General features: G+C 34.1%; 1 protein-coding gene across 1 annotated transcript; it reads left to right on the forward strand.

The window, feature by feature from the left end:
- The first annotated feature begins 16,318 nt into the window (after positions 1-16,318).
- Positions 16,319-30,523, forward strand: LOC149560043 (acetylornithine aminotransferase, mitochondrial-like). The gene is made up of 3 exons (XM_089824421.1): positions 16,319-17,263; positions 20,132-20,566; positions 29,868-30,523. The coding sequence occupies exons 1-3, from the start codon at positions 16,778-16,780 to the stop codon at positions 30,402-30,404; spliced, it is 1,458 nt and encodes a 485-aa protein (XP_089680547.1). The 5' UTR covers positions 16,319-16,777; the 3' UTR covers positions 30,405-30,523.
- Positions 30,524-72,089: the final 41,566 nt, after the last annotated feature.

Below are 72,089 nucleotides of genomic sequence, written 5' to 3' on the forward strand. Positions count from 1 at the left end.
TAGATAGGATGTATGCTCAAGCTTATGCTTCAAAAAGGGCTTCAAATGGAGTTGGAATTTGGGTGTGAGTGTATGGTTTTGATGTAAAATGGCTTCTTAAAATAGAATTATGACTTTACTTCATGGATTGTGTTGTTTTGCAAAGGGGAAGGATCCAATTTATAGGCAAGAGGCTTGAGGTTTTGAGGGCTAAGATGCAAGGATGGGGAAAAGCTCATGGAGAGCTCAGATTGCATGAGAGGAGAGCACATGGATTATGCTTCCTTAAAGCCAATCAGGGAGTGACACATGTCACAACATGAGAGGATGGAGGAAAGGGGAAGGATGAGTCAACAAAGGAGGCTCAAGGGATAAAATCTTCATAAAGACCCTCATAATGGCTTGTAAGAGCAATAAAAGGGCTTGGAAGAGTCATTTATGGACTAGTGGGCTTCATAAAGTTTTATGGTTGGGATATTTTGAAAGAGATGAGAGGAATTTCGACTTGGGCTTGATTAGGAAGGTTTTAAGCTTGCTTAGGATTGTGCAAATGATTAGAGGACGGATTAGGATGGTTTAGAATTAGCTTAGAGATAGGCAAGTGGATGGCATTTAATGAGGGTGGGTGAAAGAGGAGATATTTGTTAACTTTGGCTTGGGTTAGTAAGTCTTAACCCATGTTTAGAGAATGTGACAAGGTTAGGAGGGGATTAGGATTAGGTTTAAAGACATCTTGTAGAAGAGTCTAGACTTTGGATGAGGATAAAGACTTTCTAGAATAGTCTAGAACTTCCTAGGATGAGGATGAAGACTTTCTAAAAGAGTCTAGAACTTCTTAGGATGAGGATAAATTAGATTTTTAGGAAATAAATAAAGTTTTATTTATTTCAAGGGTTTAAATTGAGGAGATATTTATTAAAACTTTTTTAATAAACATGAGGATTAATGTTTAATCTTAATTAAATATTTTGAGTTGGGATTAGGGGTAGGAAATGATGGGATTAGCCTTTAATCAAAATTAAAGAAGGATTAGAATATTTTGGAAGAGGTTAGCGGTCTTAAGGAAATTGGCCAAGTTTTGGGCAAAAAATAAATTTTTTATTTATTTTGGGCTTTTTGGTCAATTTATTAATTAAATAAGGAAATAATGTTTAAATAAGATTTAAACATTTTTGGGAGGGATTCCTTAATTAAATATTTTTAATTAAGATAAAAGGATTTAATGGCATAAAAAATAAATTAATTAATTAATTAATAAATGATGATGTCATCAGAAATTTTTCAGAAAATAAAAATACTTTATTTTCTAAAGGTTTTTAGGTGTCTACAAATAGAACTAGTTGTCACTTGAATGCATATTCAATAGTTGTAGGTGTGTAGCTATCAAAGTTAGACATTTCAAAAGTAGTTAGTCTACAAATTACACCTTCTAAGGTCAAATTGTTACCTGATGTGCATCTTAGTTCTTGGATTGTAGAGACTTTAATGGCATAGATAGGGAGAAGAGTCCTCAATAACTTACTTATCTTTGTTTCATCTTTTATTTATCCATTGGCACCATGAATAGCATTGACAACCTCTTTGGCTCTTTTACAATCTTGCACTATGATCTCACCTTCCATCATTCTCATGTCATCAAATTTTCCTCTTAGGCTTTTTGATTTGGCACTTAGGACATTTTCATCACCTCCACATATGGTCTTTAATTTTCCCCATGTTTTCTTTTCATTATCACATTCTTTTAGCTCATCAAACTCGACATAGCTTAGGGTTGAGGTAATTTCCAACATTTCTTGATTGTGTTCTTGCTTCTACTTTAGTTCATCAACTATCAAAGGAGTAGTGGTCACCTTTACATACTCATTGTCCAAAAAGTTGATAGCAACATCACTAATACTGGATATGTGCAACCTCATCAACATCTTCCATGTAGACAAGTTCTTCTTGTTCAACTTGGGTGCATCTCTCTTATGAATTATGATCTTTACCTTTAAGTACCTTCAAACTCTTCTCTATAAGAACTGAGCTTTGATGCCAATTGTTAGAAATGTGTAGAATAACTAAGAGGGGGGTTGAATCAGTTACTCAAGGTCATTAAGTACCACTTGAACAATTAAACACAAACACTCATTGTTCTTCTTGTCTTGGTGTCACTCAATCTCTACTATAAAATTGTGTTAGACATGACTTGATTTGAATAATGAAAACATTATCAAATGTAAAACATATAATGCATTCAACAAAGATTTGACACTAGGATTTTACATGGAAATCCAATTTTAGAAAAACTACCAATTTTTTATTATTATTTTTCACTCTTTCAAAGTGAACTCTATAAGGAGCCAACCCTATTAAAGGTTACACAATACACTATTAAATGTGACCTTGTTAAAGGATTTAATTATCCTATTAGAAGTGGCCTTGTGAGAGGGCTTTGATCATACAATTTAGAATGTCACCTAGTTAAAGGTTTTACACAAACTGTTAAGTCTTCAAAATGGTTGTTAGATCAACCTCTATTAAAAGGATTTCAATACAAATTGTTTACAATGATTAGATTTGCAGGTTTAGATCTTTGTTTAGTCCTTATGTTGACTCATTGATAAGCCTTCCATTATCATATCTTATTTTGATTCACTTTGAAACCCTTCAAACAATCACTACACTCTTCTCAACAGCAATTAAGCCTTTTGTTCATATTCACTTATCAATATCAACATCATCTCTGCAAGATTTCTCCTTTAGCTTCACATTCATTCACACACTTGTGCATTTTTTATCCACCTCTACCTATATGTGCCTTTTGCATACACTTTCTCTCCTCAATTAATTTTCTCATCTTTGTATCTCTTTAAATAGGAAATTCTTGCTTTACCATTTTCCATCACTATTGTAGATCTTAGGGTTTACAATTAGCTTCAACTTGATTCATTATATATGTCCATCTTCTTGATCATTCTCTAGGAACTTCTCTAGAATCTATTTGGTAGGTCTTTACCTTATCCTCTCCTTGAATTTAATGATCCAACTCATCAATCTTATCTTCCACATGGTTTACATCTCCTAAGAAATCAGCTGTGTCATCTTCATCATTATCATACTATCACTTGGCAATCTCTAAATTTTGACAATCTTTCATAGCTAAATTACTTAGTCACAGTAAAGCTTGTTGGCTTAGCATCAACTATCCTTCTTAGTCAATACTAATTCTTGGTCAACACTAAATTTTTTTGGCACTAACTATAGCTTGGTTGACACTATCATTACTTGGCATTCCTTAGCCTTTTACTTTATGTCTTGGCTTGGATTAGCTTCCTTGACATAAATAATCACTTTTCTTTATCAAATTCTATCTAATCAAATATACATTGTAACTTCTTTTTTATAACTCAACCTTTCCTCTAGGTGATATTTTTATGACCAACTTTTCAAATCCTCTTCATCAATCAAATAGATATGACAATTAGATTAGGTAGCAATATGTCTTATCAATAGATTTGACATCAACAACAAAACAACAATTGTTCTAATTGTAAGTTTCCAATAGTTGTGATAGGGAACACCCATCTTAGGAATTCAAGGAAGTCGATGCTTGATTCCTACAATCTACATAAAAGACAAACATGTAGATATACATATGTATCTAAACTAAATAGGCAATAATGGGGAATGGTAGATTGTGTAGATCCAAACTAGCAGGTGACTACGAATCCCTCTCTCAACTATGTCATAAATGTCAAACATACATGTAAACCATACACATGCAAGTATGGGGTAAGTAACCAATAAAAATTGTATATAAATCACCCATCTAACTATCATCATGAGACAATTGTAATCACTATATGAACATAAAATGTATCATCATTAAAAGATTAAACATGAAAAAAAATGAAATAACCCAGTATCAAGTAGCTCATCAAATATTTAAACTAAGTATGAAATAAAATCAATCAAATTAGGTAACCAAGTACCACTAAATAATAACACATAACTATAAAAATTGGCCTAAAATAATTGGGAAATATAACATGAAAAGTAAACTAGGGGTAGACACTACACCTATCAACCACCATAAACATTGAGTCATTACCTCTTTGTGTCCTTGAAATCCAAGAGAAAAATCAATACTTATGTCCTCCCAAGGATTTGATAGAGTAGGGAATGGTTGATAGAGTCTAGTATTTTGACTAACTCCTTTAGTTGTTTGACATACTGGACAACTTTGCACAAACTTCTTTACATCCCAAGATAATTGATGCCAAAAATAATGTTCACTAATGGTCTTATCTCAACCAAAGTGTTTTGTCATCCCTCTACTATGTTTCTTCTTGTTCAAATTCTCCCTCATAGAACTCCTTGGAATACACGGTTGGCTTCCCTTGAACAGCATACCATCTTGGATCATGGCATCCAACCACCTAGTCCTATCTAGAGTAATAGGTTATTTACAAGCCTTCCAAGCCTAAGAAAAGTTAGGATCCTCAAAGTAAAAAATCCTGAGTTCATCAAACCCAACCACTTCAACCTACATTTCTATCAACAACAGGTGTCTCCTACTTAATTCATTTGCAACCCCATTGAATATTCCACTTCTATGTTTTAATACAAATAAATATCTCTATAAGAAATCTACCCATTCAAAATATCTTCAATTCAATTTAGCTTGGCTATGTATGTACTGCAATGTCTGATGATTAGTATACAAAACAAATTCTTTTGGGATCAAATAATGCCTCCATTTTTTTAAGGCCTTAACTATTGTGTAGAACTCTTGATCAAAACTCCTTTCAACTCCTATAGTCCACTTGAACTCTTTTCTATCCCCTCTCATTGTTTAAGTTAGGGGTGCATATATACTACTTAAATTCCTAATGAACTTCTTTTAAAAACTAGAAAAACCATGGAATAACCTCCCTTTATTGGTGGACCTTGGAGTAGATCATTCCTGGATTAACTTTACCTTCTCTAGGTCCATTTAGATACCTTCAACTAATATAACAAACTTGATATAGAGTAGCTCCTTTTTGACAAAGATACACTTCTTAAAATTAATAAATTATTTCTCTTCCCTCAACTTCTAAAGGACACTACAAATGTGAAACAAATCCTCATCAAGATACTGAAAATCAAAATATTATCCAAAAAGACAAAATAATTTTTCACATAAATTTCTTTAGTATCTCATTCATAAATTGCATGAAGGTCCTCGACACATTGGTGAGTCTAAACAGAATGACTAATCACTCATATAGACCATCCTTGGTCCTAAATGGAGTCTTCTCACTCATCTCCCTCTGTTATATGTATATGGTGATAGCCACTCCTGAGATCTATATTTATTAAGTAGTGAGCTCCACTCAAATTGTCCAAATGATCATCCATCCTTGGTAAAGGAAACTGGTACTTGATGGTTATCTTTTTTATAACCTAAGAGTTTGTACACATCCTCCACTCCCCATCCTTCTTTGGTTCTAGTACTATAGGTAATATTTGCATGGACTTAGGCTCTCCCAAAGTAAGCCTTTCCTCAACAACTTCTAAACTTGTTTGTTCAACTCTTCAATCTCAGTAGGAATCATCCTATGACCAACCTTGTTAGGAAAACTAGCTCCAAGGACTAAATCTATTTGATTAGTGGTTTTCCTTACTAGTGGAAACCCTTTTGGGACATTATTAGATATGATATCTCTATATTCACTTAATAGACCTAAGTCTTCAACTAGAAATTCACTATTATCTTCCTTATATTTTCTAGGAATTAAAACATTATACATGTGTTGATGTTTCATGCCATTTCAAAATTTGCTTCCATCAACAAGACATACCCTAACACTACTACATACTTTTTCATCTTCTTTTATCAATATCTTCAACTTGTGATAAAATCCATCCTATGCCAGAGATAAGTATTTGCACAACCATCATGTATAACATGCCTATCATACTTGTTGGAAAATACCATGGAAATAATTGAACTATGTTGTCACTAATGTCAAATTTATTGATGATGCATGTTTCTATCTTATCTAAATGTCATATCTATTTGATTGATGAAGAGGATTCAAAACATGTCTCATAACAAAAGCACCTAGAGGAAGGGTTGAGTTATGAAATGAAATATATAATGAACATTTGATTGATTAGACTTTGATAAGATAATTTTATTGTTTACTTAATCTTGACTATGGAAAACAACAAAAGATTTAGGAACTTTAAGTTCATGCTGAGTGATGCTAGTGTCAACCAAGCCATAATAGGTTTCAAGAAACTTTAGTGTTGACTAAGAATTAGTATTGACCAAGTAATAGTATTGATGTCAAGACAAAATTTCTATAGTAGTCAAGTATATTAGTAATGACCAAGTTTCAAAACTTAGTATCGATCGAGTGACAGTATTTTGAATGTGTATGAGAAATTTTGATTCCCAGCCAACTCTGTTGATTTCTTGGGATATGGAAAGTGTGTTGAAGATAAGGATTGACATGTTGGATCATTTAATTAGAGGACAAGATTAGATAAGATACCTAATGAATAAATTCAATGAGAAGTCTCTAGAAAAGGAGAATGATAAACAAATATAATAGATCTTTTGGATTAGATCACAAACCATAAGATCTATAGTCATTGTGTGAAATAGAAAAGGATTAGAATTACCTATTTAAGGAGGCATAGAGACAAACTTGAGAGAGAGGAGCAAAGCTTGAATGAGAGAGTCATAGAATAGAAGAAAGCAGAGAAGCTTGAAGTGTTTGAAATATTTCCAAAGAGATGAAACAAAATTGTTTAGGTTGATAAGAAAATCTAAGAAGAAGGCTTAAGATTTTGTAAAGAGAAGGGTGTTTACTTGAAGGGCTTCCAAGAAAATCAAGAACAAAGGTGACAAGGAAGGGTTATCAAGGAATCAAAACATGAATTGAATAAAGATCTGAAACTCCAAAGTGATTTGTAATCATAGATATGAAACCCTACCATTTTCTTTCTAATCATTGTAAACAATTTGTATTGTAATCCTTTTAATCAAAGGTTGTCTTAAGAGTCATTTAAGGACTTAATAGTCTATGTAAGTCCTTTAACTAGGTGACATTCTAATGGAATGTTCTAAAATCCTCTGACAAGGCCACTCCTAATAGGGTGATTAAATCTTTTAACAAGGTCACATTTAATAGTGTGTATTGTAAACCTTAACATGGTTGGCTCCTAACAGGAATCACTTCAAAAGAGCCAAAAAGTGGTGACACATTGCTCATGGTTTTTCCCAAATTAGGTTTCCTTGTTAAATCCTAGTGTCAAACTTCTATTGAATGTGTTATGTTGATTTAAATTTAAAATGTTTACATTCAAAAAGTCTATTATATTAGGACAATGAACCACTAGTTAATATTGTTATTGAGACTACATTAGAGATCGAGCAGCAAGATAATGTTGGATAGAAAATATTTAAGTGATTTTTTTGTTCAATTGGTAATAATGGACTTGAGTAACTTATTCACCCTACCCTCTCTCTCAATTATTCAAAACATTCTAATAATTGGTGTTAGAGCTCTAGGGTTTATAAAGAGAAGTTTGAAGGTATCCTAACTTACAAAAGGGAGGTACCAATACTTTAAAATGAGAACTTTCCTACATGGTAAATGTTTATGAGGCTACATATATCTAGTATCAATGACATTGTAGATAATAAACTTTGTGGATAATTAATATGTGAATATAACAACTGATCCTATGACTACTTAACAATTGAATGAAAAGAAAGAACACAATTAGGCAATGTTGGAGATTTCTTGAGACCTAAGCTATGTCAAGTTTGATTACATAAAAGGTTGTGATAGTGTAAAAAAAAATGTGGGACAAACTGAAGACCATATATAGAGGAGATGAAAATGTCTTACGAGATAAATCAAAGAGCCTAAGAGGTAAATTTGATGAAATGAGAATGATAGAAGGTGAGAACGTAGTGTATTATTGTACAAGAATCAAGGAGGTAGTCAATCCCATTTGAGGTGAAAATGGAAAGATTGAAGATGAAATAGTGATAAGAAAGGTATTGAGAACTCTACTTCTTGTGTATGCCATTCAATTTTCTACAATACAAGAACTAAGGTGCACTCCAGACAACAATTTGATTTTGGAAGGTGTAATTGGTAGACTTACTACTTTTGAGATGTCTAATTTTGATAACTACACACCTACTACTATTGAATTTTTTTTTAAGTCACAATTGATTCTTAGCAAAAGGAAAAGAAAACATGTGAAGGGTGACAGTGACACTTCTGATAATGAGCTTGATGACCTCAAAGCACTTATTGCAAAAATATTTGAAAGATGTAGAGGAAAATACAAAGGTAAATTACCTATAAAAAAAATTCATGCAACAAGGTTGGTCATATTGTTGCAAGGTGTCTTAAGAGAAGGCAAGGATGAGAGAAAGGAAAGCAAGTATAAAGGAACGAGAGATGACTGAAACTACACAAAGAACAAGGATGAAAATGTAAGAAATATTGTTATCTTTTTGACAAAGAAATTGATACTGAATCTAAAATTAATGATGTTGAAGTTGTCTATATTGCTATGAAAGAAGATTCTAATAAAGATGAGAAAACTACTTTCATTTTTTAGGTGAACAAAAGTGATAGATGGATAATTGATAGTGGTTGCTCTAATCATATGATTGGTGATAGAAACAAATTTGAGGACATTATACCATACAAGGGTAGTTGTGTTACATTTGGTAATGATATTCCATGTATTTTGAAAGGTAAAGGGACAATTTAATTTACCAACAAAATCAAGTGTGACAATGTTTGTTGGGTTGAAGGACTTAACTATAACTTTTTAAATATTTCACAGTTAAAAAAATTAGGGTACATAGTTGAATTACATTACAAAAGGTCCAAGATATATGATGTTGATGGAAAGTTGATCGGAAGTGGTGATCATACAAGAGGTAACTTGTCCTATCTAGATTTATTGATTGAGGCATGTTTGTTTGCACAACAAGAAGATGTATGGCTATGGCACAAAAGGTTATGTCATGTAAACTTTGGCAATTTGGTAAACATTAGTAAAATGAAGAAAGTAAGAGGGTTGCCAAAACTAAAGAAGTCTAACAATGCTATGTGTAACCATTGTCAATTGTGATAAATGACAAAGTCTAGTTTCAAGAGGAAAAAAAAAAAAACATCCAATGATATTTTGGAATTCATTCATACTGACCTATGTGGAGCTATTGATGTTGAAATCTATTTTGGAGATAAATAATTCATCTTGTTTGTTGATGATTACTCTAGGATGATGGTTGTGATGTTTCTCAAAGCTAAATCTTATTCTTTTAAGTTATGTAAGTGATATTTGGTCAAATTTTAAAAAGAAACAAGGAAGATTCTAAAGTGTTTGAGATCTGACAGAGGTGGCGAATTCATTTCCAATGAGTTCAACACATTCTACAATGAGAGAGGAATTAAAAGATAGATGTCAGCACCAAGGACCCCTCCTAGGAATTTGATAGCTGAAAGGAGAAATAGATCAATAATGGACTGTGCTAGAACATTGATGATGGACAAGAATGTACCACAGAAGTATTGTAAAGAAGCTATCAATACTACTATCTTCACCCTAAATAAAGTACAATTCAATAAAGATACAAACACTACATCTTATGAACTATGATATGGTTATGCTCCTAATGTAAAATATTTCAAAATCTTTTGAAGAAAATGTTAGATAATTAAAGATAATAGGAATGGAAAAATTGATGCTCAGAGTGATGAAGGTATATTCCAAGGATATTCCACCAAGCGTAAATCTAGTAACTGTTTGAACTCTAGCACAAAAAAAGTTTTGGAAAGTGCAAAATGTAAAAGTGGATGAGTTTGCAAAAAGAAATGATGTTGAATGTAAGAAAGAATGTAAAGATTACAATACATTCATATATGTGGATGATGGTTCTCCCAACACTACTAATAAACAAGAAAACAAATTTTTAGTTTCATAGTAGATATGGAATATTTAGGTGCAACAACAGGTTGCCAAGCAACAAGCAGAAGATTTTGAGTCACAAACAAGAAATGCCAACCATTAGGTAGACAATGCCAAGCATGTAGAGTCGAAACATGAGCCTAAACAAAAAAATAGATAATGAGTCTAAGATCATTTTAAAGAACCTATTGAATAACAATTAAGGAGACTACCTATGCTAGCCAAGTATGTAAGAAGACATCATAAACCTTAAAAAATTATTGGAGATGAAGAATCTAGTGTTATGATAAGGAAGAGACTCGAAAATGAGAAATATTTACTTTGCTAATTTGATCCCAAATTAGTGAAAGATGAACTAGATAATGATGATTTGATTCAAGAAATGAATGAAGAAATTGAACTGATTAAAAAGAACAATACTTGGACCCTAGTACCTATACCAAAGGACAAAAATGTTATTGGAATAAAGTGCATTTTTAGGAATAGGTTAAATAAAAATGGTGAAGTTACAAGGAATAAAGCTAGATTATTATGCACTAGATATGCTCAAGAAGAAGGAATTGACTATGGAGAAACTTTTTCTCCTATAGCAAGATTGGAAGGACTCAGAACTCTACCTGTATATTTAACCTACAAGAACTTTAAGTATCAGATGGATGTCAAATCCACATTTCTGAATGGTATACTTGAGGAAGAATTGTACATAGAAATACCTACAGGATTTATTGACTCAGACAAGAGGAATATGGTATGTAAACTACAAAAAGCTTTATATAGATTGAAACAAGCTCCAAGAGCATGGTATGAAAGACTACACAATTACTTGGTGAATATTAGTTATGGAAGGACAAATGACAACAATAATCTATATTTGAACACTAGTAAGAAAAATGAGATACTACTATCTAAAATATTTGTTGATGACATTATATTTGGTGGAAAAGAAGCATTATACAAATAATTTGTTGACGAAATGAAGAATGAATTTGAAATGTCAATGTTTGGTGAAATCAAATTCTTTGTTGGTTTACAAGTATATCAAATGAAATATAGTATTTTCATTACTTAGTCCAAATATATCAAGGAGATGCTAAATTTTTTTGAAATGGAAGAATCAAGACCATTGAGCACACCTATTTCCATAGGACATAAGTTATCCAAAAGTGATGAATTTGTTGATGTGAACCAAACACAATACATATCAATGATTGGAAAAGTATAATATGTTGTTCATAATAGACCTGATATTACATTATCTATTGGGATAGTTCCTATCTTTTTAGAAAATCCTAACTAAAAACATATGATGGAAGTTAAAAGGATATTGAGATATTTGAAAGGAACAAAAGACTATGGATTGTATTATAAGAGGAGTGGTCCAAGAGCACCTAAGGATTTCTTAGACAACCTAAGGTTTCTTATTTTATTGTGTAAGTGTGAGCCTTAGGGAATTTTGGATCTAAAGGATAAGTTCATGTTGACCATACTTGGAATACATCAAAGGGTTTTGTTCATAGGTTCTTAGGCCCTTTCACTTGGTGCAATTAGGGGCTAAGAAGTTGCAAATCCCTCTAATTGGCACAAGACATGACGATGATTTCTTCATGGGGTCAATAGGGTCTAGGAAGTTAGTTAGGGTGAGGTTTTTACCATAAATAATATTTATGGTGAAGTTTGAGAAGATTGAAAGGTCATTTGACCAATTTGAGAGTAAGTTGCAAAAAGTTGTAAAAGTTGCATTGTACAACTTTGCAACTTTTTAAAGTTGCTTAAGCAATTTTTTGAGAAATAGTTTCCAATCATTGAGAAAGAGTTATAATGAGTCCATAACCACCCAACCACTCTATATAAGACTATAGAAGACCTATGAGCGGGGTTGGAAGTTCAGCATATGGAATGTGAGTTTTTGTAAACAACATTTGAAGCATTTTTCCCTAGCAAGTTCTTGGTTTTTAATGACACAAGGTAGATAGATGTGAAAGATCCATACTATCACTTTTGTATCTTTTAGTTTTAATTATATCTTAAGTCTTTGTGTTTCTATTTATGAGTTTTGATTATATTCATTTTCTTTTGTGAAATTATCTTGGTTCTACATTGTCACTGGGTTGGTCCAAGTAGTTCTTGAAAATGGAGCTCTAACTCACTTCCCAACCATTCAATATGTATGGCCTCTTGGGGATAGTTATTATACTCCACGTAATTCATTTTTATAGATAACCCATTTTTAAGGACTTTGCCTAGGTGAGCTTGTGGTGAGTTCGACTATGGAAGACCACACACAACTATGCAGTGCTTCTAGAAGAACAAAGCTAGATTCCTAATTTCTTTTAAACATTAAAGAAGAAAGACTTACCACCATCCCATGAAAGAGAGGTTCATACCAATGCCATAACAATTATAAAACAAGATTTCTTGTTGGCCTAGCTAGTTAAGCCTAAAATGTCCTATTTTCACCTAATTTGGGTTAGGGTAATGAATGGGAGAGTATGACCCCAAGACTCAAAAAATATTTAAGGGTATGCCAAGTGGACAAAGAAACCTAAATTTTTTTACAGGGTTATTTTGGAAGGTATAGGAGAAAAACTCCATTTTCTTGTTGTAGGAGACCTAATTGGGGCTCTTAGCCTATTAGGCCTATTTAGGAAGAATGTAAGATATCAAATGGGAAAATGAGCTTGGTGGGATTTCAAACATACATAATTGGTTGAGAAGAAGTTTTTTTCAATACCTCGATACCTCTGCAAGGCCTAGTTCAAGATTTGGGAGTTGTGAGCCCTATTGTTTGTTTTAAGGGCTAGGGTGAAGGAGTGTCAATGCATAAAGTTTTGGCTTGATAAAGTGATATTTCCTGATAGTTGGTTTGGTTAGTGAGACTAGGGGATCCTTAGGAAAAGTACAATCCTATAGGTGGCAAGTGGTGAGGAAAAATCACCCTAGAAATCTTGTAAGAAGACTAAGAGCATGAGTTAATGAGTGACTCATCCAACCTCTTTATCAAAGTGGAATTAGAGCCCCAAAACATTTGGCTTGTGCATATATGTTTTAGAATGAAGAAAAATTAGTAGGAGAAACCATAATGGTGACCAATGCAAAATTGGCAAAGAAGATGCATGAGCAAGAGGAAAAAAGAAAATCTCTCAGGGAGAGATTAGCCCAGCTAGAGGATAAGTTGTACAGGTGGAAGAAAATACTAATGAAGTCAAGGAAAAGGTTGATGGAAAATAACCAGAAGTTGTTGTAAAGGATGAAGTTGCTATACTAGACCCTTTTAGAGGAGAAATTAAAAACCTCTTCCATCAAAAAATAAGGTTTCACATAATTTTTTCCATCATATTTAGAACACTCATATTTTTTATTGATGTATGGAATCATGTCTCTTAATACTTACAACCCAGGAAAAAAACAAGTCGCTATGCATATCAAAAAAATGTTATCCTCACATAATATCATTCCACTAGAGGCATTGAAAAGAAACCTTTTAACAACCTCACACTAAGTTAATCTTTCTATTGTAGAGCACCATTAAAGATATTTTATTTGGTTAATGATCATTCTACTTCTCACACCAAATGGATCAAAGGTCAATCCCCATGTAAATAATTCTTTGATATGTCTAGAAATCCATCCAATAAAAACAACAAATTGATAATCTGATGTCTGAATCCTAAGCTTTATTTTTCAGTCATTGTGTAATGGACAGGTATCAGGGCATTCTAAACTTGACTCTTGAGGAGTGAGTCTCATTCTAGGAATGATGGACTATGAATCATGACAATCTTTTATCTCTTGGACTAGTATCTGGGTGTTCTGTCTGGACTCCGAAGGGTTAAGATTGATTTTGGAAATAGCTCTAAAAATCTCATCAATTGGTTTTTGTATCATCAATATCAAAACCAATATCAACTCGCATTCTATGCTTTAGACTTTGGATTTCTTTGAATCAATGTGCTACTCGCACATTAATTTAATTCAAAGAGGGGCAAATGTAATACCCCAAAATTGGCACATTGGCATTTTGAACCAATTTTGGTGCATCCATCTTACAACATCAATTCCTTGATCAACTAAGTCCTATTGTACTAGGCATTCTAATTCTAATTATCTTTACTTGACTGAAGTGTCAAATACATAAAACCCCTAAGCTGCATTAATCACATACTTTATTTAATTCCTAAATATCAACTTAAATTGGCTAAATGAACCTTCTAATCGAATTAATTTAATTACAAAGTCCTAGCACTTTAATTAAATTAAATTCACTCCATTTGATTAATACACATGAAAATGGAATTAAATATATTTGATTTAATTGAATACCCTCATCTTAATTGTTGAATTTAATTATTCAATTAATTAGAATATTTGATTATGAGGTCATATTTAATTGAATAAATTAAATATCTTCTTCAATATTCCTTCATAATTCATCTCATTCAACTCCTTCAATAATGGAAACTTGCTATTCTCACTCAACTCTCCTCTAATCTAAACCATTCATCTAGTTTGATCTTGACTGTTGATTGGTTCCGAGATTCTATAAAAGATATCCCTGACCTCTCATTTTGGAGGATGTAATTGATGAGTATCAAATCATTGTTGGATTGAACACTCAAATATTTTGCATTCAAAACTCCATTGCTTTCATATGCTTTCTTATATAGATTGCAATGCATCCATTTAGAGTAATTTGCTTATCTTGTTCTTAGATTAATTGGCATACATCTTAGTTTAATCTTGCATTCATTTAGATTAAATCCTTCGTTCTAGTTAGTCTAGTTACTAAACTCTCTATTCTTAGAAAGCATTGTAAAACCTCGTCTAAATAGAAGGCAATCAAAGCAAATAATCTTAGACAAACAATGATCATGTTGAAGTATGTGGTTAATTTGGAGGCCCATATTTAACACTCATAAATACTATCATTCACTAATTTACTATTTCACTAACATTTGTTAAAAATAATAATTTAAATAGAAAATAATTATAACTAAAATAACTTCTAAAATATTTTTTATAAAATGATATTTAAAATATATCTTTCAACAATCATGTCATAACTTTTTAATGCTCCCGAAAGGTGATTTAATAAATGTATTGATATTTTATGTTGTAATTTCCTTATCATATGAACATATGAACTATATATATGAGCTAGTGAGGCCACAAACAGGGGACCTCATCCCCATTAGATTCGAACCTTGATGGTAAGGATAACAACACAACAACTTAACCATCACAACATGCCACTATTAACAACTTTTAATTAGTCTTATTAACTATATATATTTTATATTTTTTGAACTTACTATGTTAATAATTTAATATTATAGTCTTAGTACTATGTTCGATTATTATTAATAATCGAACATAGATGGTTAAAATCCTCAAACAAGGCATCTAGATTTTCACTGTTTAAAAAATCCAACACAATCTCCTCTCATAATGTGGCGCCAAATGAATGGGAAGGCCCCGCAAAATCCGAATGAAAAGAACAAAACCTAACATATCCTCGTCAACTAACACTAAGAACTTTAATGCTCATATATCCTCGTCAGCCAACAAATGATAAGAAACACAATAAAGTGAAAATAAAATCTATATGACCCAAACAATTTTGTAATGCAAGATGTCTTTATATGAGTTGGTTGCCAAAAATTTGTGACATTTGATGAGTTGGCCACAAATAAAGGTGATTTTATGGCAATACTGTCATTGAGCATTATAAGGAGAAAGGTCATCTTATGAGAATGTTGTCATTCAGCATTATAAGGATTGAAAAATTAAATAGTAATAATAATAATTTCAAAACCATGGAGGACACTAGAGTCATTTTGAGGAATATTTTCACAAAATTTTAAATTTATTGTCATTTTTTTATTTTTCATTAATTTACTTTTTTTTCATTAGAGTTATGAATTGGTGAGAGGATGACATTGGGATGCCATTCTTCTATATAAATATTTCGTATAAATAATGCTAATTTTTTAAATTTGTGAGTTTATTGACTCATAGAGACTTAAATTCTATCAGTACAATCAAACATAAATACAAATCTTAACTATATTTATCAAGTCAATTTTAAACTTGAAATCGTGTCATGAAGTCACTCAAATAGAAAGCGTATAGAGAAGGATTTTTATGGAGACGACAAAATGCATTAAAGACAAAACAAAGTGTTTTTTTTTTCAGATTCATAGTAATTTTTCTCCTTTTTATTTTAGATTATTTTCAACTACAAACTATACATTCATGAATATCAAATGCTAAAATTTTCAGAAAAATTTATATTTTCGATTTTTTAAAATATTTGTCAACTGTCCCTCCTTTTCTTTTTAAATGCTTCATCGTTTTTTTAAATAAAAATGTCCGTTGTGATACTGTCTATTTGGCTGCACAGGCAATACCGACGCATAAGCCGCAAAGAAGACGTTCAAAGATCGAGATTTCATACAGACTACGCGTTGTACTAAAATTTCCAAAACCTTAAAATAAATTTGTTAGAAAGTAAAGAATGAGAATCTTTCTTTTTATCACTTAGAATAAGCTTCGATTTGGTGCGCATCAATTTTTTCAATTAACTCTGTCACCCTCGAACTCGAAATTTAGGCAAAAGCACTGCGAATAGTTTTTGAACAACAATAATTTCGATTCCCACCATTCCAACCTCCATTATCAACTTCAGCACTTGTTTTTCCCCTATAAATTTGATGCTCATTCTCTTAAATGTTTTCAGAAGCAATGTATAGATGTGTGAAGATATCAGATAACACACACTGATATTTTTATAGCTCAGATAAAATTCATTCTCAGCTAGGAAATGGCCTCTCTGGTCTTTCAAAGTAGTCTGAATCATGGGCTCTTCCGCTCTCAGATAGAATCCCGGGAAGCCAAAAAATCATGGGTTTCTCACAGTTGTAGGGATTTTAAATTGAAAAACCCCAGTAGTAGGAAATATGCTGGAGGAGTGAGGATATTTTCTTGCCTTGTCACTGACTCTAGAGAAAATACTTCTTCTTTGGAGAATTTGGTGGATAATGTAGGGTTAGGGATTGGTGGAGGGAGCAGGGATGTTATAGAAGCTGAAGGGAAGTATTTTGTAAGAAATTATGCAAGGTTTCCCGTTGTATTTGTGAGGGGACAAGGATGCAAATTGTATGATGTGGAAGGGAAAGAGTATTTGGATATGACTGCTGGCATTGCAGTGAATGCCCTTGGTCATGCTGATCCTGCTTGGTTGAAAGCAGTTACAGAACAAGCAGCTTTACTCACTCATGTCGGTAATCCTTTCCATACGGTGCCACAGGTAATAATGTTTGAGTTTCCTGGATTCTTTTGAATTATTTATTATGTTTTCTTAGCAATCATGGATCATCGCTGAACCTAGGCCAATTGCCTCCTTGCGTAGCACACGTGGGCTTCTTGATAGTATGCTTTATGCTGATCTTGGTTCTGTTCTTTGCCTATCAGACAACTGGATAAATGGACTGTAATAAGGTTTTGAAATTCACGAGCTGTAATGTTAGACCCTTAGATTATTGGATTGTAATACCTTTTACGAATTGTAGTATTCACTTTGCTGAATTATTGGATGGCATGGAGCATTTTAAGTATTTTTTAATAGATAAGCTGTAATTCTCTGCTTCATCATCAATTATGAAGGGGAATTAATCATCAAATTTAGAACGCCCTTTGGCTTGGAAGGCTTATCCATGTGGTTTATTTTCTTTCAATGATTCATTATGCTTAGTAGATATCAACTAAATGAGCTTGGAAGTTCCAGTGTTACCCAGGGACGCGTCCCTAGTATATTTTCAGCTGTCCCTGTCCCGGAAACATCAATTTGACTTCTAGAACAAATTAGACTTTGAGTCTCAAAGTAACACAATTTTGGCAAGTGAATTCTGCTGATTCTTATAATTCAAGGTTCTATTATTTATAAGTACATGCTTTATCTATGTTTTCATATAAATATTTTAAATTTCTCTATATATTTTAATTTCCCCTATTGTTATATATAGCCATCCCCATTTGCCATCCTCCCCCGTCCCCAAAATCAGCAAATTTTTTTCCAGTCCCGGAAACCCATCCCACTATCCCCTGCCATCCCCGTCCTTGAAACTCGGAGGAACATAGCTTGGCACCCCTTTTAGCTTAGCAGTCATCTCTTGAGGGTTTTTATTTGTAAAAATCGCCTTAGGGATTGTATCATGTCAAAATTTGCACCAATCATTCCTGCTATAAATGTGAGGAAATCCACCATTGAAGTTTGATCAACTTAGAATATTGTTTGACTTAGAAACCATGTTCAAGTTGTTTCTTTTGTGTCGAAGTTCATCATGGTTGATGAGTTTGTATTTGATCAATGGTCTCATGAGACTTACACAGCTTTATCTGGGCATTAACACGACTGTGCTAACATGAGCACAAGTCTCACCCAGCCTTATCTTGGTTTTAAGTTATTAACAAAAGGGCATTAAAGTAAGTTTGTGCTTGATATGGCTTGAACTTGAATCATCACTGTGGCAATCACTCTGTCTCACCACAGGACCATGAACCGCTAGTTTTTTTGTTATACTAAGTTTCACAAGACCATTATTAATCTTTTCTAAAGCTGTTTTTCCTCGTACCAAACTTAGCTAAAAGTGGATAGAACAAAGCTGTAATATGACTGATCTGCAGACTAATTAATAATAATGAAAAACTCCAAGAGAGAATTATATGCCAACCATTACTACTTAAAATGGTCAACAAAAGAAGAAAGGAATCCTGAGGCAAGATAAATTACCATACGTTCCACTGGAATGATCAATGCCCTATCACATAGGGTAAACCTACTTGCCAAGGCCTAGGGTGATGTTATTGGGATTTTATCATTCAGAGGGCCAACATGATTCCTCCTGTAATTGTGTAATCATTAAATTGTCAGTATTGCCTTGCCTCCAATGATTGTTCATATCCCTTGCAAGATAATTATTCTGCAGCCAAGCCTAAAGCCAAGGCATTCCAATAAGTGTTATTTAGCAGTTTTAACCTTTGGGCCTCGAGACTGACTAGATCAAATCCATTGAGCTTCAAGTGAGAGGAGTGGAATCACGACCTGGCTAAAATAATCTCCATTAAACACTGACATATGGATATGGCAAATTCAGAATTATTGATCTACAGGTATTTTACCATTTGCATCATATATTTTAAGAGATTCTAATTGCATTGACAAAAGATTCCCACTTCACTTAAAATTCGGAAACAGACTCATTTTTTTTTGGCAGTGGCAGTTGTTTTGTTTCAAATTTATGTCAATCATAGTTGCCAAGTATGTTTCATGCGTGGGGCACACTAGTAGTAGGTCAGCTCACTCTAGAGTCTATATGATACTCTACATACTTGGGGGAATGATTTTTTTATGATACTCTATATGTCATCCTGTTTATGCCTGGTAAAATTTAATTCAACTATCAACTCAAAATTAGAAGCCTCTTTTTCTTTAGACTTCTCCAATGCCTGGTATTTCTATATAAATACTTTCTTGGGAATTGTTTTCTGGAATCATCAAACTTATGCACTGTTATTTACATTGTAAATGAATTAATCTAGTCTTATTATATATCATCAGATCCACAGTTACTGAGTTTTAACCAAGGCATGAACGCTACAGTGCTTTTAAAGTTTCAGATTGAGAAAATATCACGAAGAATTTCATATTCTAATGTGCAGATTTGCAAGTCTTTTTTCTATTTTAAGGAATATTATTAAATTTCCATTTGATTGATTGACTGTTTGCAAACCTGATGAAGCATGCAAAGTGCCTTGTGATATCATCATTGAAGACATGATTTTCTTTGTGAACTCTTGTACCTAAACCAGGAGCAATGAGTCATTTTTTTTAAGCTCTCTCCCACTTCAATAGCCGTGCATTCATTTTAATTCTGGAATTGTCATGCTAAGAAGAATTTATATTAACTATAATTTGTTAGTTATAGAAATAGTCAGAGCATTCACCAAATGGTATCACCATTGCATGCCGTGCAATCTTGTTTGATGCTTTTGAAATCTCAACTTGAGAGAATGGCAAAAGAAACACAGCTTTTTAACCATGAGCTAGCTTTTCTCTATGCCTATATTATTTTTTGAAGCATTTTCTCTCTGGATTGATTTATTGTTTGAATTGCAGGTGAAACTGGCAAAGCGTCTTATAGAATCGTCATTTGCTGACAGGATTTTCTTTTCAAACTCTGGTACTGAAGCCAATGAAGCAGCAATCAAATTTGCAAGGATATACCAAAAGACCACAAGACTTACCAAAGGAGAACATGCTACAGAATTTATTTCTTTTACCAATAGCTTTCACGGAAGAACAATGGGAACCCTTGCTTTAACCAGCAAAGAGAAGTACAGAACACCCTTTGAACCAGTCATGCCGGGGGTGATGTTTGTGGAATTTGGAAATGTTGAAGCAACAAAAGCAATAATTCAGCTTGGCAAAACAGCCGCCATTTTTGTTGAACCTGTTCAGGGAGAAGGAGGAATATACAGTGCTACAAATGAATTTTTGAAAGAATTACGTTCTCTCTGCAATGATGCAGGTGCCTTGCTTGTTTTTGACGAGGTAAGTGCTAAGTGATTTTTTCCTCATTAAATATAAACCTTATCCATTTTTGTAATGTATTCCGATGATAGGGAGGTCTGACAGGTTCAGGGTAACTGTCCATTTAAAGACGAGTGTGATGAATATAGTTAAATATTCAGATGTCCTTCATCTATCCTAAGGGAAGCTCATGTATCCCTTAACCATCTCAACTATTAAAGACAAAAATTTATTTAAGCAAAGCACAGGGACCTGTAAATTCCTCTAACCTGATATGAACATAAAACAATTTAAACAATTGTTCGGCATGGTCAAGTGAAAGTAGTATTATCCTATGCTTTGCGGAGTTTCTAGGACGGGGACATGTTTTATGTACAAGTATGGGTCGAAGCCAAAATTTAGGGGACAAGATCTCAGGAGATGGCAATTATAAACATAGGGAATTTTTTTATATAGAGAGACAAAATTCAAATATGAATGTCATAACATTGATAAACTATTCACCATAGAGTCATAGACATATAAGAAACTCAATACATGGAAATTCAAATTCAAATATGCATATCATAACATTGATAATCCGAATATTGTATATGTATAGTAAAAATGCCCAAAGGCTCCAAGTATCAATGCACCATACATGAAATCAAAACGACAAAGTAAATACTAGAAGTCTAAATGAGATGTCCAACTCCCTAATAATCAAAAGCAATAATGTACCTGAGTATCTGCAAAGCGGAAACTGTCCTCTAGGCATCTAAATATATATCTAAATCAAAATCATAGTCAACCTCTCCCTTTAAATCACTAGTAGGGGTAAGAAGAGTGTCCTCATCCAATGGAACACCGAGCAGACCTGGAGGTGTGATCCTCATTAATCTACAATGCATCCTTAGAATTAACATCCCAATGTAGTGATGGAGACTGTGGATACTTAAGACTTTGTCACTCCTCTAGTCGCAATACACTGTGAACAACCACAATAGAGGTAAGGTTGTTCCTCTTGACTGATTGGATGAAGCTATATGTAGACCAATTCCTCTTTGCAACAGAGGAATTCACAATCTCTAAAAGAAGAAGAATGGCAAGGGCTTTCAGCTCAAGTGCATCTTTACCATGCCATGTCCACCATCCAATTGGGTCCCTTTGAGCTAATGTAGCTCTATCAACCCTCACCTCAAGTCTACCAAAAGTTGGACCATGAAGATTGGCAATGTCAAGCCATTGCCCTCGAACTTTTGTAGTATCCTCTCCATTATGCATTTTTGAAAGGGCCTTGAAGGAGCCCTCCTTCACCTATATTGAACAAACAAAGATTTAGAAGTTAGAATTTAGAAACTTTACAAATAAAATTAAAATTTAAAAAACATATTAAAAATTCAGCAATTCAAATCTTAAACTGTTAAAAACTTAAACATAAATTAGACTCACCCCCTCATCAACAGATGGAGGCAATCTCCTAGGCTTGAATTTGAATTTCCATGTATTGAGGTTCTTATATTTCTATGACTCAATGTTATGATATGCATATTTGAATTTTAATTTCCATGTATTGAGGTTCTCATATGTCTATGACTCTATGGTGAATAGTTTATCAAGAGGACACTCGTCCTACCCCTACCAGTGATTTAAAGGGAGAGGTTGACTGTGATTTAGTTTTAGATATATATTTAGATTCCTAGAGGACAGTTTCCACTTTGCAAATACTTAGGTACATTATTGCTTTTGATTATTAGGGAGTTGGACATCTCATTTAGACTTCTAGTATTTACTTTGTCGTTTTGATTTCTGAAAGAAGAAGAATGGCAAGGGCTTTCAGCTCAAGCACATCTTTACCATGCCATGTCCACCATTCAATTGGGTCCCTTTGAGCTAATGTAGCTCTATCAACCCTCGCCTCAGGTCTACCAAAACTTGGACTATGAAGATTGGCAATGTCAACCCTCCTTCACCTATATTGAACAAACAAAGATTTAGAAGTTAGAATTTAGAAACTTTACAAGGACACTCTTCCTACCCCTACCAGTGATTTAGAGGGAGAGGTTGACTATGATTTAGATTTAGATATATATTTAGATTCCTAGAGGACAGTTTCCGCTTTGCAGATACTCAGGTACATTATTGCTTTTGATTATTAGGGAGTTGGACATCCCATTTAGACTTCTAGCATTTACTTTGTCGTTTTGATTTCTGAAAGAAGAAGAATGGCAATCTTCATGGTCCAACTTTTGGTAGGTCTAAGGTGAGGGTTGATAGAGCTACATTAGCTCAAAGGGAGACCAATTCCTCTCTGCAATAGAGGAATTAACAATCTTTGAAAGAAGAAGAATGGCAAGGGCTTTCAGCTCAAGCGCATCTTTACCATGCCATGTCCACCATCCAATTGGGTCCCTTTGAGCTAATGTAGCTCTATCAACCCTCGCCTCAAGTCTACCAAAAGTTGGACCATGAAGATTGGCAATGTCAAGCCATTGCCTCGAATTTTTGCAGCATCCTCTCCATTATACATTTTTGAAAGGGCCTTGAAGGAGCCCTCCTTCACCTCTATTGAACAAACAAAGATTTAGAAGTTAGAATCTAGAAACTTTACAAATGAAATTAAAATTTTAAAAACATATTAAAAATTCAGCAATTCAAATCTTAAACTATTAAAAATTAAACATAAATTAAACTCACCCCCTCATCAACAGATGGAGGGAATCTCCTAGGCCTTGGTGCCTACCAATTAGGATTTGACTACATAGATTGCTTCTGAAGTGGGGTGTTCTTGGTGTTCCACCTTTTTCATCACAATGGGCTTAAGATGCTCCTCATAGAACTCCAAAGTAGGTTCCTTGTTTTTAATAGTTTGCTTGACTTGCCCAAGCATAGCACCAAAGGTCTCATAAATCTCTCCAAGGCTAGGAGAGTCAATATCAACATATCTAATGACTTACATAATAGGGTCAATGAAAGAGAAAATGTATCTGCAAATGAAAACAAATTACAAGTGTGAAACATCTTAATTTTATAAAAACCAACAAATGCTAAAATCAGAAATATTTGTATAAAATCAGCAATAACAATTATTTAGGTTTCTTACCCTATTGTGGTTCACTAGTTATCATCCAAGATTCTTTGTTTCACACTTCTTCCATCTGGGTGCTTGATTCATGCCATCTATTCCACTCAACATTGACCACCATGGATTGTAAGGCCTCTTGGACCTCAAGCATCCTCTCCAACAAAATAAAGTAGCTAACCATATCTAGTGTTTACGTATGTCCTAAATAGTGCAAGAGATGTGAGATGATTGTAAATTAAACATTTGCGCATCTCTAGCCTCAAACACCATAGCCTTTATCCAATCAATCTTTCCATTGTCCTTCAAAGTGTTATTCAATGCATGTACACAACACGGGGTTCAAAAAATGTGTCTATAGGTGCTTTCTACTATCAATCCAACTGATTTACACACCTAAGTTGAATCAGTGATTCCTTGTACAACATTTGAAGGCCCTACCTCTTCTACTGCATCCTTCAAAATTTGAAATTGTAAGGATGCATCCTTCCTTTTTCTTGAACAATCAATAGCTCTAAGAAAATAGGCCCTTATTGTACTAGTGACAATAAGATTGATGAGTGGCCAATGTTTGATATCGGTCCACCCATCCATGAATCACTCATCCATGTTTGTCTCATATCCTCTATCACAATGCTTACTTTTGAGCACTCTTTATCAAGGATAGTGGTGCATAATTTAGTCTCTCCTAGTGGTATAAATAAGGGACCAACAACATTCATATCTTTGCACATTTGTCTATAGAATGAGGAACAAGAAACATGGAATTGTATACAATGAGCAAAAAGAAATCTGCAAATGGACTCTTCAGCTTTCTCTATTGCTTGTATGTTAAACAATTCAGCCACATTTGTATCTTTGTTGGCCTTTCCCTTCCCTTTACCAGTAGTGCTACTAGCAGTGGGTGTGGGTGTGGTAACTATTGGATCCCCTGCTTTCAATGCCTCTTTCTTCATATGCAAGTTATTGGCCTCAAGTTTTTTTCAGCTGTAATTGTTTTGCAGCCTTTCACCCCTTGCCCACCTATCCATAAAAGACGACAAAACACTCTTGTGTAGCTCCCAAAATAATGTTTGTTACATAAATAGCATTCTCATTCCCTACTACACCTCGAATTTTTTTTCTTATTTTCGCCTATTGTTGTGGCAAATTGTAGGAGAGGTTTCTTAGGGTTGTATGGGCCTTTGGCATATTTTTTTAGGACTTTGGAAGGGCACTCAAATGGATTAGACATTGTTGCATCTTCCATAGAGACATCTATATCAGCTGAAGATTCATCCACGACTGCCCTAGGTCTTATTCTTTGTCTTTGTAAATGTGACATTTGAGTTTCTTGCATGGCAACATCCATGCTATCACTACTTCCCTCACCCTCACTCCTGCTCATGTTTTTGGAATTTGTAATGTATTATACTGCTGCAAGTTATGGAAAAATAAGTATTTCAATGTTTCATTCAACATGCCCTCTCTATGTGATGAAGAAAAATGAAAAATGGCAACAAATAATAACCAAGTTTGAATCAAACAAAACTAAAATAAAATACAGACCTGGAATGAAGAAGAAATGAAGGCAAAACCTCCTCTTACACCTCCAAAATGCACTCCTCTTGCTATTGTTGTTGTTCTCTTCCTCTTCACAACTTGCAAAAAACTCCAAGTGAACAAAAGACTTCAACCTTTTGTTTTTTAAAGCCAAAATAGAGTTTGAATATTTTATTATAACCCAACATTTGTGTGGGGCTCGCACGGAGTTGAGAGAAATTAAGAAGCCATTTTTTTGTGCTTTTCTTTATCTCTCGCTGTTCTGGAAAGTAGAGTACGGGATTCTTTATCGGATACAGACGCGGGACAGATTTGCAGTCCCTGGTACGAAATTTTGTACCCACATTTCCTGCTCAATTCAAAAAGCTGTTTTGGGGACGGTATTGGATTTTTGCATTTTGGAATGGCACAGGGGATGGAAAACATTGGTACCTGCGTCCTTGTTTCATACCCGATACAAAAACCAGGGGACGTGTCCCTGTGGAACACATTTATTATCTTGTATCTGGGAACATACTAGGGTGATGGAAGTGACTGGAATTTATTGATTTTCCTATTTATTAAGATGTTCCCCTGTGACTTGATGCCTGTTATGCTTGTGCTGGCATTTGAAATTTGGAGGGTTTCTCTAGCTGTCCCTAAACTTCATTTCACACCCCAGAAACATGTTCTCTTTGCCTTGGAATCCTTGTCACCATAACTTGGAAAAATAAGTTCTCTATCTCCATAGCTAGATATTATAGATATATCATTTTTAGTACTATGAAGAAATGATGCAGCTATCCACAAAATAAAAATCTAAAATGAATGAATCCTCTTACCTATGTTACTGCAAATTTGGACAGGTATGGAAACTGCAGGGAACAGAACAAATTTTGAGGATATCTAAAGAATGATCACCTTAGTGGAATGGGTAGGTAGACCTTCCCAATCTCAGAGATTGATAGCAGTTTGGAAATAGTGAACCCCCTGAAATATGCATGGAATACTAGACAAAACCATAAAGTTGTAGTCTTGTAGAACAATGGCATTGATCATTATCCAAATCTTACCTTTTCATGTAAGTCTCTGGTGGCCTTGGTTCCTCTCTACCTTTTTCTGTCTTTGAGAAATCTTCCTAAAATAAACATATTTAAAGGCTTATAGAATTCTTTAATGTTTCTCAACGAACCAAGGGAATGCACAGCATTAGATAAATAAATGTCTACATGACTAGAATGCTTAAGTTTCACTCAACTTGGGGAATGCTCCTCTGGATCCCAGTGGATATCTGGAAAACAAGCTAGGGAATGCCACAGTATGATAATTGGAATATTTAAATGTCACTCAAGTGACACAGGGAATGCTAATCTGGATCTCAGGATATACCTGGGAGTTACTTTCTAAACTGCTAGAATCTATATATATCTGTTGTATGTTGCAGAAAATATTAACAATAATCAGAATTGATAAAATACATTTGTGTACGGACGCTTTAAAAATGATTATATAACTGTTAAGAAATATTGCTAACTTTGATTTTTCTGTAAATGGTCTACACTTAAATTAGGTATATGGCTGTCAATCTTCTAGATATATCTTGCATATGCTTACCTCTCTATATGTATGTATAAATAATCATACAATACTGCAGAAGTCAGAGAAATAGTATAAAAGATGCAGCAGCTATTGTTCCATAAGTGGCTCTTCACATTCCTTCAGTTGTGGTTAGATAATGGTCGAATCTGCACTTCAGTTGCCCTACACCCCTAGTAATCATAGGACCAATTCTGCTCCTCTTGAGGATGGAAGTGTCAACATTCTGAGCGCTCAACAGCACTTTGTGTGGATAGTTATATATGTGTTTTGAAGTTAAAACAATAGGCGATTTAGAGTATGACATGTCAACTGGTGTATGCCTTGTAAAGTTTAGTGTACACTCAATGCAGCATACAAGCTTCCCAGAATGCCCCATGCCACCAAAATTGTTTGGGCTGGTTTTGATGTAGAATAGTGATCTTAGTAACACCACAAATCATCATAAGTGTTTATATAGTGAAACGAGGCATGGAAGCTAATTGGGCGTTACCATGGATCAAAAAGAATGTCCTCTGCCACTGAAATGGTCCAAGCTGTATTTGGTGAAGGTGGAGTCATCATCTTGATAGCACTAGAAATTACCAGAGACATTTGTGGCTGTGCATTAACACAAAATGTAGGAGCTGATTGGGCATTCCCACTGATCATATAAATGGGCTATAGAGTATCACAGATGATGCATTTGTGGATGCAATGTTGATCAAATGCCTAATTAATACTTAAATGTCCCAATGGGTATTTGCATCCTATACAGCTTTGGAAGCCGATTCAGTATCTGAGCCCACTAGGAAAAGACAGTTTCAATAAAAAAGTAGGAAGACTCTTTAAGGGTGCCCTTCCCTAATATTGATTTAATAAACCCTTTTTTATGTGTGTTCAGCCTGGATAAGGAACAGTGGTAGCTTTTTTTACTTTCTGGCTGCTCGTTTGTACTTTGTGACTGAGTGCAAATGGATGTTTCTGTATACTTTTTAAATTACATTTTGACAGCAACCTCAGTCTTCATCTCTGTCATCCCAATGCCGTCCCTTTAAATTTGACCTCTCCTAACAATTCTTGAACACATATTCCATCACATTGACCTCTGTAAATCTTGGGGTTGTGAGTTTGTGTATTATCTTCAATCAATCCCATGGGTTCTGACATCAGATACAGCTTTGGAAGCCAGTTCAGCATCTAACCCCACTAGAAAATGGTAATTTCAATTTAAAGCATAGAGGCTTCTTAATGACCTCCTTGCCTAATATTTATTTAAGAAGCCTTTTTGAATAGGTGCTTAGCCTAGATAAGGTGCAGCAACTTATATTAATTTCTGGGTGCTTGTTTGAACTTTTGGACTCTGTGATTCTATATTTCTGTATATTTTTCTAAACCACATTTTGACATCTCCCTAGTTCTTTATCTTTGCTATGCCTTCAATGTTAGCCTTTAACAATTCTCAAACTATTATTCCCTTTCATTTTCCTTATGCATAAATCTTGGTATTATAAGTTGTTCTACTAGCTATTTGATCTCAAATGTTAGGGATTGGAACTGCATGAGATAGGAATTATTTTTTAGAATGCCTAACAAAGGAACGAGTTTTAGGAACAGAAAAATATACGTGTCCAATTTCAGGAGATGACAGGGATTAGGCTCTATGAAATAACTTAAACAGTATATGAAAAATTTATAAAAATCTGGAAGTGTACTTGCTTCTGGCTCCCAGCAAGTGGGAAAAGGCCATTGTACCTTATCCAAGACGAATTTTTGGTAGAAATCCTACAGTTGTCTCTTACTGTCCTGGTTTAGTTTTCTCCATCAATTGCTTCTATGCAAAGTCTGCTCAAAATGAACATAAAATGTTTCTAGGGTTATACGCTATGTTACACAAGGAAGCATTGCCCCCCCAAACCTTTTGTCCTCACCCCAATACCTGTTTCAAGGGCACCAGAACAGCAGGAAATATCCCCTACCCATCCCCTATCAACGTGATTTTTGGGGATGCGTCCCAGAAAACAGACTCTGAGCATTCCCTATGTTGCAAATCATTTTCTAGTGTTCTACTTTTGGACTTCAAAAAACTGAATAAATCAAAACAAAGGTAAAAAGGGCTATCCTATGTTACAATGAAATTTTAACTTTTTATATCCACCATACTTGAAAGTATTAGAATGAACATAGAACATTGAATCTCAGAATCTGATGCATAACATTATGTCTAAATTGACCGTTGATGTTGTGTACAAGTATACTTCTATAATCTCCCTATGCTAAGTTGCAAGATACACTGAAGTTCATCCATGAAGTCCAAATTTCAGCAAGTGTTTACCCTTTCTGATCTTCATCCGAACTTTATGATATTTAATATAATATTGGTATTTTTAATAATATTATTTTATTCTAAAATAATATCGAGTTATTTAGTTTAATTATTTAGAAGTGTCAAACTATTTTGACAATTTTTTGGATATATTACTTATATTTAAAAAAAATTATGAGTAAATTTAATGTTGAATTTTTTCCAAATTTTTTCCCTTGCCGAATTTCATCCGAATTTTATGATCGGCAAACTCTAACTTGAATTCGAACCTTGTGACTTAGTCCCTGTGTATATAATGTTTACACTTCATTCTATTGAAAAAGGTCTTCTGGACTGCTTTCTTCAGAATCCATCCTCCCATCTCCATCCTAGGAAATGAAATAAAAATTTAGGGTTCCTCATTTCTTCTATTAACTAAAATCATTTTTTGTGTTGGGTTAGACAATGTGTGTTGAAGGGTATGAGAGCTATACATTCGGTGAAATTTGACATGGATTGTGCATTTTATTACTTTTTGATATACAGTTCATTTATGGGGGCAGGATCGACATACTAAGAAGTGGCATATCCAATACATTATAGTGGAATAGAGATTTTTGAATGGCACTCTTATGAAAGGAATGTATATGGTTTCTGCCCTGTTCTTTGTTATCATTGATGCATCTGCAATTATTGTAAGTCATTTAAACATATTGTATATAGTTTTTCTAGTTTAGCATACATACTAGTTTCAAATTTTCAATAGTGCTATTCATTGTTGTGGCAGCCATTGTTGTCATGTAATGTATGATATTCTTTCTCCCAACGGAAGGCAAAGTTTCTCATTGATTGTTTTTCAGATTCAATGTGGATTGGGCCGAACAGGACAGCTTTGGGCACATCAAGTATATGATGTGCAGCCAGATATAATGACTTTGGCAAAGCCATTGGCAGGAGGTTTGCCCATTGGTGCTGTTCTCGTAACAGAAAAGGTGGCTGCAGCTATAGGTCCTGGTGATCATGGAAGTACTTTTGCTGGTGGGCCTCTTGTTTGTCATGCTGCTCTTGCAGTGTTGGATAGAATTCAAGAAACTGGATTCCTGGAAAGCGTAGCTAGGAAAGGGCAGTATTTAAAAGACCTGCTAACCAAAAAACTGGCTAGCAATGTTCATGTGAAAGAAATCCGCGGTTCAGGCTTGCTTGTAGGCATTGAGCTTGATGTTTCTGCTTCATCTATAGCCAATGCTGCTCTACATGCTGGTGTCCTGATTCTGACTGCTGGTAAAGGAAATATTGTCAGGCTTGTTCCGCCTCTTATTATTTCAGAAGAAGAGTTGGAAAAGGCAGTGGACGTTCTATCAAAATGTATTGAGGCTCTTGATGAAAATAAACCATGAAAATGAATTGTAAGCAACACAGGACTTGCAGAGTTCCCAAAGGTGGGAAATTAATATCTTGTTATTTGAAATTTTGATGCTCATATAACCCCATGCAATGAAGTATTTTAGTTCTGCTAGATTATTGATCATATGTGAAAATGTCCCCGATTTAGTTTAAAATAAGCAGAGAAAAAGATGCACACATGGGCAAGAAGGCCCGGCCCATGAAATAGAATCGAACCAGAACTCTTTGAAATTGTCTAAAAATGAGAGAATTAGTGCAATGCCAAAACACAATGAATCAACTTTGAAACAAATAAGATGTAATTATATGTAACATTAATACTATTTAAAGGCTTTTTCTACTGATTGGAGATTGAAGAACAGTCATAATTTTGTCTGGTTTCGGCATCTTATTTATAACTTTTACAGTGATGAGGCTCTTTGGAGTCTCCATTTGATCAAGCATCATCCGTACCCCCAGGAAAGACTGCGAAATGGTTACTCTTTTTAAAATATTAAATTATTAATATACAGTTAGACATATTTTTTCAAGAGGGCATCTGCCGAAGTCATTGAATTTGGATAGCCTGCAAGAAATTGTCTATTATCCTAGAAACATACGAAGTAAATAATGTATCAAACTAGGCTAGCTCTATATACCATACTATACCGTACATATAGATTTAGAAATTCAAACTTTTAGATCCTCAATATTTACCAATTCATGAAATTATGAATCACACTCGCAGTTCTTAGCATTGAAAAATAATCAGTTATTTAATATTTATATGCTTCGCAATAATTTGAGAGGAGCATTCTAATGCACCTTATATACCTTGGGAAGTGTTAGCGAATTAATGCGGATGTTTTACTTTGAGTTCATATGCAGTCACCTCGTGTTTTCGAGTTATTCTTGATTGAAATGCTGCATATAGTTTGAACTATGGGTGTATTTTACTTGCACAGGAGAAATATAATAAGAATTAGTAAGTTTGTAAAGAGCACTGGGAGGAAATTTGAATAATGGTTTGAAAACTTAGTACAAGTTAAGAAAAAAATATCCATCTGAAAATTAATCAAATGCATCGTGAGTAAGAAGCTATGTGTTTTCAAGATTTCCGCAGCTTGTAACAGATTGTTTTTCTTTTGTCTTATGCCTTAAATACATCTTTCATTTTAAAAAGCATTTCAGTAAAGAGCATATAAGCTCACTTTGAGATGAAGGAGTTTCAAGTAGCAGGAAAATTGTGAAACAGAGATGGAATTCTCTACAACTATCTCTCCCATGGTAATGGAGAAAGAATTTCCATAATCATGTAAGTGAATACATAGCATGCAATCTAAATTTAAGAGTTAATCACAAGAAGAAGACATGATTACAGTGGCAAGATCAACCTTGTGGAAACAAAGACGCAAACACAGACCTTGTAGGGTCAAACCCAATTTTTATTCCTGTAGCCAATGTTTCCAAAACAACCAAGTCCCCACTCATCATACAAACTATTCCATCTTATTGAACATTTGTTACATTCATTATCATCACCTACAATTTGAGATTATACAAATAACATTTCTAGTGTACGTAATAATTGCATCAGAACAGAACTTTATTACAGAAACAATTAATTTGTAAGTAGTACTCACATCACACCCTTATTACAAAAACAATTTATCCCCAACTATTGAAAAAAAAGTATTGTTCTTCACAATAAGGTGATTTTTGCTATCATTTTGTTACCCATTGTATAGGCTTGGAGAGCCCCAAATTCTCTTTATTATTTTGTCTCATTTCTCACGGTGTTCTTTGTTGGTTGCCTGTTGTTAATAGTCTCTTTTAGCCTCTGTGTTGTAAGTGTCCAGCTGTGATCCTTTGTTATTTAAGATGCATTTTTAGGGAAGGTATGCAAATCTATTGATTGTGTACCTTTCGTGACCTTGACTTGTAACAACTAACACCTTTTGTAATGTTGTTGATGTCTTGCCAACTCTTGGGTTGTGGTTGTGTAAGGGTCAACCACCTTGTTTTGGTTGTTAATTAATATGAAAAAATATTGAAAAAAAATTGTGCAGAGTGGAAGATGGAGTAGGGGGAAGAAAGGGTTTGTTAGTTCTACACATAACTAGATTGAGAAAGGAATGTAGTAAGGCGATGATGAAGATTGGGAAGGAGGATTACTAGATGGATTATTTCAACTCCTTTGGGAATGCTGAGGATGTTTATTTGAGGTGTAACGAATTGTCCTTAAGAGGCAAGATTTGGTTGATATCGATGATGAAGAGGATTCACTCATGGAGTTGTGGTAGAATGTGCATAGGACATGCAAAAGAAAGTTCCACAAGTGTGTTGGTCTTTGAACAGACTCAATTTGGTTGCTTCTAGGTCAAGTAATTTTGGGCTTACTCTAAGGAGGGTATTTTTGTCTCCTCTTCTAGAAATCCTCTAAAGCTAGGCATGAACATGTTTCCTTCAACCTCTTTTGCTACTCTTGCTAGTAATCCTAAGGTTTTTGAGGAATGTACTTAGACATATGTAAGTGGTCCTTGTTGGCAATTTGCTAACACCTACAATAAGGGCATTGGGATTGACGAGGGATGAATTACCTAGGGTTTACCCTTCTATAGATGGGAGTGAGCTTGTTGCCTTTAAGTGAGGAGTTTGATGGCAACTTTAATGTTGTTCTTGTCCAATTTGAGATGGTGGGAAAGGCAAATTCTCGCCCCATTTCCCCATTTTGCTATGCTGACTTCATGAATAAAAAAACTCCATTGATGGGAAATTATATAGTAATTGGTGTACAATATTGTTGATGCTAGAAGATGGGTAACTCAAAAATGGAACATAAGAGGACACTTTGAGGTTGTAGTTTGTAGTGTTGTAAATTGTAATTATTTAATAGTTTCACTCCTTTCTAGGCCCTTGCTTTGGTGTGCCCCCTTATAGCTTACTTCAAACATAATTATGATCTGTCCACTACTAATGTCATCATATGCTCATGAGGCAACAATATCCTATGTCTTGGAACCTTCTACTTTGGATTTCCCTTTTATTTCACCCTTTCCAAATGGACTATGGTAATTATTCCTAGTGGACTATGCAATCTAGCAACATGGTCACCCTAAAATCAACCCAAATTCGAACATGTTATAGTGTTAGTTCTTGTCATTTATTATATGATCATGATATTTGGATATGGCTATTAGAAGTACACGCAATTTATGAATTACAATGAAAACCCTATTTAAGGGAACCTTTCCTAATTCAGATTCAATCACAAGCATTTCACAATGTTAAGCATTATCTTGGAGAAAACATTGTGAGCACATTCCTCCAAATTTGAGCTTTATGAAGCAATTATCTACAACAATGCACATATAAGTATTTATTCATGATTGGCACTGTCTTGTCATGTCATGTTATTGCATGAAAAGTCAAACATCTTATCCAAAGAAAATTGCATTACAACCAATATCAAGTTTGAGTAAAATCTTTTAACTCAAAATTTTACTTCATATCTAGCCTCTTCCCTGCCATGGGTAAGCTCTATTTTTTAATCATCATCCCTATAGTGGAGGTTGATTCTTACATGGGGTTTGACTTTGGGAAACCCCTATATAGCCCAACACTTTCCCCTCTTTTTTCTATGTAGGTTCTAGATCTGACAACATAGTTGTACATTTTCAAAGAGTAGAGAGATACATAGTTCCAATATTTGAAAAGTAAAAAATCCCTTATCTAAGAAGCACCACTCCATAGATTGGCAACGACTTACTAAATTTTCAAGAGAATGATCTGATAGACCATGCAACTTTGTGAGCACACTATATAGCTCTAGCTTTGCTCAACATTGACCCCTATGTAGCTTATCACCTTTAGTCCTACAATTCCTACTCAAGGATCAAAGCGGCCTCTCTGCATTGTCTTGGTTCACACTAGATCTGTGAGACCCCACATAGATTACACTTGGCAACATCCCTCTAGTAGACCTCAGAGGTGACCTTCCAGAGTACCTCATTGCCCTAATGTCCACCTTTCCATTTTGGACTACTTCTCACCTGTAAGGAGTTCTTAGCTGTTGTTATTCCCTTTTCTTGGTTATTATGTTTTTTGCTTTCACATTCTTTCTGCAAACACCGTTTGGTGCTCCCTCTACTGGCATTTGCCCCTTTCTACTATTTCCAGTCCCTTAGACCTTCGTTGATCTCTTGTTGGACATTAATACATTTATCTTATCTGCACAACATCCTAGTCCCAAATCCACACAATAAATAACAAAGACACCATTGCTCTAGGGCAACTTACTCCATAGACTAAAGCTTTCAGGCCTAGATTTTAGTGATAGGTTTCTTTATGCATACCATTTCTCGATCTAATATCATATTTTGCACTACATGTATGTGTATTTTGTTTATGATGACTATAGTCATTTTCCTATCATTTTAGCTAGTCCCAACATGTTTATTGACTTCATCATATTTAGTCACACCAATCTCAAAGGAGAACAATCAACCATAGTGCCCAACTCTCCTAAGGGATTGAAGTTGAGCTTAATTAATTGTCCTTAATGAAAATTGAGAGAGATTGTATATGATCTCTAGTTTGCATTTTAGACTAGTGAAAACAAATCCCTTCTTCATTTTGGTGAACCCAACATATCTCACACTTGTGTTATTTATGTTCGTTAGTTTTAGAACTGATTTTTGCATGAAATTTCTAGATTAATAAAGCACTCATTTCTAAAAATCATTATTTGCATTAGTTAATAACCTGAAACATAATTATTTCATATTGTTTAATTTACAAATTTGTTACTTCATTTCAATTTAGCATAGAAAGTGTGTGTGGGGCCTAGTTTCTAATTTGACACAGTACTACACTCGCAATGAAGCACAAATTATGATCCAATACGTTGACAACTCTTTATCTTAATATATTTTAATGCTCCCCCCCTTAGAGATGAAGGTTCAAAATATAATACTGTACCTCTCTCAACTCTTCTCCTATTCATTGTACACAATTACATGTTGTTTTACGAATACAAAGCTAACTTAGCATTCAACAAAATCAACAAACCAACATTTAGATTAGACAATAAAAAAACATGAAATAGAGAGTACAAGCCAATTATAAAACACCAAAAGCCCTCTTGATCTTTGGATTTTATCCAAAGATTTGATGCACACTCAAGATGCTTCAAGCTTCAATGAATGGATTTTGGAATGATTTTGGCATTATAAGGATGTAGTGAAGGATTTTAGTTTTTAAAATGATATTATATCTCTATTTGAATGGTGGATGAAAATGAAGGCGATGAAGGCTCAATTTATAGGCAAATGGAGGGGAAAATGAAGGATCAAAATGCAAACTTAAGGAGTGGCTAGGATGCAATGGAAGGAGAGCACATGGATTGTGCTTTGTAAAACTAATAACCTTGTGAAAAGTGTTACAAGGAGAGATATTGTGAGGAGAGGTCAATTCCCTTGAGGAATGTGATGATTGTGGGAAATGAGAGTGATTGACTGTGTAAGTGAGGTGCAAGAGCATGTAAGGTTGACATGAGGGTTGGGGGTTAGGATTGGAGATGATGTGACAAGAGTTGACTTGGGAGAGGGTTAGGATTTCCCAATCTTCATGATTAGGGTTGTGCAAATGTTATTCAAATGAAGATTTGGATTGGATTAAGACTAGATTAGAATGCAATTAGGAGCTTATGGAGGATGTGATGGGAGAAGAGAGAATGAGTGGATGGTTAGATTAGCTAATCAAGGATAACTAACTAGTTGAGTGAAGTTAGTATGGGTGAATAGGTTGGGATGAGGATGAACCATGGATCAAGGGTTAGGTTAGGGGTTTGGTTGGGGTTAAAGTTAGTTGTCATGTGCTCTAATTAATTGGATAGGGATTATTTAATCAAAATGAGGATTTATGAATTAATTTAAGTATATTATGCATTTATTCAAATCAAATGAGCAAAAAGGATTTAATTAATTATATATGGGTTTTCATTTAGATAATGAATTGGACTATATTTATTTAATTACTTGAATTGAATAACTAGTGGGATGATATTAATTAATTGTATATTAAATACTTAATTAATAATTTCTTAGAAGAGAACTAAATTAGATTATGAAAGTATGTAGTCAGATTTAGATGTCTGGATTTTCCCCTCATTATTTTTTTGATTAAGGCCTTAGCCCTAATAATTTTATTAATTTATTAAAAATTTGTACATAAATCGTCTATCTCTAGCATTTCCCGAGGACTTACGTCCACTCATAGATTCACAAAAATTATATATATGGGCAATTCCCCTATTTACAAAAGTATATTTAATGAGGGCATTCCCTCATTTTATTACAAAATTCATCTTGAGATTTTCCCTTGCTTTATAAATAAAAATTATGTCTCCAATCCTTATCCATTGTCGCCCTCTATATACAGAAGTCAGTCTACCCTGCAAGACTCAATTTCTTGGCTAAGATCAACATTAGTTGACTCATAAAATTTTCCTTTATTGGCAGTATAAATCAATATGTTGACTACTCATCAAATAATAGAATTAAACATAGAATATCCCATTATTTAAAATCATCCGTGCATTATCTACCCAAAACTAACAATAAACAATTTTCTGAAGTTGTCCTAATCTAACATTTTCCATTGATATTATAAATTCTGACTTTTTTAGAGAAATACTTTGATATAAAATCTCATAAGATTGCACTTTCCTTTGTTCAACTATGCCTTATAATCCATTTGTTTTATTAAACTAAGGGAAATGAAATGTCACTACTTGTCATTATTACAATCGTACAATTTTAAAGTTAGCAATTATGTTTCATTTTATTTAGTTTTAAGTTTAATGAGAAGGTGTTTCATCTTATTTTATTAAACTAAGGTGAAAAAGATGGTCCTACTTGTTTGATGTTGTATCCTTCCATTAGACATAGGCTAATAAGGTATAGTCCATATTCGAATTATCTGTTGTTGTATCTATGTATCATAACTTATATGTGCTATCTTTATTAAAACAATATCGTGGTCTTTTCTAGGTTCAATCATTGATCTTCAAGAATGATCAAGATTATAGATTATAAACAAATGTAATATACTTAATTCCAATTATCCAAAATGAGCTTATTTCTAGTTATATAATTTAATTATATGACTCTATAAGAATAAATTCTAAAAATTTTCCACCTTACATTCTAGGCATTCAATTCAAAACTTAATTTATATTTCAATTTGGATTGTTATCAATTTTTATTACTCTCTGGGCAAGTATAATGTCATTTGATTTGGAACAATTTGAGATGAATATAAGTTAATAGAATGAAGGTCTACTAAGAATCTAGCTATACTTTTAATACTAAAGTTGTATAAAGAAAGTCTTTGAATACTAAGAAGATCTAAAAATCAAGGACAAAATTATAAAAGCCAACACAAAAGTTCTAATGAGTAGAATGAAATCGAATAATTTTTACTACTATTCAAACCATAATCAAAATGGGGTAAATATGTGATAATAGAGAGTTGGGATATCTACATCACTTCTTCATCACTTCTTCTCTTATTGCAAATGGTTAAGTTGAACCTCATCTTAATAGATATAAAACTATTGTGAGTTCTAAAATACATAGATGATTCAAATTAAACTCGAGATTAGTAATCTGATAGCAACATTTTTTTTTTGTGTAATAATGCACATAAATCTATTATTACCATTTCCAAATATTCATTTAGAGGGAGACCACCTCATGATTTTTATTGTATCATATCCAAAATTAAATGATTTATACATTTGGAAAATCAAAACCACTCATTTCATTAAAGATTTTATACTATTCTTATATTTACAAGATAAATTACATATTAATGTACATATCTGAATTACAACCCTTTATATTTAGGAGATCATATGGATAAAATTTAAAGAGGTTCTATCAAAATTCTAGAAGCATCCTAATAACATAGCTAACAAAGTTGAAGATAATAGGAACAACCCTAGGATACAAAGACTTAGATACCTACTAGGATCAAAGAGAAACCAAGAAAAAATAGAGAACAAAAAGAGATTAAAAAAAGCTTTTCCTAAGAGAAAAGAATCTAACTATAAGTCTAAGTCTTTCTACACTTGACAATGATATTCACTCAGACAAAAGATACTAGCCAATAGGAGATCTTGATACTTATAATTCATTTCCTTAGGGATCTCAATTCTAGACTTTTCCATTAAAGATTACAATACACATTGTTAGATGTGGCCCTATTAAAGGATTTAATCAACCTGTTAGGAGTGGCCTTGTTAGAGGTCTTAAGAAACCTACTCACAATACTTAAAATTCACTTCCTTAGGGATCTCAATTCCAAACTTTTTTAGGAACCTTGCAAGCTAGTTGTTGTGGTCCTCAACAATGTTAAGCCACCTAAGAAGAAAGAGAAAATACTTTTCAATTTTTGGCAAAGCCTTTTCAAAGGAATCTTTGTCTTTTATATATGAAATTAGTCTCTTTGGGATCAAGTCATATAGTCCTTAGGGTGAGGTATTTCCAACCTATATTTGATATTGTTAATTGCATTATCCAATCCTTTCAACTAGGTACTGTCAAATATATCTCTGCATAGTTTCTTGATGTCCCAAAACTTACTATTGGCCATAAGTGAACATGCAATAAACATACAAATAATATAATTATTGGTCCTCCATATATGACTGTTCAAAAAATTTTCTCCAATGGTCTTCTTTAGAGTATATTGCATGGATCGACTGTATTAGTGAGAGATGTATCTTCCCTTGGTCCAATTTGCCTAGAAAAACTCATATCAATATACTATTAAGATGACACTATTCAAGGCCCTATACGAGCATACATGTAGAATCCCTGTAAGTTGGAACATAATTGAGTGCCAATCATCATTGGACCTAAGATGCTTCTAGATATGGAGGAACAAGTAGTTTAGATCCATTAGAGGCTGAAGGAGGCAAATTACAAAAAAAAAAGTTATGCAAATGTAAAGAGGATTCCTAGGAAATTCTTAGGGGGAGAAAAAGGTTCTTCCTAAAGTTAAACCACATAAAAGTATTATCAAGTTTGGTAGGAATTCCAAATTAACCCCATGATATGTAGGCCCCTTCAAGGTGTTGGAAGTCGTAAACCCTGTGGCCTATATAATTTCTCTACCACCAACTCTTGCTAGAATGCATAATGTATTTCATGTTTCTTATCTTAAAAAATATGTAACCAACCATGAACATGTTATTTATTGGAATCTCTTGCAAATGCAAGAGCTAAGGGGTGGTGGAAATAAAGCCACTCAGTATACTCGAGGTGTGTAAGTTTCACTTGCAAATTTGAGATATCACTTAGTGTAAGGTCTAGTGGGACCGCTATATTGAAGAGAAAGCCACATGGGAAGATTATGTTGAAATATTCCAAAAGTTTCCACATCTTTTTCCAAAAAATTGAATTATGAACAAATTTTGATTCAAAAACTGATACAATGATAAATATGTTGTAAATGGGGTAACTCCATTTATTTTCTTTGCGTGTTTAGAAAATTCATCAAGGACAATGAATCACAAGGGGAACGGTATATTGCATCCCAATTTTTTTCTTAATTTTAAAATTCTTATATAGTCATTAAGGTTTAACATGAAGTCAATTTCAAGAAGTAAAATTAGTTATGATCATGTGAAATGATAAGATGGTTAATTGTTATAATATCATGTGAAGATACTGTGCTAGTTAATCATTGTGATGTTATTATATTATTATCTTGAGATTATGAAAAGTCAGATATTCATTATAAATTCATAGGAAGTGAAATGGTGGTCAAACATTATGATGTTTTATGAATAATAACTTGTTATAGTAATTTTGATTATTTTTGAGGAATATGATATTATCATGGAGAATTTATTTTCTTGTGGGAGCACATCGAAAGTGGGGAAGCATTTCCAAAGAGGAATTAGGCAGGGAACACCACTCCACCAATGCATTGATAAGTATGAGTTCTAACCACCAAGGCCAAGGGGTAAACCACTAGGCAAGTAAGAGTATACTAGGGATTACCATGAATTACCTAGTCAATAAATACACGTTATTAGAAGATCACTAAGAATTAAATTGATAATGTGTTACCTTATAAATTAGATGATCTTAAAGATTCATGTGATATGATCATGCCTTAATACAATAAGACCATAGTATCTACATATGCTTGCATAAACACACACAAACACACATATATGTATATAATACACACACACACACACACACACACACACACACACATATGTATGTATGTATGTATGTATATATGTGTGTGTGTGTGTGTGTGTGTGTGTGTGTGTGTGTGTTTGTGTATATATGTGTGTGTGTATATATATACATATATAATACATATATGTGTGTGTATGCATATATATATACATACATATATACATATTTATATATACATATATACCTTGGGAAATGCTAGGGCATAGGTAAGCCCTTTCTCGACAACTACTCTATTCTCCGCTTTCAAAACTCCATTCTTGCACAACTTGTCAAAGACTCAAAAGCATTCCTTAGTTCAAAATCACCAATTTCTCCAATCTTACACATATAACATGATTAGACATCATGCACCATGATGACTAAGGAAGGAATGGATGATAATGTACCATATGTGTCTCCAGTCATTGCAACTTCCAGATATGCCCTAAATTTTGGCAAAGTGCATGCATCATTCGCACAAAGCTGAGCTTAGCTTTCCTTCAAAAATTCCTTCTTTCCACTTCTAAATGCAGGTGATGCCATTATAAACTAGGGTTTGCAAACTTTGAATTAAATCACAAAGTAACAAACTTAGTTCCTAGAAATTTTTCAACCTTGTTTTCACTTTTTCCAATGGCACACTGTTGAATCTTTGCACAAATCACTCTATCAATTGCCTTTGGATTGCTCTGCAAGTTCTCTAATTGCTAGATGAGCTAAAATGATCTACAAATTTTTTTATATAGTTTAAAATGGTTGAATTAGGTCATCAATAAATGCTACGTACACTAGTGGGTGTAATACAATTGTCTCAGCCTCTACATGAGAACTTGGGTAACACAATACTTTCCTTCCTTCACTAGGCCAAAACCACAACTTGTTCACCATTACCATTTCCACACTTGGCTTGGTCAACATATCAACTTGGTATGTATGGGAGCCTAGTTGACATGGCAATACTCAATCATTATGGACATCTGTAGTAATGCTTTACACCAATTATGTATATGAACTCTTTGCTTGGTTATTTTCTCAAATCTGTCCTAATGCATCTTGATTTATGTAGGTATGAACTCTTAACACATCTTATGTTAGGAAGTGGTGTATAATGTAGCATTCAAATGTACATTTTCTTACATGCCTTCTTTTCCTAGTTAGAAACAATGTGATCACCTAATCTGTTGGATTGGGTGACCTCAACTTCATTGGTTCCACTATTTCCTAATTCTTCCTTCTTTCTCTAGCTTTGCTTCATCCGGTTCTTTGTCATCTCAATATTCTTTGCACCATTTTTTTGTTCATTTATGGGTGCTAGTGCTCATGTTTTTAATCTGTGCTCAGGTGGCCAATCTTATGATAACTATAGAAAACCAAACTTCCATTCATCCACTATTGGATTTTCCTCTTAAATGTGTCCTAATACAATTTTCTACAATATGACTGTATTCACCTCAATAATGACACGAGTACCATGTGTTGTAATCCCAATTGTAGGAGTTACCTTGTTTGGATGCATTTTCTTGCCTTTTGGTTCTCCACTTAGGTTTTTCCTTCGATCTGCATTCTTGAGCTCTATGTCCATACTTCTAAAAATTGTAGCACTATCCTTCAAATCTACGTGCAACTTCTATATTGTTGGCTTTGGATCTACACTCATGTGCTTGGTGTCCTTGCTTCTTGCAATTAAAATAGTATTCGTTGAGTTTTGGTTGAGGATTTTTCTTACCAATCTTGCTTCTTTAGATATTTGTTGTATGTCTAGGTTTCCCACAATGATGACATGTAGGCTTTTTATTCTCTAACGTTTTATTCCTATGTTCCCAACTCTTTAATGATTCTCCTTCTTTAGTATATGATAGGTGCTTGGTATATCCTAGTCCAAATGTGTTACTAGGTATTCTTTGTGTTCTCATAAGTTCCTCAAAGTATCTCACAACTTCATTAGGTTTGTTTACCCTCTCAATGAGCTCATTTTCAAATTTTAACTCATTCCTTAGTTGATCATTTTGTGATCTCATATTTGAAATTTCCATGTACTTTCTATTCAACTCTTGATTTGCAAGTAACAATTAATTTACCATGTACAACTGATTGATTGTGAGCTGTTGCACATCAAATATCATTTCATCAAGTCTAGTATCCATTAGTCTCTTGTTTTCTTCTGCCATTATTTTGTCTTCCTCAACTTTCCTTTTCAATTCAACACTTCACATAGTCTTATTGATTGAATTTCATGCACTCTTTTTAATCCTTTAACCTCTTCATTCAATATGTTGTTTCTCTCCAATAAGTTTGCTATATATTGATGCATGACTTTCACTAGAATTTTCATTGTCAAGTAGTCCTTCAATGTCTTCTTCTTGATATAGTGAGTCATTCTACTGAATAGCCAACTCTTTCCTTTTCTTTAAGGATCTGTTTAATTCCTCTCTTGTTACTTCAAGATGCTATGGTGTGATATGTATGTCAAGCTTATAATTCTTAATGATCTTTCCAAATTTATAGGCCTTCATCTCCAAGATCTTAGCTCTCAAGTGGTTAGACTTCTTCCAAGAGAACTAGGCTCTAATACCAATTATTGTAAGTCTATTAGGAAAGTAAGTTACTAGGGGGGGTTGAATCAAGATCTATATTTAAACTTTATCTCATGAAACAAATCAAATGCAATCACCTTTAACCCATCTCATATCAACATCATGAATCATATAACCATAAATTGAAATAGATCTAACTATTCATAACATCCATAAACATGAAAGTAAATATAAACACATAACACAAAATATTTGTTTACCCATAAACCCTCCAAGGTGAAGGTAAAACTGGGGTGGGGATGACATGTACAAATCTTCACTACTATAGTAATAAAGTGTGCTAATTAAGGTTACAATTTTTTATCACTTTTGGTGATCTATGCGATGAGGGGTCCTACTAAGAGATTACATGACTTATTCAATCTACCTTGATTAAAGGATTTAAACTTACAACTAAGTAAACACTTTTTTAGGAGATTTGTATACACCTATTAGAACCACTATGTTTTGTCCTTCACTACTTTGTGGTTTCTTAGCTTTGTTTTTGTCTCTGATTCCCAAACATAGCCTCTTCTATACATACACTTTTCTCTTCGCTCTCTTTGTACTTTAAGGTTTATATCCTCCTTAATTAACCAACTAGAGAAGGTTCTATATCATGATCAACAATCCAAATTTATCCCTTTTTCTGCTTATGCATTCCCTTTTCTTGATTGGTTACACTACCTTCAAAGGGACTAATGATTTCTGACAAAATGCGTAAATAAATCTTTAACTATCTCAATAATCATTAAAGAAGTTGGCCAAAATAGATTACATAAGTGTGTGTGTCATTCCAAACACATATACTAAAATTAGTTTACTCGACACATGAATACCCTAATGCTCGCTCATGACTAATACTCATGTTGTCACTCGGTACTAACTTTGTAACTTGAGATGAACTAACTATGTTTATCTTGGCATCTACTAAATTCTAAATTACTTGGCACAAACTGTCAATTAGTACATACTAGGGTGCTCGACAACCAAAGACTTCTTCAGCTTGAATTGAAATGTGAACAATTCCAAATGCAATATTCAACCTTCATTAGGTGGGTCGGTCATAATGATGACTCACCAACTCTTCTTAGGAAAGAACAAACTGTTTGACGCTAACAAGCAACATGACTTTGAGATTAACACTCACCACATTCCTCCTCTAGGACCCCAATGGACACGTATCATGATCTCATGCTTTTGGGTGACATGATGTCATACTCTTGAAAATATGAGATGCTGACACCTATCATCTCACTAATGTTATCATCTTTAGGTCCCTAGGTGCCACATGTCATCTAGTGATTCTTCAGTTCTTCCACTAGATGCTACTTCACCATGTCCATCATAACACCTGTCAAGCCCATCATGTCATGTTTCAGCACCTCACATTTTTGTGATCTTGGCAATAACACATGATTGGGCCATTCGGTGCCAAGTCTACTTCAACTCTTGTGGCACTCATCCAGTCACGTGGCCTCATATCACATTTTTTGCATTCTACTAGAAAGGTATTCCAAAAATGTATTATGTTAACACCTATCCACTCTACCCATTCAACACCTCAAAAATATACCACATGTCACTTTTTTATTGGTCACAAGATTGACATGTCATCTCCTAACTAATTGACACATAACATCTTCTTTGTCTCAAAATTATCTTAAAGTTTTCCAAGCTTGACCTTAGGTCCCATGCATGTCGCATCGTCAAGTGTCTTAAGCTTTCACTAAGATATTTATTAATGTTAGCATTATTTTATAAAAAATGTTCAAAGAAGAAAATCACAACACATGTGGGATATTTATCCCAAAACATTCTTCAACATACTACCTACATGTGCTTGCAAACTCCTAACTTTACATCACAAGATGGCATCAACTCCCTAAATTTTTAGTAATGACCCTTGAAATGGATATTCTACTACTACCAAATAGACCGCTCCTTTCATTCGATATGTTCCCCATATTATTTTAAAATTGTGATTTAATTTTCCCCTCCAAAGATCATTTATTTTGAAAATGAATCCTGTAGCACTTCTGATTTTGTGAGGGCTTTAATCTATAATCATTAATGCTTCTGCATTCAATATATTTTGACCTTTAACAACTTCTACAATTGAACTTCATCCCATTTGTAAGAGCCAATACTCCACAATTTTATATCAATGCAAATTTGATACCACCCAAAAATAACTCTATGATTCTTTTGCTATTAAGAGGATACCCAACCCATGTTTTGATGTTAGATCTTGGTGTTCAAAAATTATCAATTCAATCATCATCAACAATCACCTCATTTATAGCACATTGACGTCCCAATTCTCTTACCTTCTTCTTCTTTTTTTCCAAAAACTTAATTGAGCCTCCTAAAGTAGGTAGCACTTGCTCAATGCATCCTTAGCTAACTTTGTGCCCCATTTTAGTCCATTCACTCATTTGTTCAATAACTGCAACACCTCACCACAAACCACATATCATAATTTACAAAAGGATTAGTGTGCCTCTAATGGATTTGGAAGATCTTCCTTAACCCATATAGTAGAAGAGAGTAAAAAATAATCTATTTATTTTCTATGTGAATCTGTGATGGGACTTGGAGAGAAAAAATTTGTTTTCGTCATGATAAGAGGAAATATATTGTTGCTAATTCCATTGAATGATGAAGAGCTCTTTAGACATCATCTCTTGCAAACCACACACATGGTTTCATTTTTCATTCAAATAACAAAACATCTTCACCAACTACATATATCATATTTTTTAAAATGCTAAATTAGCGTCTATTGCTAATATGTATGTTCCCTCATCAAACTAGGAATATTATCCATTTGTATTTGCTTTGAATTTTGGCTCTTCATGCTATCATATAAAAGGTCAAAAAATATCATCATGAAAACTACATATTATATTTGGCTAAGGCTTGATGGAAATTTGGTGATTTGGTATGCTTCTTTTTATTTCAATCACAACATTGATGATGCCTTTCTCTTACACATGTATTCATGTTCATGCACCATTGCCCATTCCAATCAACAAACATGGATTGTTGAAAACTATAATTGAAATAATTTTTATGTCCTCATTTATGTCAAACCTATTGAAGAGACATTCACTAACAATGTGGAGTGCCATATCGATTGATTGATTAAGAGGATTTGAAAAGAGAAATAACTAAATGGACTAGTGAAGTTATTGAGTAAAGAGGAGCAAATATGTTGGAATTATAATGGTTACTTGATCAATTAATATTTGATAAGTATAGAAGTATTGAGTTAAATACAAGAAAAGCCTAGTGAAATGTGGTCACTCAATGAAGGAGCTCAAATAGAAGATTAAGAAATTAAGACTTAGCCAAGAAAATAGTATTAGCTGAGTGATAGTTATGGTTGAGAAAGATGAAGAAGAAAATGTAGTAAAAATTGAGCATAGTGAAGACTGAGTGAGCTAGTGTAAATCAAGCACGACAAAATAATAGGGATTGAACTACACACTGAAGACTGAGAAGAAGAACACAATGTTGACCAAGTGTTAGCAAAATTACAGTTGTGAAAGAATCAATTTTGAGGCCAACATAGTTGAATTTTTGGATTAATCAAAATGTGTGGATAATAAGGATTGATGAGATGGCTTATTAAATGCACAAAGGAGTAGAGGAGAAGTTTCTAGAATTATTAAGAAAGGAGTAGAAGGACAAAAGGATGGATAGATTCAATGAATCTAACCTAACTCTAAGATCTACGATGATGTTTAAGTGGTGAAACATTAAAATTACCCATTTAAGGAGGCATACAAGATGTTTTCTAAGGTATGTTACTTGTTGATTGGCAATTTTATGGAGAGCATGTGAAGGACAGAGTAGCAGACGAAAAGTGAGAAGATTGGTGAAGTGTGATTGCTTGAAGGGTTGCCAAGAAGATTAATGATGGAGATGATAATGAAGTCCAGTCAATGAACTAGCAAATGAACCAAATAGAGATCTAAATTTACAAAGTGATTTTTATCTTTATAGATCAAACATGTTAATTTCTAACCATTGTGGTAGTCAAAATCCTTTAATCAAGGTTGACCTAACAATCATTTTGTAAATCCTTTAATCAAGGTGACATTTTAATGGAATGATCCAAAGTCCTCTAACCAGACCACTCCTAATAGGGTGATTAAATCCTTTACTAGGGCCACACCTAACAGTGTATTTTGTAAACTTTAATAGCTTTGGTTCTTAACTAAGCCCACTTTAGAAGAGTGAAAAGTGGTAGCATGTTAATTGGTTTTTCTTAGATTGGATTTCCACATTAAATCTTGGTGTCATATATGTGTGATGCATGCTATTTACGTTTGATTATTTACTATTAGTTAGTATATATTAAATAGAGAGTTCAATAATGAACAAAATGTTAAATTTCTAATGATATGTTATATGGATCAAGTGGTTTAATGAGATTGTTTAAGTTGTTTGATGCTATTAAAAGTTGAATTGGTTCATCTAGACTTGAGGTTGACTAATTTACCCCCACTCTTAGTTATTCTAAAAATTCTAAGAATTGGTATCGGAGATTTTGGTTCTTAGAAGGGATTTTTGAAGAACTTAAGAAAAAGCTCAAGATCTATAAGAGACAGGTACCTAATTTGAACAAGGAAAAATTCCCTGCATGGAGATAATTAAAGAAATTGCATCTATTTGGAGTTGGAGATTCTACATTATACTACCTAGAAAATGATATTGAATTTCCTAGACCAATGACTATTGAACAAATGAAGGAGGATAAAGAGAATAATCAAATGATGATAGACCTAACATCTTCCCTGAGTTATGCTAAATTTGATGATATGAAGGAATGTATTACTGCAATGTAAATTTTGGATAAGATGACACAAATTTATGGCAGAGACAAAAGTATTTTGAGAGCTAAAGCATAAAGTTTGAGAGAAAAATTTGATGACATGCAAATAAAAGAAGGTGAAACTCTAGTGAAATATTGTGGCTAAATCAAGGAGGCTCTAAATTCTATTAGAGGAGCTAGAGGCATCATATTTGATGAGATTGTGCTAAGGAAGGTATTGAAGACTTTACTTCCTATCTATGCAATTAGAGTATCTAGAATCCAAGAATTGAGATGTACGTGTTGGATGTTTATTGGGAAACTAAGATACTTAGGGGGGAGGGTGAATTAGGATCTATAAAAATTTTATCCTTAAAAAAACTTGACTGTATTCACCATATTAACCATCTCATATTTGGCTTACGCATAACATAACTTGAAATATCAAATGCTGAAATAAATCTAACTGTGTATCACATCCATAAAATGTAAACATGCACCACAAAGATTTTGACAACCCAAAAACCCTCCAAGGTGAAGGTAAAATGGTGGTGGGGATGACACCCACAAGTCTTTACTATTGTAGTAACAAAGTTAACCTGTTAGGACTACAAATTTGATCACTTTTGATGATCTACCTTGTGAGGGGTCTACCCTATTAAGAGCTTTACAAGACTATTAGGTCTACCTTGATTAAAGGATTTAACACTTACAATGAAGTAAGGAATCTATTAAGAGATTTACAAAGGCATGTTTAGGACCACTCTATTAATATATTTACCCTAATTCAATCAACCAAAACCAATTCAGTACCCAATCCTTTGGTCTACACTTACAATAGTGATTATGAATCTCCTTCCAATCTTTGATATGGTGTGTTATAGGATATATCTTTATTCTATCCTTCATTTCTTAATTAGGTTGCTAACTCTGTTACTTCACAACTTTCTCTTACAACCTCTAAAACCTAACTCCTTCACACAATACTTCACTTCCTTGCTCTTCTTACACATACACACTTTGCATCTCTCATCTCATAATGAAATAGGGTTTGGATTTTTTTGTCACAAAAGTTTGCACCCTTGTCCAAAGCTTTTACCTAAGGAAAACCTTGTGAAACATGGAAACAACTTTCAAGCTGTGGGACTTGAACTATGAGGTTGAGTCTCTAGAGAAGGTCGGCTTCTTTTACTATGAAGGTGCACCTAACTACCCTTGGAGAGGAAAAGGGAGAAGGAATGCATGAAATAAAATATACCTACTCTAACCTAAGGGGGTGATGCACCAAAATACAGTGTTCAAACCAATCTATGCCCATACATGCACTATTGAACCATCATGACACAAAAGATATACACATTCAGACTTGCTTTAATCTAAGAATCACATGTAGATTAGAAAACCCAAATGAATGACACAAGGAAGGAGAGGATTCACTTATATATCATTCATAGGCCAAAAGAGATATAGTCATGCAAGCTTGCAGATCTCTACAATACACCAACAAGAGGCAAATAGTTCTTACACTTCGCATCAATGGCTGAAGGAGATAAGAATGTCATATAGTTCAAAGGCAAAGGGAATTTACACATGAAATTGCAGAGCAATATCAGAGATGTCAAAGAAGAGTTGACTCGAAAAAAATCTATAAAAATTGCCTTTATAGCTCAAGCATAACTGAGATATTTTCTAACTGAAGTTACTCCACAACCACCACCATTAAGTCCTACAAAGAATATTCATGTAGATCTAGGGAAAATCCAACCTTGGTGCAAACATAAATGGAATGAAATATGATATTTTGTCGAAGTAGGACCTTGAGAAGACAAAAATGGTGCCATTATACCATTCTAACCAAGGTAGATGGATAAAATCGGGGGATGGAGTGTTCTCCTTCTTTTACCAAGCACAACATTCACTCAGAAGTGGTTGGAATCGATCATGAAGATCAGATCATGCAGGAAAACCTAATTTCCTTTATTTCTGGCTTGTGAATCAGCAAGGTCAAACATTCAACTAAATTCTGCCACTAGGATGAACCATGTGGACCAATGATTTCATTTCATTTTTCCACCATGAAAAGTCTCCACGCGGTTGACCACATCTAACTGACTAATCATGCTAACTCCTTAGAACCTTAACTGTGGCTGTCTCCCAACTGCTAGCCTTAACTATCATTGCCTTAGCTAGGCCTATTGGGACATGTGTCCTTCATGCACTTCCATGCAATGTTTAATTTCCTCGCATCTTCATATTGTAGGAACGTGTCGATCCTTGATCTCTATGAGATCAACGATTGTGAAAGATCCTCCATCTACTGCACTTGCTCTGATAATTTTCTAGGCCCACAAACACTCAACATCTGACTCAGTATGACCTAGCATGACCTTGGAATCTAGCTATGGTGTAAGGAATAGACCTAACCCCACAAGGACACACAACAGTGAGGCACTTTCCTACATTACTTAACATCCTTGCACTTTTATATTACGGGGAAGCGCCAACCCTTGATCTGTTTGAATCTGATGGTGGATCTTACTGCTCAATAGATTATCACCTTTTCAAGCCCATGTGTTTTGAGAAGTTCCATGACAAAATTTATTTATTTCTCCCGAGAAGAGTGGGCCCATGATGTCACACTGTGCCATGCATCACAAGGGTGCATACCTACATTATTTAATTTCCTCACAACTCCTTATTATGGGCATATACTAGCCATTGATCCTTGAAGATCTGACAATGGAAGGTACAACTGGGAACATGTGACATCGTGGGATAGGTGTAACCAGGTGCTTTTCCACATTGTCAAAAAGTCTGACAAAAGATAGAATGCGAGAAAGTGAGCACCAATAAAAATTCCAGTTCAGTCAACAACTTCCCAACTTGCAGTGCACAAGAAGAACATAGACCCACCTGCCACGCATTGCAAAGGGGCTTCCCCGCATTATGTAAAGATTACTTGTTTTGATAATGCGGGAAATCGCCCACCGTAGATCTATGCAAGATCTGACGGTGCAAAAAGTTGCAGGCCAGTGGAAATAAAATTAGGGAATATAGGAAATACTATAAAGTTTTAATCATTTTAATTTTTGTATTTCCATGACATTTGAATAATACTAAGATGGGAAGTGGCTATTGGGTGGGCTTAGGTATTCAAATTCAAATTTGGCAGGAGGCAAAATTAGGTAACATTTTTGGTGACTCAGAGGGGATGCAAGTCAGCTATGTGTGTGACCATTGACCTTATGCATCCATTGGGATATAGAGTTGCAAAAGATTTGGATCAGTGCATTGTGAAACCCTAACCCTACCTCTACAGTAGCAAAATATCGAAAACTCTGTCTCTGCAAACTCAGTAAAACACATGTGCTCATGCACTTCTTGGAAAGATGGAAAACAATAGGAAGAAGACTAAGCTACCTATGTACATGAAACCTTAACCCCTATCAAAAACATGGCTTGAGATAGATCCCATTGACTGGGATAGGAAAAATTTCACCACCAGGCTTGCTTAATTGAAAAGCATTAGCCTGCTTGCAACTGACAATCAAATAGGGACCACTCCATAGTGCATCAAATTTTGAGCATCTCGTTGGTTTTTCCCTATCTACATCCCATTTCAAAACTAAATCACCCTCTCTAAAGGTTTTGACCTAGCCTTCTTGTCAAACCTCTATTTCACCTGTTGCTAATGTGTTTCTAGGGTCTGCATGGCCTGACTTCTTTTCTCTTCTAGCTCCATCGGCTCTGCCATTCTTACTGTCATGGCATCATCTTCAATTAGCTCCAGCTAATGAGCTAGTTCTAGGGATGGGAATTCTAATGAAATTGAAAGCCTTGCTTCTCTACCATATACCAACATAAATGGTGAATTTTCTATTGACCTCTTAGGTGTTATTCTGTCAGCCCACAGTGCAGTCCTCAACTTTTGATGCCAACACCTCTAGTTATCCTCTATAGTTCTTTTCATAATCCTAATCAAGTTTTTGTTGGATGACTCATCGAAACCAGTTCCCTGAGGATAGTAGTTTGAGGATGTTCTTAAGTAGATATTATGGTCAACTGCCCATGTGCAAATCAGAGCTCCTACAAAAGATTTTGCATTATCTACAATAATGGTTGAAGGGGCACCAAACTTGGTCACAATTCCATCAAGGAACTCAACAACTGAAGATTTTTTGGCATCCTTCAATGCAACTTCCTCTATCCATCTAGTGAAGTAATCTGTAGCAGCTAAAATCCATTTGTAACTAGAACTAGAAGAGGGATTGATAGGGCCTATGAAATCCAATCCCCATTGAACAAAAGGCTGGTCCACCTGAATGGGATGGAGAGGAAGAGCTGCAAGCTTTTGCTTACTAGAAAAGAAGGCACATTTTTCACACTTCCTCATATACCTATGACAATCATAGAATAGGGATGGCCAGTAGTAACCAACCCTCACGATCTTCATTGCAATTGTCCTTGCTGAGAAGTGACCACCATTAGGACCATCATGAAGCTCTTTGAACATTCTTTTAGCTTGGTCTATGTCAATGCATCTTAATAGGGCTCCATTAAAATCTTTCCTAAAAAGGATACCATCAACTATGACATAAAGAATTGACTGTAATCTATATTGTCTCCTTTTAGTTTTATCTAATCCTTGAGGATATCCATTACCTAATAAGAAATTCTTCATATCATCCATCCAATTCCTTGGGTCATCATTTCTTGCCTCTTTTTGTTCTGTTAGTATCATAGCAACTTCCTCATTTGGTTCTTGATATGATATCATCTATTTACATAACCCCTTCCCTCTTACCAACTTGGTGATCTAGATGTCAACATCATATTCTATTACTTTAGTGATCGAACCAGCTCTCTTCTCACTAATATCTTTGCTCAAAAGGAAATCCTTCACACTTACACGAGGTACTACCAAATGAATCTTATTATGAGACAGGGGGTGTCCAAATTCTTTAAAGCTCTTATGACTACAAGGGTTTGCTTCTCTACATAGTTGTATTTGTCTTCATACTCTTTCAGCCCTTCACTAAAGAAGGCTATGGGTTGCTCTTCATTTTTGTCATTTTTTTGAGTCAAGACAGCGAAAATGCTTGACTCACCACCAAGGGTATAAAGGATAAAATCCTTTTCAAAATTTGGATTAATGAGATTCGGGGCTGAGGCTATGGCTACCTTGATTTCCTTAGAACTTTCCCTCCCTCCCTTGGTCTGTGTAAAGACCATATTTTTCTTGAGCAAAGCCATAAGGGGTTTTACCATGGTAGAAAGATTAGGGATAAATCTTTTCACAAGATTTATCCTACCAAGGAAACTTTGCAACCCTTTCTTATGTTTAGGAAGAGGGAGAGAAAGTATTGCTTTTGTTCTTTCTAGATCAATGGTTAAACCATCCTTAGATACAATGTGTCCTAATAATTTTCCTTGATTGGTAGCAAAGACACACTTGCTTGAGTTAAGGGATACCCCAAACTCTCTACACCTTGAGAACACCTCTCTTAAATGATCAAAATGATCTTCTACATTCTTTGAATACACTATGATATCATCAAGGTAAACTAATACAAACTTTCCAATCACATTTTTGAAGGCCATCTCCATTGCCTTCTGAAATGTAGCACCTGCATTGGTTAGCGCAAATGACATCTTACAATAAGCATAGGTACCCAATTTGGTAGTAAATGTAGTCTTGTACCTATCAGACTCTTTGACCGGCACTTGATTATAGCTAGAAAATCCATCAAGAAATGAAAACCTCTTTGAACCACTGACATTGGACAAAATCTGCTCCATGGAAGGGAGAGGATGGTGATCTTTAAGGGAAGCTTGGTTAAGGTCCCTAAAGTCCACATACAATCTAATTTCTCTGTTCTTCTTCCTAACAGGGACAAGGTTTTCTACCCATGATGAGTGCTTGATGGGGAAAATTATATGGCCTCAATCAATTTGGATAGCTCCTTTCTCATTAAGGGTTCAATTTTGGGATTCACTAGCCTCTTTTTTTGTCTTACTGGTTTGACATTATCAATTAAATCTATGGTATGCTGAAAAAACCTTGGGTCAAAACCTTTTAAATCATCATACATCTAGGAAAATACATCATTAAATTCTTGACATAGATGAATAAATCTTTCTTGCTCAATCTCAAAACATACCTTCCCCATGTTTAAGGATTTTCCATCAGCAACCATGAGTGGGGTGTGATCATCTTTGTTAGCAGTTAGGTTCATGACTCTACCTCTCACTTGGTCAACAGGATTGAAAATACTCTCTAAGGTAATGAGACCCCTAGTAAATTTTTTGGAACTGAGATTAATGATTTGATCACCATATTGATCTTGCAATCTTGACTGGTTTCTATTTGAAAATTTTGCTTCATTATGCAAGAAGCTTACAATTTTTTCATCAGATTCAAACACTTACCAATGGATTTTGTTGTCAGGGATGGCAAGCCTTACCACCATTTTGATTTGTTGCTTCTTCTTCTCCTCAAGATTCCTTGGCACATCATGAGATGCACCTATTGTTGCAAGTCTTCAACATGTCTATTTTCTTTTCTAGGGATGCTTTGAATATTAAATGCATTGAAACCCTCAAGAAAATCCCATACCCTATGTTTATAAGACTTGAGAAAATCATTCTTGGTGATATTCTGGTTTCTCACTTGATTAACCCCCAAATCACTATCTCCATATACACTTAAGCCTTGAATTCCTCTTTTCTGAGCAAGTAGGAGACCCTAAATCAAGGATTCATACTTAGCCACATTATTAGTGCAACTAAACTAGAGCCTAAAGGAGAAGTAGTACCTTACTTGTGCAGGAGAAATCAACACCACACCAGCCTCTAATCCATTCTTATTCCTTGAGCCATCAAAGTACATACTCCATATCCCACCCATATATTCTTTAGTCCCCACAAGGTAAGGAACTAGGGCATCCTTGTCTAATATATAATATGTACTGAGGCCTGTCTCAAGGGCTTTTGAAATAGGATCAAATTGATATGCATTAGCCCATTCATCTAAGAGAAAATTAGGCATCTCTGCTAGGGAAGTAGTAGGCTCATTCATTATGTCATTCTCATCCATTTCTAGGATAGTGCAATTCATGTTGATGAGATTAGGGGTGTAGGGTTCAGTATGATGGAGGGCTTGAGGGTCTACTCTAATTGAAGCTTTGGCCTCATATCTTGTTCTAAAAGACATATATGACCAATCAGAAGATATGTAACCACCTATTTGGGTAGTAAATTTTCTTGACAAACAGATGGCAAAATGTGGCTTGACTCCAGCAATAAATATATCTTGAGTTACAGTACAACCAGGGCATGCATGTAGGGCCATTTCCACATTCCTAAGAATCCCTACAGTCTTGACAGTACTACCATCCAACTGTAATACATCCTTAACAATGGGCTTATATTTCATTTCTAAGACATCAACAACACACCTAGGCATCACAGAACTATTAGCCTCTGAATCAATCATGCAATTGTGGACTAGTTTATCCCCTATAATTAGAGAAATATAAAATGGAGGGGGTCTAACCTTTTTACTTGTTTCTTCCTCCCTTGATGGTTGTACTAGGCTTGTGGCACCTTCCATGCTGGGTGGCTGACCCTTTGGTTCAATACTTTCCAATTCTTGTTGCAGCAACCTTTTTTGCATGGGTATAGTAGCAACAACATCCCACATGGACATATTCACATTTTTCTTCTTCATTTTTTCTACCACACTGAATGGTGTAGTAGGTGCTTTGGTAGAAGCCTTGGGAGCTACATTTGTAGGAGGTTGAGATGGAACAACCTAAGGATCACTTACATCCTTTCTACCATTATCTTGCCTTTATTGCTAAAAGGTATTTGATTGATCATTTACTGCTTGTTCATGAGGTATTTCATTTGAAGTTGAGGTATGATTGGGAGGAGGAGGAGTAGCATCTTCAATAGCTCTTCATTTTCTCCTAGTGTTGTGAGAAATGGAATCCTAGTTTACATTACAATGTTCCTCCACCTGATGATTCATAATGGAGCAATCACCTTGTCCTTGCATATACGAGGCATCTTTGAATTGGTCCCCCTTGTATGATTTTCCTGCCATAGGCTCCTGGATGGCCAAAGTGAAATAGGATTCAGCCTTCTAACACATGCAATGAGTGTAGGAGTAGTTACAAGAGGGACAAAAATCCTGCTCTTGGGCCATGTTGTTTTGAGGAACTATGGCCTTGCTTTGGTTTACATTTGAGGTTGAAGCATGGCTATTCTACCAATTCTGATCAAAAGAAATGTTACCATGATTATGATTTGGAGACCTACCACCATTCAAAGTTTGATATTGCAATTGATGAGCCTTACTACCTTGAGCTTGCTATCTCTCTAAAGTCACCACCCTGTTGCTCACATTTTGCATCACAGAGAAGCTATCCTCCAACTTCTTCTCTTGGCCCTGCAATCTTTTATCTATGTTCAACATCATAGATTGTATCATCTCCTTGATTTCATCTATTCCACTTGAAGATGTAGAAGCTTGAGGGACTAGAGCAAGGGACTATGATGTGGAAGTTGTGGGAAGAGGAGCCATTACTAGTTGGTGATTTGGAACATCAAGAAAGAAAGGCATAAGAGGCCTTGAAGCTAGTTTACCTCCTTGTATTAGGATGTTTTCTGGCTTTATTTCTATGTCATAAGCATTAGGTATGGTATCTCCTCCCATAGTTTGGATTGTAGTGGCAATATCACTGTTAAAAGCTCTGAGGTAATGCAAGAAAGCATTACCAGGGGTAGGCTTTACTGAAGTAGGTATTCTATCCCATGTCTTTTGAAATCTATAGTTGAAATCAGTCATACATTTATGGGGGGCTCTTTTTATATAGTCAACTACTCTAAAAGTGACAAATGGTCACTTTTGTCCTCAAAGTGTTTACATAGTCCTGCTCCTAATCTATCCCAATCTATTATAGAACCATGAGGCAAACCTCTATACCATTGTAATGCTTTTCCTTTCAAGGATAAGGCTAGAACCCTAACTGCAACATCATCCTCTATAATACCATGGATATTACAGACATTTACAACCTCTTGAATGTGTTTTGAGGGAGAGATAGAAGTTTTGCTAGTAAACTCTTGTATACTTTTGAGTGTAGCTATTGGTATGTCATGCCTTTGGGCCAATAAAAGAGGACTCCCACCATTAAAGGTGGCAAAAGTATGGGCTCTAGGCTGTGCCATATAGGCAAGTGATCTATTGATATGTGCTAATGGAAATCTAGGCCGAGATCTAATAGTAGGAGGAGTAGAGATGGATCTTGCAGGTGTATTTGTTGCTATTGCACTCCTAACTGGTGATAAAGATACTCTAGTCTTCCTTCTTCTAGGATTTAAAAATGAAATCTCTTGGTACTAAAATTTACCTCTAGAAGATGTCCTTGTTTCAACTTTGGGAATGAATTACTGCAACTTTGGTCTGGAACCAGATGTATTTGAAGCTTAGAGTCACCAAGTACTTGAAGAATGAGCCTCTTAAAGGCTTGAACATCAAAGCTAGTACTATCTCCTTAGTATTAATCTCAAAATATTCCTTTTGACACTAGTAGACTTGAAATTTTCTAAATAAAGTCCCACCGGGTGTGCCAAAAATTATTGTCACAAAATTTTGCACCCTCATTCAAAGTTTTTACTTAAGGATAGCCTTGCAAAACATGGAAACAACCTCCAAACTATGGGACTTGAGCTGTGAGGTTGAGTCTCCAGAGAAGGCTGACTTCCTTTACTATTAGGGTGCACCTAACTACTCTTGGAGAGGAAAAGGGAGAAGGAATGCATGAAAGAAAATCTACCTACTCTAACCTAAGGGCGTGATGCACCAAAATAGAGTGTTCAAACCAATCTTTTCCCATACATGCATTATTGAACAATCATGAGACAAAAGATATACATATTCAAACTTGCTTTAATCTAAAAATCACATGCAGATCAGAAAACCCAAAAGAATGACATAAGGAAGGAGAGGATTCACTTATATATCATTCATAGGCCAAAAGAGATACAATCATGCAAGCTTGTAGATCTCTACAATACACCAATGAGAGGCAAATAGTTCTTACACTTCACATCAATGGTTGAAGGAGATAAGAATGTCATACAGTTCAAAGGAAAACAAAATTTACACATGAAATTGCAGAGCAATATCAAAGAAGTCAAAGAAGAGTCGACTCGAACAAAATCTACAAAAATTGTCTTTATAGCTCAGGCATAACTGAGATATTTTCTAACTGAAGTTATTCCACAACCACCACAATTAAGTCCTACAGAGAATAATCATGTAGATCTAGGGAAAATCCAACCTTGGCGTAGACATAAATGCAATGAAATCTGATATTTTGTCAAAGCAGGACCTTGAGAAGATAGAAACGGTGCCATTAAACCATTCTGACCAAGGTAGATGGATAAACTAGGGGGATAGAGTGTTCTCCTTCTTTTACCAAGCACAACATTCACTTGGAAGTGGTTAGAATTGATCATGAAGATCAAATCGTGCAAGAAAACCTGATTTTCTTTATTTATGGCTTGTGAATCAACAAGGTCAAATAGTCAACTAAATTTTACCACCAGGATGAACCACATGGACCAATGATTTCATTTCATTTTTCCAACATGCAAAGTCTCCATGTGGTTGACCACATCTAACTGACTAACTGCACCAACTCCTCAGAACACTGACCATGGTGGTCTCCCAACTACCAGCCTTAACTGTCATCACCTTAGCTAGGCCTGCTGGGACACATGTCCTTCAGGTGCTTCCCCACAATGTTTAATTGTCTCACATCTTCATATTGTGGGAAAGCATCGATCATTGATCTCTATGAGATCAACGATCGTGAAAGATCCTCCATATACTACGCTTGCTCTGATAATTTTTTGGGCCCAAAAACACTCAACATCTAACTCAGCATGACCTGGCACCACCTTGGCATCCAACTGTGGTATAAGGAATAGACTTGACCCCACAAGGACATGCGGTAGCAAGGCACTTGCCCACATTACTTAACATCCTTGCACTTCTATATTGTGGGGAAGTGCCAACCCTCGATCTATTTGAATCTAACGGTGGATCTTACTGCTTAATAGAATATCACCTTTTCAAACCCATGTGTTCTGACAAGTGCCATGACAAAATTTATTTATTTCTCCTGAGAAGAGCAGGCCCATGACATCACATCATGCCATGCATCGCAAGGGCACATACCCACATTGTTTAATTTCCTCGCAACTCCTTATTGCGAGCATGTGCCAACCATTGATCCTTGAAGATCTGGCAGTGGAAGGTACAACTAGTAACATGTGATGTCATGGGACATGTGTCACCAAGGAACTTTCCCACATTGTCAGAAAGCCTGACAAAAGATAGAATGCAGGAAAGCGGGGGCCAATAAAAATGCCAGTTCAGTCAGCAACTTCCCAACTTGCAGCCCACAAGAAGAACATGGACCCACTTGCCACACATCGCAAAGGGGCTTCCCTACATTATGTAAAGATCACTTGTTTTGATAATGCAGGAAAGCTCCTACCGTAGATCTATGCAAGATCTGACGGCGTGGAAAGTTGTAGGCTAGTGGAAACAAACTTAGGGAATATAGGAAATACTATAAAGTTATAATCATTTTAATTTTTGTATTTCCATGACATTTAAATAATACTAAGATGGGAAGTGGCCATTGGGTGGGCTTAGGTATTCAAATTCATTTTTGGCGAGAGGCAAAATGCTTTTTCTTTTAAAAGACATCTATAGAGTCTTCTAGAATAAGATCAATGATCTAGATGTTTCCCTTTTGCCTCTTTATCTGATTGGTTGTCCTCCCTACATGGGGATCGATGATCCATGTAAAAACACATAACAACCATTCTAAAAAATTCTATGATCATTAAATATTGTTTAAATGTTGGATCGAAATAGTTTACCTCAAAATTTGTACCATTTTAGACATTCTTTGCCTCTTTGTGTTACTCGACACATATTGTCACTGATGCTTAGTCATAATTGTTCTTCCTATTGTTACTCGGCCTTAGTTGACTCTGATCCTTTTGTGTGATGTCACATCTATATGCTTTGTATGCTCAATATTCACTAAACTGGTCTTCTATGGAAGTACTCAATGACCAAAGAATTATTCGACTCTTATAGAGCTTGGCATATACATGATTATTTAGAAGTCTTTACATGACTCAACCTATATAGAGTAACTCGGTCGCAGTGATGACTAAATGACTCTACCTTAGATATGAGTAAGTGTTTGACACTAATAGACAACAAAATTTAGAGAGACCAACAATCTCCCCCTTTGACATTAGTGGCAAATTTTTTTTGTCATGATTACATCTTTCCATTACAAAAATAATAGAACTCCTCCTATGCATATGACTTGGTTCTTATGAAACTTCAAAGCTTTCTTTTACAACATAGCATACAATATGTTAGAGTAATAAAGTATTTTGTTATTAATTAAATCATATTGATTTAATTATTAAATCATATTGATTTAATTATTAAATCACTTATTATCTCTAGTTTACTTCAGCTAAGTTTTGGCCATATAATAATTAATTACTTTATTAATTATTATCATGCAACTGAGGTTAGTTACCTGATAGGGTTTTGATCTCCTTTATAAAGGGGATCTCTCTTTGTAATTGTAACATTCATTCACTTTTTTACTATAGCAATTTCTCTTTTGTTCATCAAGAATGTCTCATCTATGGATCTGGAAAATTCAACCTGCATAGCCTTTTGCTTCTCTTTTTAGTGATAGGTATTTGCATGCAAGTGATTCTTCAGAGTTGTGTGGTTGAGCTTTTATCAACTTCAACATGGTATCAGAGCTTCAGATCTTCATGCTCCTATTCTATTTATGAGAGGTTTAGCTTGGCTTTCACATCTACACTTTTTCTTTCAGAGGGTTTCATTTTTTAGAGTTTTTTATTATTAGATTTAGCGGTCACATTTTGTTAGATGCAATTTGAGCCCAAATGGGTCTCACAGCTCAGAGTGCCCAAAAACCCCTATTTTCATATAAAATTTGTCCAATTTGGACATAGTTGGAATCTAAGGATTAAAAAATTGCTCCCAAATTGGGCACATTTCTTGAGGTGGCATGGAAATCGAGGTTTTCTAGCATAGAAATCAAGAATCTTTGGCACAAAAATGAGATTGTTTGGCACATAAATCAAGGTTTTTAGCAATAGAAATCAAGATTTTTTGACACATAAATTGAGGGTTTTTGGTATAAAATTTGAGGTTTTTTTGGCACATAAATCGAGGTTTTTTGGTACAAAAATCAATATTTTTTGGCACAAAAATTGAGACATTTTTTGGTATGCAGTTGACAGACTTCCTGAGGCAATTTTGGTATGAAACTGACACACTTTCTGAGGTTATTTTTGGTGCTGGCAGGCATACTTTCTGATGCATTTTGGCATGAAAATTGAGCTGTTTCACCTCTGCCTATTGTTCTTACTCTACTTGCACCTACCTTGACATTTTTGCTCATATCTCGAGAATACAGACTCTATTTTTTGCAAACTAGATATTGCCAAAAATCTGATTTTGCATTGGACACATTAGTGTAGGTTTTAATGGTAAAATTTTCCATAATTATCCCTTTTATTTTCCATCAAAGTGAGGGGTTCTATTTTTCACTCTAGGAGGCATACCTTGAGCATTCAATATTCAATTTGAGAATTCTTTATATCATTGGAAATGTATTTTTGTACTTTTTCCATTCATGCTGGTTGTTTTTCTAGATTCTTCTCAAGGCACATATTATTTTGTTTTTTTGCATTCTGATGGATATATTGGCTGTTTTAGGTCCGGAGATCAATTTTATTTTTTTATATTATTTTTTCATGGGTGGTCTCTTTTGATCCTTTTTGACATCCTTTTGTAGTATTTTTACAAATGAATTAAGATAAAGTGTCACTCTATTGCATTTTGAGATCTTGCACATTTTTGTGTTTTGTTGTACTCACACTACATTATAAAGTGCCTTGGGGGGTTTCATGTTGGCCATATTTTTCATCTTCCTTTGTCAAGTGAGTGTTTCTTCTATGACATTGGCCTCATGATGTGTCGATGACATGTGTCATTGTAAGTTTTTGTACTTCTTTTGCACTCTCGATATTCCTAGTTATTCTTATTGCAAGATGTATTGCATTCAATTCAGTGTTCATGTATTAATTCTAGGAATTATAGGGGGTTTATGTTGGTTCTATTGCTTTCTTGGTTCAATGGAGTGAGCTATGTATTTAGTATTTGATCTTATGTACTAGGAGATTACAATGGCTAGATACTTATGCATTTTGGTGAGATGGATAATTTACCATATAGAAATACTTTCAGTCCTATTTTTGGAGGCCATGAAGATACCTACTATCTTTGATTGATAAGCTCTTCCAACTAGTCTTTTCTACATGGTCATATTCTATATAGTGGAGGTTCTTCAGATCAATGGTTTGACAATGTTTGTAGCTTCATACTTCAATGATGTTCTTCATGGTCATCTTTTGTTCCTATCTTCTAGTAAATTTCCTATTTTGGAGGCTTCTTTAGTACTTCACTATTTCTTTTCAGCATTATTTCCATCTCTTTTTGGAGTAGGTTTTTTCCAATGTGGTTTTTGTTGAACCCTTAGTATTTGGTCTTTGATTATTGTCATTGATGTCAATAATTCGTCTAGGCAATTATAATGATCATATGGTATGGTTAACATCATGTAATTATCTTATTTGATTTCCTTTAATATTGTTCAAAACATGTTCAAGACAAACACTTAAGTGTTATAAAATTAACACTTAATGTTCACATTGTTTATGAAAACAGTTATCCAAAAAGTAGTTTTGGTCTATGTGAAAGTCGACAAGCTTTTTAATTAGTTAAACCACCACTATTATAATTTTTTGGAAAGATCATTGAATTAGATAAAATGGGTATTTTTTAGTGTTTTTATAACATGTGTATGGAAATAGGAAAACTCCATTTATTAGAAGCAGTTACCAAATCATTTGAAAATTTCAACAGTTTTTAGCATTTCTAGTCTAATTGAAGTTTGCAATATATACCTTCCTCCAAAATGTTTACTTTTTTGGTTTATAATTAGAGGATACATTCCTCTAAAAATCCAATAGGTTTTTTTGATAGAGGTTGTAGGATTTGTGTGGAATTCTTTGTAGACTGAATAGTTTGCAGGTAGATTTTTAACAACAAAGAAGAGGGTAATGCTTTATGTTTCTATTTTCCTATTTGTGATTTGATTTTTATTGTAAAATTTTATCAAAGGTAGAAGAAGGGTTATATATTGCATCTCATTCATTCATATCAATATTTGATTAGATCTTTTAATGGAAAAAGGAAACATATTTGGATACTTGATGTTTTGAGGAGAAACAAGGGTTTATCACTTCAAGAAAGTTGATAGTTTGAAAGATTTTAATTCAAGTCATCTTATTTCATTAATATATTTTGTTTTAGATCTTATTACACATGACATCATTTGAGAAATTCATTGAAAGAGGCTTGTATACTTTGGTGCAATTTTTGATGTAAAAGAATTAGTAACAGAGAAGAATAAAAGTATATCATGCATTATATTTTCAACAAGAAGTTGAAACTAGTGATTCATGATTTTTATTGTAACAAAGACGATCCTACAATTTTGTATCTCATTTGTTCATTTTTGAAGTTTGTGCTTATCCTATTCATGAAGTTGGTGCTTCAGGTGTAAGGGATTGGTGTTCCTTGAAATTGGTGTTTCTAAAACAGGGTGTTGGTGCTTCCTAGAGTTGTAGCTCTAAAAAATTTGCCCAATAGGCCAATAAAATTTCAAATTCAAAGTGATTTTTTACCCTAAGGGGTTTTTCGAATTAAAATATTTTTCCACTTTGTTATACATTACATATCTTTCTCATGTGTTAAATTTTATAATGTGTGATTGTGTCAAGTTTTGGAAAGTATTTTAAACTACTAATTCACCCCCTCTCTTAGTGGTGTTTGTATTCCAACAAGTAGTATTAGAGAAAGGTTACCTACATGATGTTTAAAAACTTTGGGAAGATTTTGGTTGAGTGGAATACTTATCTTTTATGGCTCAAGATAGTTCTTCAAAGGTTCCTATTTTTGATGGATCAAACTATGCTTTTTGGGAAGTAATGATGCAAACATATTTGTTATCTATTAATGTTAATGTTTGGGCTTCAGTTGTTAATGGTTATAAAGTTCCTAATACTTTACCTATAGATCCTGATGAAAGGAGAAAGTATGAAATTGATATGAAAGATAAATTTTCTATACTTAATAGTTTATCTAAAGATTTTTTTGTTAAGGTAATGCATTGCAATTCATCTAAAGAACTATGGGAAAATTTGAAAAACACATATCATGGTAAAGTTAAAGAAGCCAAGATATAACATTTTAAAGAAATATTTGAAGACCTTAAAATGGGCTCTGATGAAAAGGTAGAAGATTATTTCATTAAAATAGATGAAACTGTAAATGACATAAGATGACTTAGTGAAAAAATTGATGATATTGATGTTGTAAAGAAAGTTTTGAGATCTCTACCTAATAAATTTGATTCTAAGATATGTTCTATAGAATAATCTATAGATATATACAAGTATACAATGGAAGATATTCATCGAATGCTTGTAGCTTATGAAATGGGAAAGTTTGGAAAACAAGAATCAACAAGCAAAGGAGAAACATTCAAGGTGTAAAACAAAGTAAGCAAGTCTCTTCAAAATCAGAAGATCTTAATGTTCTTGAAGCACATTTATGAAGGAAATTAAAGAAAGGAGTAGGTAAATACAAAGGTAAACTTCCTTTCAAATGCTTTAATTGTGGTAAAATAGGACATTTTGCATCTAAATGTCCTTATAACAGTCATAATGAGGTAGATGATGAGAAAAAGAAATTCTATAACAAAAAGAAGTTCTTTAAGAAGAAGAAGAGTTTGATTGTTGGTGTATTAGATAGTGAATCTAGTGTTAGAAATGTCTAGAATAACTTTAAGGGCGGGGGGGTGTGAATTAGTTACTCAAGGTCCTTAGGTACCATTTGAACTTTTAAACATAAAAATCTTACTATTCTTCTTATCCTAATATTTCTTGGTCTCTACTGTAAAAAAAATTATTGTTCCAAATATAACATGCTTTGTTAAATATAAAATGTAAAACATATAAAGCATTCAACACAGATTTGACACTAGGAGTTTTTACATGGAAACCCAATTTGGAAAAAAACATTAGCAACATGTCACCAAGTTTTAACTCTTTCAAAGTGAGCTCTATTAGGAGCCAACCTTGTTAAAGGTTACAATACACACTATTAAATGTGACCTGGTTAGGGGATTTAATCACCTTGTTAGGAGTGGCCCTTGTCAAAGGACTTTGATCATTCCATGTAGAATGTCATCTTGTGAAAGGATTTACATAGACTATTAAGTATTTCAAATGATTTTTAGGTCAACCTATGTTAAAAGGATTTCAATTCAAATTGTTTACAATGATTAGAAAGAAAAAAATAGGTATTGATCTATGTGATTACAATTCACTTTACAAGTTCAGAGCTCTGTTTGGTTTAGGTGTTGATTCATTGATAAGTTTTCCACTATCATCTCTATTCTTGATTTGTTCGGCAACCCTTCAAGCAACGATTCTTCTCCCTTCAATAACACTTAAGCCTTCTTGCTCAGATTTTACTTATCGCTATCAGCAAAATCTACATATGCAATCTCTTTTAGCTTCACATTCATTCTCACACATGTCCATCTCTAATCCACCTTACTCTAAATGCCTCTCTTTACATACACACTTGAACACATATATTATTTGGCTCTGTGCCTCTTTAAATAGGCAATTCTTTCTTTACCATTTTCCACGATCTTATAGATTTTAGAGTTTACAATTAGGTTCAACATGATTCACTATATCTATCCATCTTCTTGATCTTCTTCTAAGAAAATTCTCTAGAATCCATTTGTTAGGTCTTTACAAAATCCTTGACTTGAATTTAATGATCCAACTCATCAATCTTATCTTCAACACAATTTGCATCTCCCAAGAAGTCAACTGAGTTGGTTGGGAATCACAATTTTCTTGAATTCATATTCAATAGTGTTACTCATCAATCACTAAGTCCTGACACTCGGTCAGCACTAAACACTTAGGTATGCTATAAAACTTTCTATCTTGACATTAACTCGTTTCCTTAGTCAATACTGATGTTTGGTCAACACTAGATTTACTTGGTATTATGGCTCTGTTGACACTAGCATCACTCGACATTCCTTTGCGATGGATTGTCTTAACTTTCTTGACATAAATAACCACTTTGTTTTATCAAAGTCTATCTAATCAAATGCCCATTGTAGATTCCCTTTCATAACTAAACATTTCCTCTAGGTGGTATTGTTATGAGAAATTTCTCAAATCCTCTTCATCAATCATATATATATGACATTTAGACTAGGTAGAAATATGTCTCATCAATAGATTTGATATCAATGAAAAAATAAAAAAAATTCTAATTATAAGTTTCATACAATCTCCCTCTTTGGCATTGATGGCAATATCTCTATATTCCAACAATCTCTATATCTCAATGTATCAAATGTATCTCACTTGGTTATCATACAATCCAAAAATATTTCTCCCTCTTTGAAATAACACTCTTCTTTGTCTATCTCTCTCTCTCCTTTAAACTTATGTCTCCCTCTTTTGTCTATCTCTCCCTCTTTGACAACATTGACAAATATACTTTAGCTTTCTTAGTTTCAATCTCTTCATACATCTGAGTTATATAGATTTTTCATGTGTGGCTGTTTTCTGTCATTTATTGATGACTAATTTTCTATGTTGTACTTAACTATCTACCTTAGGCATGTCCCTAAGTAGAATTATATTGCATCAATGAATAAGATATTCTGATTAGCACATTTAATACAATGCACCTTTCCTTCTTAAGTAGCTTTGGTTAGGGGAATCAACCCTAATTTACCTCTAAGAAATTCATGAGCATCTTTAGGTAAGGGTTTTGTGAATATGTCAGCAATTTGTTCTTTAGTGTTTACATATTCTATATTTACTTCTTCATCTTGTACTAGTTCCCTCAAGTAATGATACTTGATAGCAATGTGCTTTGTCTTAGTTTGCATTACTGGATTCTTTGAAATGTTAATAGCACTTGTGTTATCACAATAGATAACCATTGGATCTATAATATCTTCTTTCATACCTTTTAGTAATTTCTTGATCTACATAATGTTTGAACAATTCACTACATTTACCATATACTCAACTTCATATGTTGATTGAGAAATACAATTATGTTTCTTTCTTGTTCATGACACCAATCTCTTTCCTAGAAATAATGCACCTCCGCTAGTGATTTTTCTATCATCAATATTTCTTGCCCAATCTAAGTCAATGAATATCTCTAGTTCAAGTTTATCACTTCTCTTGTAATATAATTTATAGTCTTATGTACTTTTTAGATGTCTCAATATCCTTTTTACAACCATGATGTGATTCTCTTTATGATTTTTTGAAAATCTAGCAACTATCCTAAATACTAAAGCAATATCTGGTTTGCTATGAACAACATATTGCAATTTTCCAATCATGGATCTATATAAGGTTTGGTTCACATCAATAGATTCATCATTCTTAGATAGCTTATGCCATGTTGACATAGGTGTGTTCACTGATCTTGAATTTTCCCTTCCAAAAGTCTTTAACTTATCTCCTTGATGTATTTGGACTGTGTAATGAAAATACCAAACTTTATTTGACAAACATGTAATCCAACAAAGATTTTGATCTCACCAAACATAGACATTTCAAATTCCTTCTTCATTTCATCAGAAAATGATTTGCGTAATGCTTCTCTTCCTCCAAATATAATGCCATGAACAAATATATCACATAAAAATACTTCATTGTTCTTACCATTCTTCAAATATAGATTGATGTTATCATTTGTCCTTTCAAAACCAATCTTCACCAAGTAATTATGCAATCTTTCATACCATGCTCTTGGGGCTTGTTTCAATCCATAGAGGAGTTTGTTCAATTTACATATCATATTCTTCTAGTCTAGATCTACAAATCTTTTAGGTTGATCAATGTATACTTCTTCCTCTAATATACCATTTAAAAATGTAGATTTGACATCCATCTGATATAGCTTGAAATTCTTGTAGGCTGAATATGCAAGTAGAGTTCTAACTCATTCAAGTCTTGCCAAAGGAGAAAAAGTTTCTTCATAATCAACTCCTTCTTGAGGATAACCCTTGTATACCAATCTTGCCTTATTTCTTGTTACTTCACCACTCTTGTTGAGTTTGTTTCTAAAAACCCACTTTTTCCTAATGACATTTTTGTCTTTAAGTCTTGGCACCAAAGTCCAAGTATTTTTCTTCTCAATCTATTTAATTTCCTCGTTCATTGCCTAAATCCAATCTTCATTCTCCAAAATATCTTTCACTATTTTGTGCTCAAATTCAAACAATAAGAATGTGTCATCTTTGAGTTTGTTTCTTGTCATAACACTTGTTTCAACATCACCAATGATTTAATCAGGTTTGTGATGTCTTCTCACATATTTTTCTATCATAGGTAGTTTCCTTCTTTGTTCTTCTATAGGTTTATTTTGAAAATTAATATCAAGCACATTTTCTCTTCCTTGTTCAGGTCTTGATCTGGCTTCTACATGCTCGACATTCACAATCTGATGGTCGACATTCCCTATCTATGACTCAACATCTTCAATCCATTGCTCAATACCCACTCTCTACTACTTGATAATTTGTTTCTCTGCAACATTTCCTGTCTACTAAGAGATTGAATTTTGGTTTACTTATCTATTAGGAGTTCTTGTAGTGTCATCATACACATAAATGAATGTACTATAGTCTTTCAGTTCTTCTTTCCATGCAGTGTCACTTTTTTATGCAAACTCACCAATTTTCACATTTACACTTTCCACAACTTTGTTAGTGTTAGAGTTCAAACATTTATAAGCTTTTCTCTTAGTAGAATATCCTAGGAATATGCCTTCCTCACTCTTTGCATCAAGTTTTCCATTTCTATTATCTTTAAGTATATAGAATCTACTTCCAAAGATTTTAAAATATTTCACATTAGGAGCATATCCATACCATATTTCAAAAGGTGTAGCATTTGTACCTTTCTTGACTTGTACTCCATTCAAGGTATAGACATTAGTACTAACAACTTCTCTCCAATGTTTCTTTGATACATGCTCTTCTTCATCATTAATATCCTTGTATAATCTATTATTGATCCTATCCTTCCTTTAGCTATTCTATTTTGAGGAGGAGTTCTTGGTGCTGACATCTATCTTTTAATTCCTCTGTCATTACATAATGTATTGAACTCATTGGAAATGAACTCACCACCTTTGTCAAATCTCACAAACTTTAGACTATTTCATGTTTCTTTTTCAACTCTAGCAAAAAACCACTTGAATAACTGAAAAGCATCAGATTTAGCTTTAAGCAACATCACAATTATCATCCCAGAGTAATCATAAAAAATAGAATGAAATACTTATCTCCACAGTAACTTTGAACATCAATATGTCCACATAGGGTAGTATGAACCAATTCCAAAATATCATTAGCAATATATGTTTTCCTCTTAAAACTAGACTCTGTCATTTTTTCCAGTTGACATTGTTTAGACATGGAATTGTTAGTTTTCTTTATTTCATGCAATCCTCTTACTTTCTTTATCTTACTAATATTCACCAAATTTTCAAAACTTACATGACATAATCTCTTGTTCCATAATCAAACATCTCCTTGTTGTGCAAAAAAATATGTCTCATTTGATAAATTTGGATAGAACAAGTTACCTCTTATCTGTTCACCACTTCCAACTAGCTTACCATTAGTGTAATGTATCTTGGCCTTCCTATTGTGAAATTCAACTCTGTAACCTAATTTGTTCATCTATGAAACACAATAAATTATAGTTAAGTCCTTCAACCCAGTAAACATTATCACATTTTATCTTATCAATTAGTTGAATAGTCCCTTTACCTTTTACAACACATGGAATATCATTACCAAATTTTACACGTACACCTTTTTATGGACCAATGTCCTCAAATTTTTCTTTATCACCAATCATATTATTTGAGCATCCACTTTCAATTATCCATTTGTCACTTTTCTTTACATATGAAATCAATATAATTTTCTCATCTTCATTGAAGTCTTATTTCATAGAAACATAGACTTCATCATCATCATTACTTTTAGATTCATTATTAGTTTCTTCTTCGGCAATATAACATGATTTCTTACCTTTGTCATCCTTGTTTGTCTTGAAGTCTTGGTCATCTCTTCTTCCTTTGTACTTTCTTTCCTTCATTTCATCCTTATCCTCTATATTAGGACACCTAGCAACAATATGACCTACTTTTTTGCATGAAAAAATGATGATAGGTCATTTATCTTTGTATTTACCTTTTACTCTTCTAAATTATTTTGCAATAAGGGCTTCAATATTATCAATATCATCATCACAACTATCATTGTCACTCTTCACATATTTTCCTTTCATCTTGCTAAGGACCAATTGTGAATTAAATGCATATTCAGTAGTATTAGGTGTGTAGTTATCAAATTTAGACATTTAAAAAGTAGTAAGTCTACTGATTACACCTTCTAAGGTCAAAGTGTTCCCTGGTGTACATCTCATTTCTTGGATTGTAGACACTCTAATAACCCTACAATTCTATAAGGGATCTGTTGGCCTCAATAAATAGGGAGTAGAGTCCTCAATACATTACTTATCATAGTTTCATCTTTGATTTCTCCATTTTCACCATGAATAGCATTAATAATTTCTTTAAATCTTGTGAAATATTGTACTATATTCTCACCTTGGACCATCATTCTCATGTCATCAATTTTACCTCTTAGGCTTTTTGATTTGGCTCTCAAGACATTATCATCACCTCCATATATGGTATTTAGTTTGTCCCACATTTTCTTTGCACTACCACAATCGTTTAGGTTATCAAACTTGGCTTAGCTTAAGGCTAAGCCAATCTCCAACATTGTTTGATTGTGTTCTTTCTTCTACTTTAGTTGATCAACCATCAAAGGAGTAGTGTTAACCTTTACATACTCATTGTCCACAAATTTGATAGTAGCATAAATGATACTAGATATGTGAAACCTCATCAAGTTTTTCCATGTAGGGAAGTTCTCCTTGTTAAGCTTGGGCACATCTCTCTTGTGAGTCATGATATATAGGTTTAAGTACCTTCAAACTTCTTTTTGTAAGCATTGAGCTTTGATACCCATTATTACAAAAAAATAAGAATAATTGAGGGAGGGGAGGGGGGGGGGGGGGGGGTGGGGGGGGGGGGGGGGTTGGGGTGGGTCTAGTGTGAATTAGTTACTCAAGGTCCTTAAGTACCATTTGAACTTTTAAACATAAAACTCATACTATTCTTCTTATCCTATTGTTGCTTGGTCTCCATTGTAAAAAAAAAATTATTGTTCCAAATATAACATGCTTTGCTGAATATAAAATGTAAAACATATAAATCATTCAACACATATTTGACACTAAGATTTTTATGTGGAAATCCAATTTGGGAAAAACTACCAACAACATGTCACTAATTTTTCACTCTTTCAAAGTGAGATATGTTAGGAGTGAACCCTATCAAAGGTTACAAAACACACTATTAAATGTGACCTGGTTAAAGGATTTAATCACCCTATTAGGAGTGGCCTTGTCAGAGGAATTTAATCATTCCATTTAGAATATCACCTTGTGAAAGGATTTACACAAACTATTAAGTCTTTCAAATGACTTTTAGGTCAACCTCTATTAAAAGGATTTCAATACAAATTATTTACAATGATTAGAAAGAAAATAGTAGATGTTGATCTGTGTGATTACAACTCACTTTGCAAGTTCAAAACTCTATTCAATTTATTTGTT

Source organism: Cupressus sempervirens, chromosome 4, assembly GCF_028749045.1.
Source record: "Cupressus sempervirens isolate cs-2001-9-10 chromosome 4, ASM2874904v1, whole genome shotgun sequence".
NCBI lineage: Eukaryota > Viridiplantae > Streptophyta > Pinopsida > Cupressales > Cupressaceae > Cupressus > Cupressus sempervirens.

Coding starts and splice junctions, on each gene's coding strand:
- LOC149560043 (XM_089824421.1), top strand. CDS start 16,778: ATGGCCTCTCTGGTCTTTCAAAGTAGTCTGAATCATGGGCTCTTCCGC. Junction 17,264..20,131: donor CTTTCCATACGGTGCCACAG/GTAATAATGTTT, acceptor TTTGAATTGCAG/GTGAAACTGGCAAAGCGTCT. Junction 20,567..29,867: donor CCTTGCTTGTTTTTGACGAG/GTAAGTGCTAAG, acceptor ATTGTTTTTCAG/ATTCAATGTGGATTGGGCCG.